The 72,089-nt window shown below is 43.3% G+C and overlaps 2 protein-coding genes, 1 long non-coding RNA gene and 1 pseudogene across 4 annotated transcripts; 2 read left to right on the top strand and 2 right to left on the bottom strand.

Moving 5' to 3' along the window:
- The first annotated feature begins 5,461 nt into the window (after window positions 1-5,461).
- On the top strand, window positions 5,462-8,293 carry LOC129818781 (peptidylprolyl isomerase domain and WD repeat-containing protein 1-like; annotated as a pseudogene).
- Window positions 8,294-8,315: 22 nt separating this feature from the next.
- LOC129818767 (E3 ubiquitin-protein ligase TRIM23-like) lies at window positions 8,316-24,922 on the bottom strand. Its single transcript, XM_055874988.1, is given in 12 exon segments — window positions 8,316-10,412; window positions 10,509-10,633; window positions 11,780-11,890; window positions 12,000-12,129; window positions 12,234-12,368; window positions 12,928-13,143; window positions 13,409-13,591; window positions 15,560-15,838; window positions 16,031-16,152; window positions 19,433-19,595; window positions 24,814-24,873; window positions 24,875-24,922. Coding segments are annotated over 12 exon segments (1,737 nt in total). The 5' UTR covers window positions 24,908-24,922; the 3' UTR covers window positions 8,316-10,232.
- A 209-nt stretch (window positions 24,923-25,131) lies between these two features.
- On the top strand, window positions 25,132-29,070 carry LOC129818790 (uncharacterized). 2 transcript variants are annotated; one of them, XR_008753978.1, is made up of 3 exons: window positions 25,159-25,307; window positions 26,793-26,921; window positions 27,922-29,070. It is a non-coding gene; the product is annotated as an uncharacterized LOC129818790 (long non-coding RNA). The 2 variants fall into 2 exon arrangements; XR_008753977.1 differs by having other exon boundaries at window positions 25,132-26,921.
- Window positions 29,071-42,392: 13,322 nt separating this feature from the next.
- On the bottom strand, window positions 42,393-62,962 carry LOC129818774 (LIM/homeobox protein Lhx5). The gene is made up of 5 exons (XM_055875007.1): window positions 61,667-62,962; window positions 59,129-59,352; window positions 57,144-57,421; window positions 44,646-44,811; window positions 42,393-42,934 (listed from the first exon to the last, which is right to left on the bottom strand). The coding sequence occupies exons 1-5, from the start codon at window positions 61,837-61,839 to the stop codon at window positions 42,588-42,590; spliced, it is 1,188 nt and encodes a 395-aa protein (XP_055730982.1). The 5' UTR covers window positions 61,840-62,962; the 3' UTR covers window positions 42,393-42,587.
- Window positions 62,963-72,089: the final 9,127 nt, after the last annotated feature.

A 72,089-nucleotide genomic window follows, 5' to 3' on the forward strand; every position in this document is an offset into this window, starting at 1 on the left:
GTCACCAGTGCCGGTACCATGCATCAGTTATAGAGTGGGCTTTGAGAATACAGTGTGCCCTGTCCCTGCTCCCCGCACTAGTAGGAAGGTGCTTATCCTTAGCCCGGTGCCTCCAGTTCCGGCACCACGCACCAGGTCTACAGTGCGCCGTATCCGGCCAGAGCCATCCGTCTCCCCAGCGCCATCTGAGCCATCCGTCTCCCCAGCGCCATCTGAGCCATCCGTCTCCCCAGCGCCATCTGAGCCATCCGTCTCCCCAGCGCCGTCTGAGCCGCCCGTCTGCCATGAGCCTGCAAAGCCGCCCGTCTGCCATGAGCCTGCAAAGCCGCCCGTCTCCCATGAGCCTACAGAGCCATCCGCCAGACAGGAGCCGCTAGAGCCGTCAGCCAGACAGGATCTGCCAGAGCCGCCAACCAGACAGGATCTGCCAGAGCCGCCAACCAGACAGGATCTGCCAGAGCCGCCAACCAGACAGGATCTGCCAGAGCCGTCAGCCTGCCATGAGCAGCCAGAGCCGTCAGCCTGCCATGAGCAGCCAGAGCCGTCAGCCTGCCATGAGCGTCGAGAGCCGTCAGCCAGCCATGAGCGTCGAGAGCCGTCAGCCAGCCATGAGCGTCGAGAGCCGTCAGCCAGCCATGAGCGTCGAGAGCCGTCAGCCAGCCATGAGCGTCGAGAGCCGTCAGCCAGCCATGAGCGTCGAGAGCCGTCAGCCAGCCATGAGCGTCGAGAGCCGTCAGCCAGCCATGAGCGTCGAGAGCCGTCAGCCAGCCATGAGCGTCGAGAGCCGTCAGCCAGCCATGAGCGTCGAGAGCCGTCAGCCAGCCATGAGCGTCGAGAGCCGTCAGCCAGCCATGAGCGTCGAGAGCCGTCAGCCAGCCATGAGCGTCGAGAGCCGTCAGCCAGCCATGAGCGTCGAGAGCCGTCAGCCAGCCATGAGCGTCGAGAGCCGTCAGCCAGCCATGAGCGTCGAGAGCCGTCAGCCAGCCATGAGCGTCGAGAGCCGTCAGCCAGCCATGAGCGTCGAGAGCCGTCAGCCAGCCATGAGCGTCGAGAGCCGTCAGCCAGCCATGAGCGTCGAGAGCCGTCAGCCAGCCATGAGCGTCGAGAGCCGTCAGCCAGCCATGAGCGTCGAGAGCCGTCAGCCAGCCATGAGCGTCGAGAGCCGTCAGCCAGCCATGAGCGTCGAGAGCCGTCAGCCTGCCATGAGCGTCCAGATTCGTCAGTCAGCCATGAGCTGCCCTTCAGCCTGAAACGGCTAGATACCCAGAACTGCCCATCAGTCCAGAGCTGTCTCTCTGTCCGGAGCTGCCTTTCAGTCCGGAGTTGCCCCTCTATCATTATCTCCCTCTCTATCTTGATCTACCTCTATATTCTTATCTATCCCTCTGTCTTGATCTATCTCTCTGTCCCGGTGCTGTCCTTATTAGTGATGTTATTAAGAGGATTTTGTGGGGGTAAAAAGAGGGTGGACATTCTTAGAGGGAGGAAGCTAGGATGGATTATGGTGGGGTGGGGACCTCGCCCGGAGCCTGAGCCACCTCCGTGGTTAGATGCCCACCCAGACCCTCCCCTAGACTTTGTGCTGGTGCGTCCGGAGTTCGCACCTTATGGGGGGGGTAATGTCACGTTCCTGACCTATTTATGTTAGTTGTTATGTGTGTTAGTTGGTCAGGACGTGAGGTTGGGTGGGCATTCTATGTTTTCTGTTTCTGTGTTGGTTTTGGGTTGCCTGGTATGGCTCTTAATTAGAGGCAGGTGTTTGGCGTTCCTCTAATTAAGAGTCATATTTAGGTAGGCGTTGTCACAGTGTTCGTTGTGGGTGATTGTCTTCCGTGTTTGTGTTATGTTTGCACCATACGGAACTGTATACGGTTTGTTCGGTTTATGTAGTCTGTTTCCTATTCGTGCGTTCTTCGTGTCTATGTAAGTTCTCATGTTTAGGTCAGTCAACGTCGTTTGTTATTTTGTATCATTTCAAGTGTAGTTCGTGTTCGTTTTTCGTCTTGTTTAATAAATATGTGTTCAAACTTCGCTGCGCCTTGGTTCCCTCAATACTCCTCCTTTTCCGAAGAGGGAGAGGAAGAGGATCGCCGTTACATAAGGTCAGTTTACATAAATTATGTTTCACAATTGGGTTATCAAGTCTGTCAAAGTAATGACGTGGGTTACCTTCTGTAATTGTAAAAATGATGAGCCTGTGAAAGCTGTTGTTGCTGACGGAGGAAGGTTGCTGCCTGGATACTTGCCAACATGTGGATGACTGTTCCATTCTTAGGAATGCTCACAGCGAGTATTGATGCGGATGAGGGCCCCTTTGCTCAATGTTAGGCTGCAGACTGAACATCTCTCGAACAACTGCAGCAGGCAATCTTATGAGATGGCGTTGACCGGAAGGGCCTTTGACAGGGTGATTTTCACATAACGTGCATTACCTGTTGTTGATGAAGCCGTCTGCGTCATCAGGGCAATAACTCGGGTCATTATCAGAGGCCTCATGATGGCGTGTCCATTTCATAGGAGTCGAGGGAGACTGGCAACAACAGAGGAGGTGTCACAAGGGTACTTGTGTCGCATGACACTTTTATTCTGAGGTCTTGCCTGACAAGTTGTGAAAATAGTAAGTAAAGAGTGAATGAAATTATTTTTGGAGGTGGCTAAACCATTGCAATCACATTGCTGGACATGTTATGATACCCACCTTTGCTCCTTCTGGTAGGTCCCGGCATCCGTTCATGACCAAGGGAATCAGTCTGGCACCCAACTGTATACTTTGTTAAACAGAAAAACAGGGTCAACGACTGTCATCTTTCAATTATAAACATAGTTTGAGAAATAACGTATGATCTAATTTGGAAGCTTATTATATGCTTTACATATGTAAACTGACTGGCTCCAGATTGGATTTAGATTGAGGCCGGTGACGCCGTTACTCGCCTCGCTCTCGCTAGGTAGTTGGTAGCTCGCTAGCTAGTCGGCAGCTCGCTAGCTAGTTGGTTGCTATGCTAGGGACAATGATGATCTCGCTACCGGTATACTCACCACCTATGGGGACCAATGAACTCCAACAACCTATTCCGCGTGATGGGATCCTTTGGCAGGGCATACAAACCATAGTTGTTGGCTGTGCATCCTTCTAGAATGGTCAAACCATATAGGGCTTTTCAGTCTCAAACGGCCGTGATCCTTTGAACGCAGTGGTTGGTGGCGATGAAACAGCGGCGCCCCATTCAATGTAGGGAAGTGGAGGGGTGGATTTGCATGTGGAACTTGGCAAAAGGGGGCATGTTTTCAAATCAAATCAAACTTTATTTGTCACATGCGCCCAAATACAACATGTGTAGACTTTACCATGAAATGTAAATAATCCTGTGGCCATTTGGTTAGCAGTCTTTTGGTCCTAGACTTGGCGCTCCGGTACCGGAGCCTTTTGGTCCTAGACTTGGCGCTCCGGTACCGCTTGCCGTGCGGTAGCAGAGAGAACAGTCTATGACTTGGGTGACTGGAGTTTTTGACAATTTTTTGGTCTTTCCTCTGGCACCGCCTAGTATATAGGTCCTGGATGGCACGAAGCTTGGCCCCAGTGACGTACTGGGCGGTACGCACTACCCTCTGTAATGCCTTACGGTCAGATGCCAAGCATTTACCATACCAGGCGGTGATGCAACCGGTCAGGATGCCCTCGATGGTGCAGCTGTAAAACTATTTGAGGATCTGGGGAACCATGCCAAATCTTTTCAGTCTCCCGAGGGGGAAAAGGTGTTGTTCTGCCCTCTTCACGACTGTCTTGGTGTGTTTGGACCATGATAGTTTGTTGGTGATGTGGACACCAAGGAACTTGAAACTCTCGACCCGCTCCACTACAGCCCCGTCAATGTTAATGGGGGCCTGTTCGGCTCACCTTTTCCTGTAGCCCACGATCAGCTCCTTTGTCTTGTTGACATTGAGGGAGAGTTTGTTGTCCTGGCACCAGACCGCCAGGTCTCTGACCTCCTCCCTATAGACTGTCTCATCGTTGTTGTGATCAGGCCTACCACTGTTGTGTCGTCAGCAAACTTAATGATGGTGTTGGAGTCGTGTTTGGCCATGCAGTCGTGGGTGAACATGGAGTACAGGAGGGGACTAAGCACTCACCCCCCGAGGGCCCCCAGTGTTGAGGATCAGCGTAGCAGACGTGTTGTTGCCCAACCTTACCACCTGGGGGTGGCCCGTCAGGAAGTCCAGTTGCAGAGGGAGGTGTTTAGTCCCAGTGTCCTTAGCTTAGTGATGAGCTTTGTGGGCACTATGGTGTTGAAATCTGTGCTGTACACAATGAACCGCATTCTCACATAGCTGTTCCTTTTGTCCAGGTGGGAAAGGGCAGTGTGGAGTGCGATTGAGATTGCGTCATCTGTGGATCTGTTGGGATGGTATGCGAATTGGAGTGGGTCTATGGTATCCGGGAGCCTTTCAAAGCAATTCATGGCTACCTACGTGAGTGTTTCGGGGCGGTAATCATTTAGGCAGGTTACCTCCTCTTCCTTGGGCACAGGGACTATTGTGGTCTGCTTGAAACATGTAGATATTACAGACTCGGTCAGGGAGAAGTTGAAAATGTCAGTGAAGACACTTGCCAGGTGGTCCGTGCATGCTTTGAGTACACGTCCTGGTAATCCATCTGGCCCCGTGGCTTTGTGAATGTTGTTTAAAGGTCTTGCTCACATCGGCTACCGAGAGTGTTATCACACAGTCGTCCAGAACAGCTAGTGCTCTCATGCATGTTTCAGTGTTGCTTGCCTCAAAGCGAGCATAAAAGGCATTTAGCTCGTCTGGTAGGCTCGCGTCACTGGGCAGCTTGCAGCTGGGTTTCCCTTTGTAGTCCGTAATAGTTTTCAAGTCCTGCCACATCCGACAAGCGTCAGAGCTGGTGTAGTAGGATTCAGTCTTAATCCTGTATTGACACTTGGAGTAATCCAAACCCAACCTTCATTTACTCGTTGGGCGCGCACTGAGGCTTCAAACTCCGTTTTCGATGAGACTGACTTTTTGACCAAAATTATCCTATTTACACTTTGTAGTCAATTTTGACTCTAGAATAAATGTTTCTGACTCATATCGATGCCACATAGGCCATTTTCAAAGGGTTTAGTTGATTATTAGGGGCAGTCACTCTTTAACTGTTTTAACTTCAATGGGGTGATGTTAGAGTTGGACGGATAGAAAGGACCATGATACATGTTAGAAACACACGTGCACACACAACAATGGTGCTCAGTCTGCCTCTTCATACTCAAGTGTTTTAATTTCCAGGACAGATTTCATCATCACAGCCATGTGAAGTTCTGAAAAAAGTTTGTCAAACACTTCCGCAGTCATCTGGGTACGAATGATACATCTGTATGATGTATCTTAATGCAACCACACACTGGCCTTTAGACTGACTGAAATATCATTCAGGGCTTGAATTCACTCCTTCGTGTTACAGGAGTGGTGGAGTGTATTTCTGTCAGTGCTGATGGAGCTCTATTCTGTTCTGTTGGGGACGACCAGGCCATGAAAGTCTTTGGTGTGGTCAACTTTGACATGATCAACATGCTTAAGCTGGGGTGAGTTTAGAGGTGAAAGGTCTAGCAATTTAGCTTGTTGCCTTAAAGCCAAAAGCTATCCCTTCTCTCTCCAAAAGTGTTGATCTGACATTCCTCTGCTCTGTGTGTCTTGTGTAGTTTCCACCCGCGCCAGTGTGAGTGGATCTACAACCAGGTGATGCTATCTGCTGCGCGGCCTGCTCAGAGAAATCCACCGGGAAGATCTTTGTCTACGACAGACGGGGAAGCAACGAGAAGCTCCATACCTTCGACAAGATACACTCCTCTCCGCTGTCCCAGATCCGCTTCAACCCCAGATACAGGGTCATCGTTTCTGCAGACAAGGCTGGAATGCTGGAGTATTGAACCGGCCTCCCCAGCGAGTTCAAATTCCCCTGGCACGTGGATTGGGAGTACAAGACTGACACAGACTTGTATGAGTTTGCTAAAAACAAAACCTACCCAACCAGCCTGGCCTTCTCCCACGACGGTAAGATGTCTACTATCGCCACCGACAGGAAAGTCAGGATCTTCTGCTTCCCGACGGGGAAACTGATGAGGGTGTTTGATGAGTCGTTATCGGTAAGTTCCTAACTTTCACAATCGGGTCTTTACTTTATTTCACATTGCTATTAATAAACTGTGCTATATCTTATAATCAAGAGATTTGTCATTTTAAGTCACAAGATACTGACAAATTGGTAGCCAATTCACTGTTTCCCACATTTCCCAGTGCATTTATCTGAACTGTGGTAATTTCTTTGACCTGGTCCTTTTAGATGCCCACAGAGCTGCAGCAGATGAAGCAGCAGCTACCAGACATGGAGTTTGGTCAGAGGATGGCGGTAGAGAGGGAACTGAAGAAGGTGGACAGCATTAGGCTCACCAACATCATCTTTGACAAGACGGGTCACTTCGTCCTCTACGGAACCATGCTAGGCATCAAGGTCATCAATGTGGAGACCAACAGGTAGCATTTGAATGGTCAAAATGCGCTTCACAGTAATATCCTCTAAACACAGTGGTTGTTAGCCCTGGAGAGCTACAGTGAGCAGGCTTTTGTACCAGCCCTGCACTAAAAACCCTAAGTCAACTTATCAAGCTCTTGATGATAAATTGATTAGTTGAATCAGTTGTTTTTAAGGCTGGACTGAAACAAAATGTATTTGTCACCTGTGTGTGTTCAGGTGTGTGCATATCCTGTGGAAACTAGATAACAGCCGTGTGGTGAAGCTCAGCCTGTTCCAGTGGGTTGCCAAGGCGTGCAACACAGCTCCCACCATCGAGATGAAGGCATCAGACAACCTGGCCCTGCAGAGCACAATGCCAGACCCCACAATCTTCTGCACTGCCTTCAAGAAGAACCGCTTCTACATGGTGAAAATTCAGTCAGCTTTTTTTTTGTCCTTGAAGGGCAATTGTAGCCCCTGTAAAAGAGAAATGGTATATTACTGTTGCTCTCTTGTAGTCAGACCTATTCTTTGACATATTTTGACCCGCATATTCTATAATTTCCTCAGAATTTCTGTTACTACAACTTAATTTCTCTTGGTAGTTCTCCAAGAGCGAGCCAGAGATGTGTTCAACGAGAAGCCGTCTGAGGTGATGGCTGCTACCCAGGCTGAGGAGCCCAGAGGGTGTCAGACAGAGCCATCATCCACCCCACCATGGGAGACATCCACATCAAACTCTTCCCTGTTGAGTAAGTCATCCTCTGTTGTTTTAAAGTACTTCCCTCAGTGCTTCCTTTCCATTTGCAATGCCAAAGGTTCTGTCTGTTAACTTTCCTCAGAACCTAGTTTGTCAATTGATTGGATTTATGTTTATGGACCATTTTATGCATCTCAGGTGTCCCAAAACAGTGGACAACTTTTGTGTTCACAGCAGGAACGGTTATGTCAATGGCCACATATTCCACCGCGTCATCAAGGTAGGACATTTAATCATTGCTCATTGTTTTGACTTATAGTAGGAACTTAATCACAGGATGTGACGGACTGTGTTGTCTTTCCTCTCCACCCAGGGCTTCATGATCCAGATAGGAGATCCTACAGGGACAAGGCATGGGAGGAGAGAGTAGCTGGGAAGGGGAGTTTGAGGATGAGTTCCATGCCACACTGAGACACGGCCGGCCCTACACCCTCAGTATGGCCATCGGGCGCCCCGGAAGCAACAGGTCACTGTCATTCCCACGGTAACTAAGGGCTGTGAGTTGATATGAATTTGCTACTGAAGTCTGATATTTAACTTTCTCTACATTCAGTTGAAGGAATGTACCTTATGTCTGTTTTAATCAAGCATTTTACCAATGTATATTTCTGCATTATGTACAAAGATGTTCAAATAATACGTTAATGGCTCTCCCTACTCGTCTTTCTCGCCCTGGTTGGACAACAAGCACAGTGTTTGGCAGGAGTGCCAAGGGAATGGAGGTAGTTCAGAGGATCTCTAACATCAAAGTCAACCCTAAAACAGACAAACCTTAAGACATTAACATCACCATCAGGTTTCCATCTCACCAGTCTGTGTGCTATTATTACATCCCTTTTTTTTTTACCAGGTAAAGTCTTGGATTATTGAAGAACGCATCTTGCTGTCTCCCATTCCATGTGTCATCTTTTCTTGGATGTGTGAAATGAATAAACCAGGGTCTTATTTGGGACCATTCAGGCGAACATTACAGAACATTCAGCTATAAATATCTAACATGATTCTATATTCTATCTACAACTTCTCTGGATGGGTCAGACCATATCCAGACATCAGTTTGTTTTTATTTAATAGCGTCGCATTATGAATCATTTACAAAAAACATCAAGTCCGAGTAACAAATGTGCACTGTGCTTCTAAACGGTTCAAAATCACATCAGAAATGGAAGATTTCGCAAATCAAGAGATCTGTTAAGAGTAGAGGGAAAGGCTTCTTCACATGTGCCTTTTTTTTAAACATACAAGAAGTAGTAAACACTATAGCAATAAGGAAAGTTAATTCGAACCAAAGGATGGTTCTGCGATAAAACAAGAGGCGTTGAAAGGGTGTTACTGCAGGTGGGTAATGTAGTATGTTACTAAAAATTCAGACTGCTAAAACAGAAAATCTAATAAATGTTATTACAGAACTCAAAACCTGGAGTCCTATAGTCGACAACAGATATTATTTTTCATTTGGTTTAAAATGAAGCCAGGGTCACATTCAGTAGGGCACAACATTATGGAACATTCAGATAAATATTGTGTGAAAATCATCCTCTCAATTAATGAAGGAATCATGTCAGCTCTAAACATTTATCTGCAACAAGTGCAACGTTGCACCGTCCTGAACACAACCCACATGCACCAATGCATTCGTCACAAAAAAACACTCCACAAAACAGGAGGCAAAAATATCGCTCAGATGTTTCACCAGAGATACAACATCTCAGCAAAGTCTGTTTCAATCAACTCAAAATGGATCAAAACAGATGTCAGTAAACTGCATTATTTAATGTAACAGACACTTCTCAACCAAAGTGAATAATAGCTGAACCCAAACCTTAACCGCTTGTGTCATTTTCAGACCAGATGCTGCATTACATCAAATCAGTCAAATGCATTGGTACCGAAGATGACACCACCCCCCAAATAAATACATTCTAGACCATAATAGGTTGCCATCAATTCCTGTTAAGACATGACATGAAGGCAGTGCCATAAAGCAAAATTCAGGATATTGGACCATTCGTTTCAATAAAACATTTGTGTGTAAAGCCCTAAAGAGTAGAAAAGTCACGGGATGTACACACTTAGTCCTGTGACCAAACTAATTGACCTGTGTGTAAATGTCTTATAGGGTGTGAATACCTGCTTTAGTTTTAGAGAATACAGCAGCTCCTTAGGGAGACGTTAAATGGCAGACAGTTGTCAACGTGCTGTTCCAACTTATATTCATATTTTGCGCAAGACTGAACAGGTTATTGGTTAGACATTTGCTAATACAGTATAAGACAGATACTTTTCACTGTCAGGGCTTAAGTGACTTATCTACTCAATTATTTCACCTTTGATTAGTATATCAAACTGCACACTGGTTAGCCAAAGGAAAAACATCTGCAACATGGAGTTTCGCCATGAAATGAACCACCTCATACCATCTTCATTGAGGAGATATGGAAATGTGTAGTCTAGTTAGTTAAGCTTGACGGAAACCCTATATCCTGGCCTGGTTAATTAGCATACCTTTTAGCCAAGACAGAGCAGAGCACAAAGCATTCAGACTAATGATGGCTTCACTGGCTATGGGTTAGATTATAAGCTTATCCACAGGTTAGGGGTGGGAACAGTGGGTGTGGTAGGTAGAACGGAGATGTAGGCTATGGGGTCCGGGATGTAGGGTATAGATGGGTATAAGATAGGACTAGGGCCTGAGTATGAGGGTGAGGGATTTTGAGGTAGGACTGAAGTGGAACTGGGTGCAGGTTATGGGATGATACTGTGGTAGGACTGGGTCCATTTGAAATAAGTTTGAGATATATATCTTAATCTCAAACAAATTCTTTCTCCTTTAAGTCAAGCATCAGGTAAGAAGTTTAGGTAGGTATTTGGTGAAACTGGTCTCTCGGGTATCAATGGTTTATGGGGTAGTTTTAGGGTAAGAGGATAAGGGGTGAGACTGGGTCAGTCATCAGGGGAGGTTTAGGCCACGTCCAGTACGCCTGCAGCCACCAGCTGTCGGGACAGCCAGTCCAGGCCCTCGTGGAGCCCTGTGCCGCTGCGGGCGTCACAGCCTTGGATGTGCCAGCTCCTCCCACAGCACAGCTTGTGAAGGCTCAGAAGCTCCGTCATCTCCTCCACTGACACAGCCCCGGGGACATCCTGCAGGTGAGGATAGAGGAATCAATGATTTAAATCATCTTTGTGTGTGTGTGTGTGTGTATACTTGTTTCTTGGACCAGGGGGCTGCGTGTGTACCTGTTTGTTGGCGAAGATGAGCAGCAGGGCGTCTCTCAGCTCTTTCTCAGTCAGCAGTTTCGCCAGCTCACTGTGGGCCTCCATCAGCCTGTCTCTGTGACAGCTGTCAATCACAAACACCACCGCTGGAGAGAGAAACTGAGAAAGTCAGGGCCCTATTCATTCATAACCTGTTTGCAGGTTTCCTGGATGGGTAAAAAACTAATTTACAGATTTTTTGTTGTTGTATAACATACTGTATTTTCAAATTCTCTCTCTTCAAAATCTTACTGTATCAATAAATATGACAAATGTAAGGGAAGCAGGTATTATGAAAGAAAGAGGAGAGACAGATACATTTATACAAAAGTATGTGGAAACTTTCAAATGAGTGGATTCGGCTATTTCAGCCACACCAGTTGCTGACAGGTGTATAAAATCTAGCACACGGCCATGCAATCTCCAAAAACAATGGCAGTGGAATGGCCCGTACTGATAAGCTCAGTGACTTTCAACGTGACACCGTCATAGGATGCCACCTTTCCAACAAGTCAGTCAACGTCAGACAAGAACTGTTCGTCGGTAGCTTCATGAAATGGGTTTCCATGGCCGAGCAGCCGCACACAAGCCTAAGATCACCATCCGCAATGCCAAGCTTGCCGCCATTGAACTCTGGAGCAGTGGAAATGCGTTCTCTAGAGTGATCAATCACGCTTCACCATCTGGCAGTCCGACGGACGAATCTGGTTTCGGCGGATGCCAGGAGAACGCCATCTGCCCCAATGCATAGTTCCAAATGTAAAGTTTGGAGGAGGAATAATGGTCTGGGGCTGTTTTTCATGGTTCGGGCTAAGCCCCTTAGTTCCAGTGAAGGGAAATCTTAATGCTACAGCATACAATGTCATTCTAGACGATTCTGTGCTTCCAACTTTCGTGCAACAGTTTGGGAAAGGCCCTTTCCTGTTTCAGCATGACAATGCCCCCATGCACAAAGCAAGGTCCATACATAAATGGTTTGTCGAGGTCGGTGTGGAAGAACTTGACTGGCCTGCACCTAAACCCCATCGAACACCTTTGGGATGAATTGGAACGCCGACTGCGAGCCAGGCCTAATCGCCCAACATCAGAGCCCGACCTCACTAAATGCTCTTGTGGCTGAATGGAAGCAAGTCCCCGCAGCAATGTTCCAACATCCAGAAGAGTGGAGGCTGTTATAGCAGCAAAGGGGGGGACCAACTCCATATTAATGCTCAACGAGCAGGTGTTCACATACTTTTGATATTGTAGTGTACCTTGTGTGTTCAGGTAATAGTGCTTCCAGAGAGGTCGTAGCTTATGTTTCCCACCAACATCCCAGATGGTGAACTTGAGATTCTTATACTCTACTGTCTCCACATTAAAACCTAGAGATGACAAGAAGGAATGGCTAGTGTCAATATAATTCAGGTAAATGTAATGTAAAAATGTATAATTTGACACGTGCCTACATGACAAAGACTGTTGTGGGTTTACCTATGGTAGGGATGGGCTGCATAAACTCGTCCTGTTTCAGCTTGAAGAGGATGGTGGTTTTCCCTGCACTATCCAGTCCCAGGGTCACCACCCTGATCTCCATCTTTGGACCGATGTGGACCCGGTTGTCCTGGAACAGAGAAAACCATGTCGTCTAAATGAGGTAACTAATTATCTTTCAATGGAGAGTGTGCCAAGTCTTGAAATCCTACAGAGTAGAGCAGAGTGCTGAACCTTAGTGAACGTGACGGGGATACCAGCGTCTAGCTGGATGTGGTCGGCCAGCTCAGTGAACTGCTGCTGCTGTTTCTGCAGAGTCTCCAACAGTCTGTTGATCTCCTGCTTTGCCAGAACCACCCTGCAGTCATCCTACCGAGAGAGACGGGAAAGAGATCAGTCATGATTACTGGGATGTTTTGTGATACTTGTGGGCAAAAATGCTTGATCTTGCTGCGACAATTCTGACATTTTATATGGCAATATGCAATGATTTTGTCAAAATTTTCACAAATGCGCTGACGAGGGAAAGTGGGTTGACATGTGGCTTGATTGAACCATATTAAAATTTAAATTAAATGGTTGAGTATGCAAGCCCTCTTTTTGTGCTGCGGGGATGAGTTAGTTTTGTCCAATAATATTGAGATGAATGAACTGTTTTATACTGAAATAGTGCAGTGATTAGACAAATTTGCAAGCTCTCGGATAATATGCAGAGCAGGGCATTGTTGATTTTGAAAAAAACATTTGCTATCGTAGAATCCAGGAGGGACTGTCCAATTGAACACGCATACAGAAGACCCCAGGAAGAACATAGCGGTGCAAAGCTGCTTATTGAAAACGGCGGGCACCTTCCGGTGCAAGCAGAGATTGCGTTCCTACGGTGTGCTCTAGATGCTATCCCCATTGGTGGCCCCATTTTGGCTCCTACCTGCTGCAGTGTTTTCTCACAATGTAGGCAGGCAGTGGAGACCTGGGAAAGCAGGATGGCCATGTCCTCCTGCTGCTGCCGGAGCCAGATGAGTCTCTCTCTGACGTGGGCGTCCACTACGCTGAGCGCCATCTCCTCCTGTCTGCACAGCGTCTCGTGGAGGTCGGCGAAGTAGGCCCGTACGCAGGACCGGGCGCTCTCTGCTGTGCCTGGGACCTGGGGAACACCCACAGACGACTGAGTCCATCAGGAACCCACACAGCATGAGGAAATGTACACTAGGATAAACCATAAGCTATTTCATGACTTTTTGGAAGGAAACAACGTTTCCGAGGACTTTTAAATGTAGCCATTGTTAATTGGTAAACACAGTAACAGCTTTACATTGATCATAGCTCAATTGCCTAGCTATCCTCTTTGACAACTAAAGTTCTTCTGTTGTATAGTACGCAAAACGTCATCCACTGCCAGCTGTTCTTACATGTTCAGTGTGTGCCATGCTGATGCCGTCCTCCACTGTCTGTTCTCCTCCCTCGATCTGCTGTACGATCCCAACCAGCTTCCTGGAATACTCCGACACCTCCTCTGTGAACGTCCGGATACAGTGGGCCATGTCCAGGATGGATGCACGGATCTGATTGGCTTCTGCCTCCAGAACCGCATGCTACAGGAAGGAAGCAATCAGCAAGGAGAAATTAATCAAATCATAGCAGTTGTACAGCCTCAACACCATAGTACCCGCCAAGCTCTTCACTAAGCTCAGGGCCCTGGGTCTGAACCCCTTCCTGTGCAACTGGGTCCTAGACTTCCTGACGGGCCGACCCCATGTGGTGAAGGTAGGCAACAACACCTCCGCCACGCTGATCCTCAACACGGGAGCCCCACAGGGGTAAGTGCTCAGCCCCCCTCCTTTACTCCCTGTTCACCCATGACTACGCACCAGTGTTTCCGTTAGCTGGTAAACGCCGGCGATAAATAAAACTGTAGCCGGCCAAATTGTCCCGGAGAAGAAACAACACTACTCCGCTACAGAGTTGAGTCTCCCTCTCCCCTTTCATTCTTGAGCTGTTTCTACAACTTGGAGTCCACCTGTGGCAAATTCAATTGATTGGACATGATTTAGAAAAGGTACACACCTGTCTATACAAGGTTCCACAGGTGACAGTGCATGTAAGAGCAAAAACCAAGCAATGAGGTTGAAGGAATTGTCCGTAGAGGTTCCTAAGAACACAATGGCCTTCATCATTTTTAAATGGAAGAAGTTTGGAACCACCAAGACTCTTCCTAGAGCTGGCCGTCCGGCCAAACTGAGCAATCGGGGGAGAAGGGTCTTGGTCAGGAAGGTGACAAAGAACCCGATGGTCACTCTGACAGAGCTCCTCTGTGGAGATGGAAGAACCTTCCAGAAGGACAAACATCTCTGCAGCAGTCCACCAATCACACCTTTATGGCAGAGTGGCCAGACGGAAGCCACTCCTCAGTAAAAGGCACATGACAGCCTGTTTAGAGTTTGCCAAAAGGCACCTAAAGGACTCTCAGACCATGTAAAACAAGATGATTCTCTGGTCTGATGAAACCAGGATTGAACTCTTTGGCCTGAATGCCAAGCATCACGTCTGGAAGAAACCTGACACCATCCCTACGGTGAAGCATGGTGGTGGCAGCATCATGCTGTTGGGATGTTGTTCAGCGGCAGGGACACTAGTCAGGATCGAGGGAAAAATGAACGGAGCAAAGTACAGAGAGATCCTTGATGAGAACCTGCTCCAGAACGCTCAGGACCACAGACTGGAGCGAAGGTTCACCTTCCAACAGGACAACGACCATAAGCACACAGCCAAGGCAACGCAGGAGTGGCTTCGGAACAAGTCTCTGAATGTCCTTGAGTGGCCCAGCCAGAGCCCGGACTTGAATCCGATCAAACAACTTGCCACCCCCATCTAACTAGCTGTGTGAGAGTACTTGATGTAGTTCACTGAGGGTTAGTGCTATCTGGGAACCTTGGTACATCCCTAGGCTAAACACTAACCTTAACCCATCCCGTAACCCTGAACCTTAACCATTTTAAAATGTCAACTTCAATGGGATAGGGATGTCCCAAGGATCCCGGATTGCAAGGACCGTTTACTGAGGAAACATGTAGGGTGAGTGCCAGCACCACATTTTGTGATTGATGTTTTTCCTTTCAAGTGACAACAAAATACCAATACATTCTAAATGTGTCCAATGCTGTGTTCCAGCTGGCTAGCATGAGGAAGCTCAGTCTTCAGAGTCTAGGCATTTTGTTTGCTGGAATCATTGCAGTTTATCCTCCCATTCGCTAGAGTAACACAGTTCTTCTACTAAAAAATATAGTCTTTCTGGTGCTCTTAAACTGTATGTGGTGCTTACATTAATGTTCTTTGTAGGGCTGTTTTTAGCACAATCAATACAGAAAAGGTTTTATTGGTTATCTGTGAATATTGCCACTAAAATCGGAATGTATCGGATAAGAAAATTCCATTTCGGTCGGGTTCTAATAAAAACATATTGATGTCTCTAGTGGGTCTCGTTGCTAGGAATGTTGCTTGAGAGATTGATGTAAGTAGTCAATACTGATATTCTCCAAGCTGACTCCTCCTCCTTCCAGTACCTTGTGTCCCTGGTGCTTGCCGTACTCTTTGCACACGCAGCACATGAGTGGCCCAGGCTGGCAGATCTCCTCCTGACAGACAAATTCGATAGCGTGGACCTGGTGCTGCGGGCACAGTGTCTTCTCGTGGGGCTTGTCTGCCAGGGGTACCCGCCGGTGCTTGGCCAGGGTGCGGGTGGAGTGGGTGAGCTGGGAGCAGTTGGCACACAGGTGGGTGGCACACACCGTGCAGTACATAGATGCCGTGTGGCTCTCGTCCTCGTCACAGCGGATTATACTCTGGAAGGAAAGGGAAGAACATAGGATAGTGTTACTTACTTAATGACAACACGTGAAATGTATGTTTGGCTGGATGATGAAAAAACGAGGCAGATCAAAGCAAAGTCCCATATTGCATTCACCTATCCTCTATGTTTTCAGATAATTGCAGACGAAAGATGGGAACCCAGGGCAGGGGTAACTACTGCCTACCTCTCCCATGCCTTTGAGGGACTCCTCTGCCATGCCCAACTGGTTGGACGCTCCATTCTGCAGCCTCTCCAGAAGTTCCAGCAGGGCAAAGTTCTTCTTCAGACCCCACACACCAGAGTCCCCTGAGAGAGAGAGAGATGGATGTCACATCACCTTCACACAGACCAGAGTGTGTGAGCCATTGGAAATCCCACTCATTGCTCATGGGCCGGTCTTTGCGCACCGCTCTGTGGTTCAACGTCTATTCCCCTGCTCTGCAAATTTTTTGTTGTTGATCAGCGCTCACATAAAATAAAAAAAATGTAGCTCAAACTTAGACTCCCCTTTTTGTTTAACAATAGCCTATATAGAAATCAAAATGTGCTGCGTGGGCTCATTAGTTGTCTTGCTATCAATTACACAGGCTGTGTGACCTATTTCTTTGTTGACTCATAACATCTCTGCGCATTAGTGGTGGGGGAGGCTAAATAAATACAACAGAATAGGCCTTATTAAAAGAACAGTGGTGAAATGAAAAATGCTGGACAGAGCTTGTGGCTGAGCAGTACCGGAGGGAAATTGGAGCAGGAGAGAAGGCCGGATCGATCCATTACAGCCAAACTACACACACTTCGCTCACATCCTCTAACACGGGTATTCCCAAACTGGGGTACGCGCCACGCCGTCGGGGGTTAAAAATGTCATTCACTTTAAAAAAAATATATACAGTTGAAGTCGGAAGTTTACATACACCTTAGCCAAATACATTTAAACTCAGCTTTTCACAATTCCTGATATTTAATCCTAGTAAAAATTCCCTGTCTTAGGTCAGTTAGGATCACCACTTTATTTTAGGAATGTGAAATGTCAGAATAATAGTAGAGAGAATGATTTATTTCAGCTTTTATTTCTTTCATCACATTCCCAGTGGGTCAGACGTTTACATACACTCAATTAGTATTTGGTAGCATTGCCTTTAAATTGTTTAACTTGGGTCAAATGTTTCGGGTAGCCTTCCACAAGCTTCACACAATAAGTTGGGTGAATGTTGGCCCATTCCTCCTGACAGAGCTGGTGTAACTGAGTCAGGTTTGTAGGCCTCCTTGCTCGCACACACTTTTTCAGTTCTGCCCACAAATTTGTCTATAGGACTGAGGTCAGGGCTTTGTGATGGCCACTCCAATACCTTGACTTTGTTGTCCTTAAGCCATTTTGCCACAACTTTGCTTACAAGTATGCTTGGGGTCATTGTCCATTTGGAAGACCCATTTGCTACCAATCTTTAACTTCCTGACTGATGTCTTGAGATATTGCTTCAATATATCCACATCATTTTGCTGCCTCATGATGCCATCTATTTTGTGAAGTGCACCAGTCCCTCCTGCAGCAAAGCACCCCCACAACATGATGCTGCCACCCCCATGCTTCACGGTTGGGATGGTGCTCTCCGGCTTGCAAGCCGCCCCCTTTTTCCTCCAAACATAATGATGGTCATTACGGTCAAACAGTTCTATTTTTGTTTCATCAGAACAAAGGACATTTCTCCAAAAAGTACGATCTTTGTCCCCATGTGCAGTTGTAAACCGTAGTCTGGCTTTTTATGGCGGTTTTGGACCAGTGGCAGTTGGTCCAGTTAATGTCCTAACAGACTTGCCAAAACTATAACAAGAAATTTGTGGAGTGGTTGAAAAACGAGTTAATGACTCCAACCTATGTGTATGTAAACTTCCGACTACAACTGTATGTGTGTATGTATATATATATATATTTTTTTTTCCCCCCTTCACATTTTCAAACAGTCCATTTATATTTTCCAAAGGGGCTATACATTCGGGTGAGGTTTTTTTCTCGCCTGAGTAGCCTCATTTCACTGCCAAAAATAAAATTAAACAATCTAGTGTTCAGTGAAATAACAACAATGTCAAATACATGTAGCCTAGTCAAATATTTAACATCCAATCACATTAAACATAAATCTCTCACACGGGAATTCCACTAACGGTCCGTATGTAGCCAAATGTAGCTGCTGCTCATGGTGGTATCTGTACTGATGGCGCAAAAGCCTTGACAGGGAGACATAGTGAAGTGATAACGCGCGTTCAAGCAGTATCTCCCGATGACACTTGGGTACACTGCAGCATCCACCGAGAGGCTCTTGCTGCCAAGGGAATGCCTGACAGCTTGAAATACGTTTTGGACGCTACAGTGAACATGGTTAACTTTGTTAAAGCAAGGCCCCTGAACTCTCGTGTATTTTCTGCACTTGGCAATGATATGGGCAGCGACCACGTAACGCTTTTACAACATACAGAAGTGCGCTGGTTATCAATGGGCAAAGTATTGACAGATACATTTTTTTTTAGAGACAAGCTTAAAGTTCTTTACTGACCATAATTTTCACTTGTCTGACCGCTTGCATGATGACGAGTTTCTCACATGATTGGCCTATCTGGGTGATGTTTTTTCTCGCCTGAATGATCTGAATCTAGGATTACAGGGACCCTGTAACTATATTCAATGTGGGGGACAAAATTGAGGCTATGACTAAGGAGCTGTAGCTCTTCTGTGTGTTGTCCTTGTTAATGCTGACAGAGATCTTTACATCATGGTATGACTTTTTGGTGTGCAATTGAACTCAAGCTTACGGACAATGTCAAATGTGATATAGCGAAGCACCTGAGTGAGTTGGGTGCGCAATTACGCAGGTACTTTCCAGAAACGAAAAACACAAACAACTGGATTTGTTATCCCTTTCATCCCCTGCCTCCAATCCACTTACCGATATCTGAACAAGTGAGCCTCATCAAAATTGCAACAAGCGATTCTGTGAAAATGTAATTTAAAATCAGAAGCTACTGCCAGATTTCGGGAATGGGCTGCGCTCAGAGTATCCTGCCTTGGCAAATCGCTCTGTTAAGACACTGATGCCCTCTGCAACCACGTACCTATGTGAGAGTGGATTCTCTGCCCTCACTAGCATGAAAATTAAATACAGGCACAGACTGTGTGTGGAAAATGATTAAAGACAGACTCTCTCCAATACAACCCAACATTGCAGAGTTATGTGCATCCTTTCAAGTACACCCTTCCCATTAACCTGTGGTGAGTTATTCACAATTTTCAATGAACAAATAAGGTTTTATATGTAAGATGGCTAAATAAAGAGCAAAATTATTGATTATTATTATATTATTATTTTTGCCCTGGTCTTATAAGAGCTCTTTGTCACTTCCCACGAGCCGGGTTGTGACAAAAACTCACACTCATTCTTATGTTTAATAAATGTATCGTATAGTGTGTGTGTGTGGCAGGCTTACAATTTCAAAAAATAATATTTGAGAGTGCGCTGACCCTGGTGCTAGAGGGGGTACGCAGGAGGTTGAATGTTTGGCCTGTATAGAAACTAAACCCTACAGAACTCACCCAGTTCAGTGACCTGTCTGTCAAAGGGGCAGCGGACGGCTCTACCATGCAGGGGCAGCCGGGTCAGACAGTCATGGCAGACTGTGTGACCGCAGAGCAGCAGCCGGGGGACCTTGTCCCCTTGGAGAGAGAAGACATCCTCACACACCCCACACTCCAACACCTGGGAACCACAACAACAACACAAAGACAGGTTTAGTCAGACACCCACACACAGGTTGAGTAAACGTCGATGGATCACTTTTCATTGCATATCATCTCAAAATGTATTTATTTCTCCATGGACTGAGATTAGGAATATGCCTTAATTATAGAATAACTATCTTCAAAGTAATGACTCGGGACGTCGGGTTTGAAATGAAAGCTTCTTTTAGTAATACTACTTGTTCATGTTACATTTAACAACTTTAGATTCAACAAAAACAATAAAAGAAAGTTGCTAACGAAAGTCAGGATAATCACTTGTACAAAACTGGTGCGTTCTCCCCTCTTCCTACTACCTGTTGTAAAGGCATTCTAGAACTTGCAGTCAATAGCGCAATCCAATTCAACAGAACTATGTACAGTTGAAGTCGGAAGTTTACATACACTTAGGTTGAAGTCATTAAAACTCGTTTTTCAACCACTCCACAAATTTCTTGTTAACAAACTATAGTTTTGGCAAGACGGTTAGGACATCTACTTTGTGCTTTGCTTGATATCATGGGAAAATCAAAAGAAATCAGCCAAGACCTCAGAAAAAAATGGTAGACCTCCACAAGTCTGGTTCATCCTTGGGAGAAATGTCCAAATGCCTGAAGGTACCACGGTCATCTGTACAAACAATAGCACGCAAGTATAAACACCATGGGACCACACAGCCGTCATACCGCTCAGGAAGGGAGACGCGTTCTGTCTCCTAGAGATGAACTTACTTTGGTGTGAAAAGTGCAAATCAATCCCAGAACAACAGCAAACGGCCTTGTGAAGATTCAGGTGGAAACAGGTACAAAAGTATCTATATCCACAGTAAAACGAATCCTATATCGACAATAACCTGAAAGGTCGCTCAGCAAGGAAGACGCCACTGCTCCAAAACAACTATGAAGAAAAGCCAGACTACGGTTTGCAACTGCACACAGGGACAAAGATTGTACTTTTTGGAGAAATGTCCTCTGGTCTGATGAAACAAAAATAGAACTGTTTGGCCATAATGACCATCGTTATGTTTGGAGGAAAAAGGGGGAGGCTTGCAAGCCGAAGAACACCATCCCAACCGTGAAGCATGGGGGTGGCAGCATCATGTTGTGGGGGTGCTTTTCTGCAGGAGGGACTGGTGCACTTCACAAAATAGATGGCATCATGAGGCAGGAAAATTATGTGGATATATTGAAGCAACATCTCAAGACATCAATCAGGAAGTTAAAGCTTAGTCGCAAATGGGTCTTCCAAATGGACAATGACCCCAAGCATACTTCCAAAGTTGTGGCAAAATGGCTTAAGGATAACAAAGTCAAGGTATTGGAGTTCACATTCTTAAAATAAAGTGGTGATCCTAACTGACCTAAAACAGGAAATTTACATTAGGATTAAATGTCAGGAATTGTGAAAAACTGAGTTTAAATGTATTTGGCTAAGGTGTATGTAAACTTCAACTGTATGTAGTTCTCTCAATCTCTAATACAATTAAATATGTAAATAACTGTGAAGAAAATATCTTTAGATACAGCTCAATGACTTAATGGGTTACAGAGTTAATGTTTACAGTTAAAGGTTACAACATTAATGTCCACCTCCTGCCTCTATAATTGTCATGGCATACTTTGTGTAAGAGCTATTGAAGATTGAAAGCAATAAATAGAATAATAAAACCTATGTTTTTTAACCAGTGGATTTTTGTCCATCTTCCACTGATTCAGAATGTCATTTTCATAGTCATGTTACAATTTGTGTGAGAGCCAATGATTTATACAGTACCAGTCAAAAGTTTAGACAGCTACTAATTCAAGGGGTTTTCTTTATAAATAGTAAAGACATCAAAACTATGAAATTACACATATGGAATCATGTAGTAACAAAAAAAAAGTGTTGAACAAATCAAAATATATTTTCTGTTTGAGATTCTTCAAAAGTAGCCACCCTTTGCCTTGATGACAGCTTTGCACACTCTTGGCATTCTCTCAACCAGCTTCATGAGGTAGTCACCTGGAATGCATTTCAATTAACAGGTGTGCTTTGTTAAAAGTATTTTTTTATTTTGAAAGAAACCACTACTAAAGGACACCAATATTAAGAAGAGACTTGCTTGGGCCAAGAAACACGAGCAATGGACATTAGACCGGTGGAAATCTTTCCTTTGGTTTGATGAGTCCAAATCTGAGATTTTTGGTTTCAACCGCTGTCTATGTTAGACGCAGAGCAGGTGAATGGATGAAGCATGGAGGTGGTGGTGTGATGGTGTGGGGATGCTTTGCTGGTGACACTGTCAGTGATATATTTAGAATTCAAGGCACACTTAACCAGCATGGCTACCACAGCATTCTGTAGAAACACGCCATCCCATCTGGTTTGCGCTTAGTGAGACTTGTTTTTCAACAGGACAATGACCCAACACACAGCTCCAGGTTGTGTAAGGCCTATTTGACCAAGGAGGGTGGTGGAGTGCTGCATTAGATGATGCAGGGAGGTCGGCCTCCACAATCACCCAACCTCAATTGAGATAGTTTTGGATGAGTTGGACCGCAGAGTTAAGGAAAAGCAGCCAATAAGTGCTCAGCATATGTGGGAACTCTAAGGCAGTTTGAAAAGCATTCCACATGAAACTGGCTGAGAGAATGCCAAGAGTGTGCAAAGCTGTCATTAAGGCAACGGGTGGCTATTTTGAAGAATCAAAAATATGAAATATATTTTGATCTGTTTAACATTTCTTTGGTTACTACATTAATCCATATGTGTTATTTCATAGTTTTGATGTCTTCACTATTATTCCACAATGTAGAAAATAGTAAAAAATAAAGAAAAACCCTTGAATGAGTGTAGGTGTGTCCAAACTTTTGACTGGTACTGTATATACACTGGATGACTGATAAGGGGCACTGCCACCATTACTCCATCTTGGCACTTCCCCACCATTGTAAAAAATATTTTGGAAGCTCTAGAAATGCATTTATACACATTCATGCTCTTACTGGGGAGTGCCAATATGGTAGACCAGTGGCTTCAAAGCCTTTCAAATGCCAAGACATAGCATCAGCAATCCAGGGTTTATAGACACTGGACAAAAATATAAAACGCAACATATAAAGGGTTGGTCCCGTGTTTAATGTGCTGAAATAAAAGATCCCAGAAATGTCATATGCACAAAAAGCTTATTTCTCTGAAACTTTGTGCACAAATTTGTTAGTGAGCATTTCTCCTTTGCCAAGATAATACATCCCCCTGTAAGGTGTGGCATATCAAGAAGCTGATTAAACAGCTTGATCATTAGACAGGTGCACCTTGTGCTGGGGACAATAAAAGGCCATCTGTGGTGTTGTCTTGAACAATGCCACGGATGTCTCAAGTTTTTAGGGAGTGTGCAATTGGCATGATGACTGCAGGAATGTCCACAAGAGCTGTTGCCAGATAATTTAATGTTAATTTCTCTACCATAAGCCACTTCCAATGTCATTTTAGAGAATTTGGCAGTATGCCCAACCATCCTAACAACCGCAGACCACGTGTAACCACGCCAGCCCAGGATCTCCACATTCAGCTTCTTCACCTACGGGATGGTCTGCGACCAGCCACCCAGACAGATGAAACTGTGGGTTTGCACAACCAAAGAATTTCTGCACACACTGTCTCGGAAGCTCATCTGCGTGCTCGTCATCCTCACCAGGCTATTGACCTGACTGCAGTACGGCGTTGTAACCGACTTCAGTGGGCATATGCTCACCTTCGATGGCCACTGGCATGCTGGAGAAGTGTGCTCTTCACAGATGAATCGTGGTTTCACCTGTACTGGGCAGATAGCGTGTATGGCGTCGTGTGGGCGAACAGTTTGCTGATGTCAACTTTGGGGGGTTATGGTATGGGCAGGCATAAGCTACGGACAATGAACACAAATGCATTTATCAATGGCAATTTGAATGCACAGATACCGTGACGAGATCCTGAGGCCCATTGTTGTGCCATTCATCAACCATTCCCTCATGTTTCAGCATGATAATGCATGGCCCATGTCGCAAGGATCTGTAAACAATTCCTGGAAGCTGAAAATGTCCCAGTTCTTCCATGGTCTGCAGACTCACCAGACATGTCACCCATTGAGCATGTTTGGGATGCTCTGGATCGACGTGTATGACAGCGTATTCCAGTTCGTGCCAATATCCAGCAACTTTGCACAGCTATTGAAGAGGAGTGGGATAACGTTCCACAGGCCACAATCAGCCTGATCAACACTTATTTTTATTTATTTAAATATGGCAAGTCAGTTAAGAACTAATTCTTATTTACAATATCTATGCGAAGGAGATGTCTCAAGTTACATGAGACAAATGGTGGTCACACCAGATACTGACTGTTTTTCTGATCCACATCCCTACTTTCCAAAACATTTTTTTGCATCTGTAGTCCCGGTCATGTGAAATCAATAGATTAGGCGCTAATGAATTTGATTTCCTTATATGAAGTAATTCAGTAAAATCATAGAAATTGTTGCATGTTGCATTTATTTGTGTTCATTGTACATCAATGGTAATAGCAATTGAAGATTGAAATCTTATGAAATACACAAAAAGGTTTGGATTTTTCTCCATCCACCTGATTCAGAAAGTACCATCTTCATAGTCATGGCAGGCTTGGTTTAATAGTTATTGAGGAGCGTGAACCGAATATCCAATATAAAACACATTTTACCCCCACATTGTACCTTCTTCTTCTTGAACTGCACTGTTGGTTAAGGGCTTGTAAGTAAGCAATTCACGGTAAAGTCTACACTTGTTGTATTCGGCGCATGTGGCAAATAAATTTTGTTTTTGGTTCGAGAACTAAATCAATTATGCAGTATCAAGCCAGCTACAGTTAATTTTAACATAAAGCCATGCTAATATATGGATCCAAGTGACAGGTGAAGGTAACGGATGCAATTGCATGGTTTACAAAAAGTTGTGGTCGGGGCTCTTAATTGCAGACAGAATCACCATCTGGGTTTTGTGGATTTCATGTCTACGCAGACACAAAAAACTGCAGGCCGATCGTTTGACACTGCAGTGACGCCCCGGCCGCAGAAGCATACGAAGCCAAGAAAGCAAAATTGAGCGCCCTTGCTGGCCGTTTAAATAAACCGCCGGATTCGACCGGTATTATCGCCCACAAACATTGTTCATATGCTTCTTCAGACGTGTAAGTATTCAACCAACCTTCACGGTGTTGCCTGTGGCCCTTCTGCCGTGCCGAACACAGACGTCCATCGTTGCTGCTGTCCGGTTTGTTCACACCCATAGCAACCGCCATCCGAGGACTAAACCATTCCCAGGGTGTCAGTGGGAATCCGAAAATGTCTGTGTGGAATATCTGTAGACCGCCAACTGAATTTGAGAAGTTGTAATTATGAACTGTAACTTTGGTGTTTTGTATCGATAAGAAAATACTAATAGGTTTGGTTATTTACATTTTAAAAATCAATAATGAAACTGGAGATTATCTATCACCCCTATTATGGATATGGAAGAGTCCGTCAGCTTTTTCCGTCAGTTCCACGGTTTGTGGACTTAGCGCCCTCTTGCGTTCTTTCTGCAACACTAAATTCACAGTTTAAGCCTGTACAACAATTTCATGCTGTTACTGTCTTTGCCTGTACTGTCGCAACCCAGTCTCTCATTAATATGTACTATATGTACAAATAAGCACAATGGTAAGTATCTCATTAACTATGTACTATATGTACAAATAAGCACTATGTTTTTATGTACTAATAGCACAAACTCATGATGCATTGCGATCACAACCATAACATCAGATGCCACGCCACTTCTTAATATCTTTAAACTTGATGCGCCCTGAGTTTACGTTGGATGTAGCTAGCTATTTTATGGTGAGAACGCGAGGTAAGTCATTTTTAGGAAATGAGAAATAATCGAGAATTTTCTGTATTTCAGCCCGCATAACTCTAAACTCTTATTTTATTTCAGTCAGTTATGTATATTGGTTTATCTTGTAGACAAGACATGATATTTATTTGATCTGGACAACAGTATCTTGTATTTGATTTCATTTTACGTTTAACTAGGCAAGTCAATTAAGAACAAATTCTAATTTACAATGACTGCCTACCAAAAGGCCTCCTGCGGGATGGGGATAAAAAATAAAAAACGTTTTTTTTTTTTTGTGAGGGGGGGGCTTGCCTGTTTTGCATGTTATTTTTCCATTAATATGTGTCACATCAGTTTGCAAACAATGAAAAAAAAATACATATCATTGAGTTAATAAAGCCAAACATGGTCTCCTTTTTGTTTTCTTGAGTAAGGCAGCTCCAAAATGCAGGTGTTTCAACCTAGCTCTTTCTGTGGTGGTGGGGCAAGCCAGCAGAAAATACGGAGCATTGTGCAGTGATTGGCTCAGTGTTCTGTCACTCATGGGGACACTACGTCACTGCCAAGTCTAAGGGTGGAGCTTTAAAATTCTAGCCCCTTGGGTGTTGCCATAGAGTTACATTAGAAGTGCCCATCAAAGAAGGCTTAAGGTCATTGGCCATAGATAAAATGGAGTCAAATCATGTTATGTCTACAGTAGCTTTGATTGGACTGATCATGTCAACCAACATCATACTTTCAAAATCTTAGCTAGCAGTCATCATCATGAATCAAGTCGATAATCTACTGGCAAATATGTTTTAATCCTTGTCATATGAAGAGAAATAATAAAGAGAAATTATAGATAAAACGTATCGGTGCACATCGGCCATTAGGCAAACATTACACAACAAGTTGGAAATCGCAAATTCAACAATGAGTGGTTTGGAAGGAATCAGTGGCTAACTGCAAGCATTGCAAGTCAATCATTAGCATGCTATTAAGTGGAGTGGCTGTGTGGTCCCAAGTCTAAGATTAAGGGTCTCTTTTCCTAGTTCAGAATTATAAACATTCAACATTGGCCATGCGGTCAATGAAGCATGATTTGTGCCGTGCTCAAAACAACTATTAACTCGTAACTGCAAAATCTGACTTTAGTGAGTTCAAGACATCTGAGAACTCTGGGGAAAACGTGCTACGACTGGGAAAACACGTTTTGAACTTTTATCTAACTCGGAATTGTAAATCGAGAACTCTGGCCTCTTTCTAGAGCTACGCCCTGAAGATCACTGACGTCATCATGATTTAACCTTATTTTTTCTCTCCAGTTCCCAGTTGTCTTGAAAGCACCATAAATCCAGAGAATGACAAACTTCGATGACACAGTTTGATGACAACATTTTCCCATGATGGACCGCCACGCCACCTTCCTGTTCAAGTGAGCACAGCACAACAAGGTGAGTCCAAACATGTCTTGTTTGCTGCTATATAAATGATGTAATATGCAAGGGAGATATGTATACTGTAGCTAAGAAAGTAATACTAAATGCATGTTGTGTAGTAGCCCATGTGCCTCACCCTAATAATTTTGTCTATATTCACCTCTTAATTTCACATACTGTTCTGACTTGGTGGTGCACATGTAGGCTCTAACCTGTTTTTGAGAAATGTAATTATTGAATATTGTAAGAGCTTTAATTGTCTGCTTATATGCCCCCTTTATTTATCCTATGGTTCTGACTTGGTGTACAGGGATAACACTGTAAGAACAGCCCATGATTTGAATTCTGTCACTGTACATTTCAAAGGTGCTGAACAAACAATGATATTGACTACATCCATCCTAGCTCGCTCATTAATATCTTAATCGAAATTATGGATTGCCTCTTATCCTCTTGTCGTCCCCTTGTGCCATAGTTTGTACATCTCACTTGTCAGTATAAACCACATTTGTTTAAGCAAGTCAGCCATATCAGCTGTTTTTTAAAAAGGCAGTAAATGAACTGTTTTGCTGCCAGACAAGGCTCTGCTGATAGCCAGGTGTAGCAGTGTTATCGTGCAATTAATGTATTGTTTAGTGTTGTGTTGTGGCTTTGCTGGTATGCATCCCACCTTTTTTTATTTTCCCCCACCAAGATTTACATGCGGAAGTCGCCACTGTGTGTGTATATATAGGACAAAACACACACCATGACAAGAGAGACACCACAACACTACATAGAGACCTAAGACAACAACACAGCATGGTAGCAACACCACATGACAACAATATGGCAGCGACACAAAACATGTTACAAACAGTATTGGGCACAGACAACAGCACAAAGGCAAGAAGTTAGAGACAGCAATACATCACGTGAAGCAGCCACAACTGTCAGTAAGAGTGTCCATGATTGAGTCTTTGAATGAAGAGATGGAGATAAAACTGTCCAGTTTAAGTGTTTGTTTTTTTTGCAGATGGTTCCAGTCGCTAGCTGCAGCGAACTGAAAAGAAGAGCGACCCAGGGATGTGCGCGCGCAAAGGAGGATGTGGAGGATGTATGCTTTTTGGTTCCCGCCATGAGCCAGTGAACATTGGGCCTTTTTAGCTAGCTGCTCGCTGTTATTATGTAAAAACACAATATCAGTCGTGGAAGCACATGAAAATGTTTTTTTTTCTGTGAATTATTGAGCTATTCATTTCATGACTTCATTTCATGAGTGACGGACTGTGAAACTTAATCTCCCATGATTCCGTAGTACCGGAATTGACACAAACAGACAATCATAACATGCTAGGGGGTACAACAAATGACAGATTATACAAAGGCCTTGTTTTAACATGTTTCTTATTGGAAGAATGTAGTATGGTCTTAATGTACTGCTCAAACTCCTTATAGAAAACATGGAGAGTGTTTTTTTTTGTTAGTGAATTTACATTTATGAATATTACATTTTTTATTAGCATAATTAGATTTAAGAGGTCAAATGTTTTCCTTGTCCTTATCATAGTTAAGGAAACCAAGCAGCACATTCTCACATAATAAACAAAAGTCATCTAGAATATTAACAATTATAAAACTAAAAATATCTTGCCACAATTTCTTTCCATGTAGACAATGCCAAAATAAATGTAAAACTGTTTCTGTTTGCTCAACGCAAAAACTACAGTTAATGTTATTGTATTTTTTGAGTTTCTTCAGATAATGATTTGCAGGGTACGGTAACTGACCGTGTTGTGTTTGTTCTTAGTATACCTCAGTGGTTCTGTTGATACCTCACGCAACTTAAAATAAGCAATTACTCTGCATATAATACATAACATATAATAAACAGAAGAAACTATTTAGCATTTTAATTAGATCTTCGATGGTGTAGTTAGTTAATTTATTGCCTGTATGTGATCCATAGAAATATGAATCATATTTCTATGGGACACGTACAGGCCATAAATAAACTAGCTACGCTGGTGTCTGCACATGTTAAACTGTAATTCTCTTTTTGCTGTTTGTATACCAATTGTGTACATGTGAATATTCAAGTACACTTCATAAATAGTAATATCAGCATTACTCACCTGTGATTAATGAATTAAAGCAGCTCAAAAACGTTTGAGTGTTAACTGTGGAGCCTTTGCTTTTTGCTTTTGCACAATATAACGCAGTCCCCACAGTAATGAAATTCAGTCATCCACAATGTACCCCAAGGGAGATGTCCAGAGTGAGATCTCCCTTGGGGGATTTCTTAACAGACTTATCAATGATAGGATCGTTACACTACTCTCTCGGTTCAGAAAACACAACCTGTGCTTCTCTATCACAAATCCCTCACGCCTTAACAAGACATGCTTTTGACCACCATGCACTATCCTACTTCTGTACATCAGAGTAGCAAACGGTAGGAGGGGGTATTGACCAGAGGTAGGCTTGAAGCCAAGTCGCCCTACGGAAATCACGCTACAAACAACAACCCCAAGAGAGTAAGGGCCTCATCACGGCTAGCATCGTTCAACCTGTCAGGCAGCATGACTACCTTGTTAGGACATGTCTAACTAGTACTAAATGCAGTTTTAGCTGTCTCACTGGCTTTCGTTTCAATGTTGGATTAAATACAAAGTGGTGCTATGAAACGTTCAAATCCTCAGACCGATTGTAACCTAAGCCTCTGTCTTGCAGGCATGAACTCTTAGATTGCATGTATTGAAAATAGATTCAAAGTGTTATATTACTCCGAAATTAAGAAGAACCACTGCGAATGTACATTAAAACCACATAGTTATGTACATGTAATTGAATGACATATCTAATATAATGACCTACAGTAGATCATCATTTTATGACATACAGTGCATTCGGAATGTATTCAAACCCCTTGACTTTTCCCACGTTACTTTACAGCCGTTTTCTAAAATTGATTCAATAGTTTATCAATCTACACACAATACCCCATAATGACAAGTTTATGAAAATTAAAAATATAACATTTACATAAGTATTCAGACCCTTTTCTCAGTACTTTGTTGAAGCAAAATTGGCAGCAATTACAGCTATGAGTCTTCTTGGGTATGATGCTACAAGCTTGGCACACCTGTATTTGGGAAGTTTCTCCAGTTCTTCTCTGTAGATCCTCTCAAGCTCTGTCAGGTTGGATGGGTAGCGTCGCTGCACAGCTATTGTTAGGTCTCTCCAGAAATATTAGATCGGGTTCAAGTCCGGGGCTCTGGCTGGGGCACTCAAGGACATTCAGAGACTTGTGCCAAAGCCACTCCTGCGTTGTCTTGGCTCTGTGCTTATGGTCATTATCCTGTTGAAAGGTGAACCTTCACCCTAGTCTGAAGTCCTGAGAGCTCTGGAGCAGGTTTTCATCAAGGATCTTTCTGTACTTTTCTCCGTTCATGTTTCCCTCGATCCTGACTAGTCTCCCAGTCCCTGCCACTGAAAAACATCCCCACAGCATGATGCTGCCACCACCATGCTTCACTGTAGAGATGGTGCCAGGTTTCTTTCAGCCGTGACGCTTGGCATTCAGGCCAAAGACTTCAATCTTGGTTTCATCAGACCAGAGAATCTTGTTTCTCATGGTCTGAGTCATTTAGGTGTCTTTTGGCAATCTCCAAGCGAGCTGAGGAGTGGCTTCCTTCTGGCCACTCTACCATAAAGGCCTGATTAGGAGGGCTGGAGAGATGGTTGTCCTTCTGGAAGGTTCTCCCATTTCCACTCGAGCTCTGTCAGAATGACCATCGGGTTCTTGGTCACCTCCCTGACCAAGGACCTTCTCCCCCGATTGCTCAGTTTGGCTGGGCGGCCAGCTCTAGGAAGAGTCTTGGTGGTTCCAAACTTCTTCAGTTTAAGAACGAGGCCACTGTGTTCTTGGGGACCTTCAATGCTGCAGAAATGTTTTGTATCCTTACCCAGATCTATGCCCCGACACAATCCTGTGTCGGAGCTCCACGGACAATTCCTTCGACCTCATGGCTTGGTTTTTGGTCTGACATGCACTGTCAACTGTGGGGCCTTATAGAGACTTGTAGATCCAATTAATGGAATTTACCACAGGTGGACTCCAATCAAGTTGTAGAAACATCTCAACGATAATCAATGGAAACAGGATGCACCTGATCTCAATTTCGAGTCTCATAGCAATACTTATGTAAATAAGGTATTTCTGTTTTTTATTTTTAATATATTTGCAAAAATGTTGAAAAACCTGTTTTCGCTTTGTCATTATGGGATATTGTGTGTCGGTTGTTGAGGGGAAAAATGCATTTAATCCATTTTAAAATTAGGCGGTAACATATCAAAAATGTGAAAAAAGGGAATGGGTCTGAATTGTTTCCGAATGCAATGTATATCTGTCATAGTGGATTCTCGTTTCTACTCCCAAAAAACACAGTTATACTAATGCCATTAGGTTACATTATATATAGAACACACAATTTGATTTAATAGTTTCCATTACCTGTACCCTTCCTCCTGCAGTAGCCATGCTCCTGCACCTATCCCCACAAGATAGAGGTACAGAATGCGAAACAAATTCCATGCCAAACTTAAAAATAGCTTGGCTGTATAACATTTCCTTTCATGAATTCTGTCATTCATTTATTTTATTTTTTTAAACCTCCACAAGACTACCTGATGCAGGACCTACAGGACCTACAAAAGTGACTTGGGCAGAGAGGCAGTGTACACAAAAGTGGCAATGGTGATGATGGACAGCATGCGCTCGGCTGAAGGTACTGTGATGGGCCATTGTCAGTATTGCAACAGGGAGGATGCGGTTTTGTGGTGATATAAAGTAAATATGTGGTTTTTAAGGACTTTACTTCTATTCACATGTTTTTAAAGAAAGTAATGAATTACTTCCTAGTAATTACTCCTGACTCAGGGTGCTACAACCTGTCCGTTCCTGCTCTGAACTGCTCCGGGTGTCTGAGACATTGGAGAGTTGGGCTGGAGGAACTTGTAAAGAGTGGCTACTGGCCAGCCACCGTGACTCACCAGACCATCTTCACAGAGGACCTCTTCAAGTCCTTTGAAGACATGAAGGTGTTGGCCCCAGCAAGCTGCCCTCAAGTCTTTGTGGGAATGCTTGATGGAAGAACAAAGTACTTTGGCAGGCTAAGTGTGTATGTACTAATCACATGATCATTTCAATTAATTAGTGGTTAATATTTGTCCCTAATATAAAAATTGTACCCTACCCCTGTATGTTTTGCATATTATTAGAGTAGAAAGATATGTGGCGACACATTCCAGAAGGCGTCCCTCGAGTGGATGTACGGGCAGTTTGAAATAGACACGTTTTGTGGAAGCGATCTCTTCCATTGTCCTGCCTGCTCACAGGAAATGGATGCTATATCAGTTAATGGGAATCGCAAGCAATACCGCTTCCAGAAAGCCTCAGAGTTTGTACTACATCTTATGTGTTGATGTTTTGTTCAGGGTATAATTATACCTTCTTAAAGTGCATGCTGGTCTTCTTTTTGCTATGAAGTATATGTTTGTGATGTTTTATTGCAGTTGGTCCCGTTTTTAGTAGAAGATGAACTGGCAATTAAAAGGTCATTCTCCATGAAGACAGTGATTCGTTTTTTTTGTTTGTTGCTTTATCCAAACCCCTCCGAGACACACAGACATACACAGAGAGGTTGGAGCTTCCTTTCTTCATCCCTCCTCTCCTTCTTCTCTGATAACACAATCCCCTGTCTTTCTACCTGAGTGTACACTGTACTCTTAGTTTAATCTCTACCACCACAGCCTCCTCAGCCTCCACAGAACCCAGAGGTCTGTCAATGTCCAATATCAGGGGCTGAGGGAGCTAGAGAAGAGAGTTTGTGGTTTCCCTTTCCTCAACAATATTGCTTTCTCACTGGTAGTCCAGCCAGAGTATATAGGTCATTGTTTTCTCTACCATAACAGTACATATCTCTCGGGTAGGAACAGACAGAGAAGAGGGTTAATGTTTTTTCAGCCTCGGAAGCCTAGGCTTCTCACGATCTTCTAAAAAAAGATCTGGGGAAGTACCTCTCAGGAAGATGATGAAAAAGGGCCGAGTATGGATTATATTGACACCATATGAAATATTTAGCATGGGTGGAGCTCCAAACAGAGGTTGTGTTTCAGAACATTTTTCCAACTTGCAACAAGCCTGCATGCATAAGATGTATAGGCTACAAAAACGTTGTCTGATAGGGTAGGAAAAGGGAGAGACAGACAACTGAGGGGAATGTAATTTCTACTCAAAGCCAGTCAAATTCAAATGTTGAATGCCAGTGTCCTCATTGCAACGCAAAATCCCAATTTAAAGTTCTGCTAGTTGATTCAACAAGACAATATGCTGAGGAGTAATTCTGTCGTATTAAAGTCCTTTTGTGGGGAAAAACTCATTCCGATTGGCTGGGCCTGACTCCCCAGTGGGTGGGACTATGCCCTCCCAGGTGTCACGATCGTGTGGCGGATTAACGGACCAAAATGCAGCTTTTGGAAAATAAGCCATCTTCTTTTATTTTAACACGAAGATGAACACGACACAAAAACACTTTAACAAAACAACAAAACGACCGTGAAGCTACAAACGTTGTGCACAAACATACAGGCTACTAACGTTCTTACATAGACAATTACCCACAACCAATGAGAGCCTATGGCTACCCTAAATAAGGCTCCCAATCAGAGACAACCGAAATCAGCTGTCTCTAATTGGGAACTCATTCAGGTAACCATAGACTCTCCTAGACAACTAAACATACATAGACAACGCTAGACACCTGAACTCCACACAAACCCATATACTACACAACAACCCCTTTACCATAAAAACCACCCAAAATCAACAAAACACAAACCTTCCCCATGTCACACCCTGACCTAACTAAAATAATAAAGAAAACAAAGAATACTAAGGCCAGGGCGTGACACCAGGCCCACCCATGGCTCCGCCCCTGCCCAGTTAAGTGAAATCCATAGATTGGGGTCTAATGAATTTATTTCAATTGACTTATTTCTTTATATGAACTGTAACTCAGTAAAATCGTTGAAATTGTCGCATGTTGCGTTTATATTTTTGTCAATTATTAGTGGGTCTTCAGGTTGTGGAAGGCTTATATTTAGCTTAGGTATAATTTTATAAGCCCTGAATTCATTAGATTATTCCTGATTTTTTGAAATGCAGTGTATTGACCTTTTTAATTGCGCAACAAAGCTTATTTCGAGAAAACGGCAAAAAAACGAGATGTATATTGTGAATCACACCATAAAAAATTGAGATGTGAGTTTTAGGTCATATCGCCCAGCCCTAGTTGAGGGGAAGGGATTTACCCTGTAGGGGAACTGAATACTGTGTTCCATCTTCATTGCTGTCAGTCATGCTCTCATAAGTGTCTCATTGGTCCCTCATCTGCATGTTCTTATCCTGCCCCAAACACTGCCTTTTTGGCTTGCATGACAGCTACACACACACACACACACACACACACACACACACACACACACACACACACACACACACACACACACACACACACACACACACACACACACACACACACACTGCTGTCCCTCTCACCCTTCTCTGTACGTGCAGTGTGTAGAAAAGCGGGCAGAGAGAAGAGCAGAGACGGTTCCAGCCAGAGGGTGCCATTCCAGCCCAGCGCCACCATGGGGCAGAAACTAGCAGTTCCTTCTCACAGATCACCCCAACTACCACTAACTAGACCCACACAAGACTAAGGACTGATGGGCCACCTGGCAAGTCTTAAGATGCTTCCTCAACTCGTCTTCTTTCCTTCATCTGCATTGATGGCTAATTCATCTCCTCTCCTACTCAGTTGAATAAAGGTGAATGAATATAAGAGTGAAAGAATGTACCTAGTCCGCCATGTGGCTTTATACCTCTACTATGCATCCACATCATGCGCAAATGAGGAGAGGAGGTACCTTGTTTAAACCACAGTATTGAGATTCTGATTCCTAATCCGTGTGACCACTAATGCTTACCTCTTGGTCACCAGTGCTGATTTTCGACCTGCCAAAAGGCTGGGAGAATTGCCTGTTAGAACTGGTCCAGAGTCAGTTGGCATATGTTAGAGTATAAAGGTTGAGTTTAGGTTTTGGGTCACCAGAAACTGATCCTAGAACAGTACCATGCGCTCGTACTTTAGACAGGGTATAAACCAGGGCTGTCATCTGCTAATACTAATGTATAATATTGATATGTATTTGATAGGAGGTACATAACCCAATCATTTTCAACTATCAGTATTGAAATAGTTGTTTTCTACCATGAACACAGCAACAAGGAGTGAAGGTCTGAAGTGCTCATCACAGCACTTGTGAAACTAGAAATGTTTGCACTCTCTTTTGGGACGTCCATAAAAGCTGTGTGTGTGTGTGTTGGTTGTTTATGTCCACCATGCTGAAATCCAACACAATACTGTGTCCTTTGTGTGTTTCCTATTCTTTTGGCTTGGAGAGAGTTACTAGAGTACAGCCAATTCGATTGCCTCTCTTGTCCATCATGTTGAAATCCAACACGATATACACTATTAGTTCAAAACATTAGGAACACCTGCTCTTTCCGTGACATAGACTGACCGGGTGAATCCAAGTGAAAGCTATGATCCCTTATTGATGTCACCTGTTAAATCCACTTCAATCAGTGTAGATGAAGGGGAGGAGACCAGTTAAAGAGTGATTTTTAAGTATCAATTAAGACATGGATTGTGTATGTGTGCCATTCAGAGGGTGAATGGGAAGGACAAGATGTGCCTTTGAGCGAAGTGCCTTTGAACGGGGAGGGGTAGTCGGTGCCAGGCGCACCGGTTTGAATGTGGGATGAACTGCAACGCTGCAGGGTTTTTCCACATTCAACAGCTTCGCGCTGTGTATCAAGAATGGGCCACCACCCAAAGGACACCCAGCCAACTTGACACAACTGTGGGAAGCATTAGAGTCAACATGGGCCAGCATCCCTGTGGAACGCTTTCGACACCTTGTAGAGTCCCATCCCCCTGAAGAACTGAGGCTGTTCTGAGAGAAAAAGGCAGTGCAACTAAATATTAGGAAGATGTTTGAAATGTTTTGTACACTCAGTGTAGGCTGCTGTTTATTCTGCCTGATGCCAAAGAGGAAAAAAGTGAGTGAAGGAGCCTAGGCTGCAGTCTCTTGTTCCAAAATATTGTCACAGTAACACTTGAGAGCTTTACAAGCTGTTGCGGGTTATTTTCTCTGTCCGCCATATTGAAATCAACACGATACGGTGTGAACAAAATACTGTTTCATTACATTATGTGTGTTCCTAGGAGATCGTGAGTAAAGTACATTGGAGAGGTGGACTTTGAGTGAGTTCATTCCTTGTCCTGTCTACGGTGATGCTTCAGCTGTGAAGAGACAGAGCAGAGCACCCTACAGTTTTTGTCACGTGCACAAGTACAGTGAAATGCCTTTCTTGCTTGCTCTTTCCCAGCAATACAGCAATCAATATCACTAGTACTAGTACTATCATTATAATTATATTTTTTAAGTCAAGTCTAACAAAAACAAACGAGAAGTAGAAATGAGAAGAACACGAGAAAGTAAGTAAGTAAGCTATATACAGGGTCAGTTCCAATACCATATATACAATGTGTTGGCTTACTGGAGGGATGGAGGTAGATCTGTATAGGGGTCAGGTGGCTAGGCATCAGGATATATGATAAACAGAGTAGCAGCAGCGTATATGGTATGTGTGTATAGTCAGTATGAGTGTGTGTGTGTGATAATGCAGATAGTTTGTGTAGCTATTTAGCACTCTTATGGCTTGGGGATAGATGCTGTTCAGGAGCTTGTTGGTGTCAGACTTGTAGCTCTGGTACAGTGCGGAAAGAAGAGGTCGCAGAGGTCGCAGAGGTCGCAGTCAATGGCTTGGGTGGCTGGAGTCTTTTACAATTTTCCAGGCTTTCCTTTCACACCGCCTGATATAGAGGTCCTGGATGGCAAGGAGCTCGGCCCCAGTGATGTGCTGGACTGTCCGCACCACCCTCTGTAGCACCATGGGATCGAGGGCGGTGCAGTTGCCATACCAAGCAGTGATGCAGCCAGTCAAGATGCTCTCAATGGTGCAGCTGTAAAACTTTTTGATGATTTGAGGGCTCATGCCAAATCATTTCAACCTCCGGAGGGCCAAGAGGCGCTGTCGCGCATTTGAAGTCCTTGGTGATTTGGACACAGAGGAACTTGAAGCTATCTACTACCTGCTCCACTTCTGCCTCGTCGATGTCAATGGGGGACGTGCTCGCCCCCCTCCCCACCATTTCCTGTAGTCCACGATCAGCTCCATGGTCTTACTGACATTGAGTGAGAGGTTGTTGTCCTGGCACCATACTGCCAAGTCACTGACCTCCTCCCTGTAGGCTGGCTCTCGTCGGTGATCAGGCCTACCCCCGTTGTGTCGTCAGCAAACTTGATGATGGTGTTGGAGTCGTGGTTGGCGACGCAGTCGCGGGTGAACAGGGAGTACAGGAGTGGACTAAGTACACACCTCTGTGAGGCCCCCGTGTTCGAGGTCAGCGTGGCGGAGGTGATGTTGCCTAACCTCACCACCTGGGATCGGCCCGTCAGGAAGTCCAGGATCCAGTTGCAGAGGGAGGAGTTCGGTCCCAGGGTCCCTAGCTCGGTGATGAGCTTAGAGGGGACAATGGTGTTGAACGACTGAGCTGGTATTCCTCTTATCTAAATGGGTCAGGGCAGTATGGAGTGCAATTAAGATGGATCTGTTGGTGCGGTATGGGAATTGTAATGGGTCTAGGGTGTCTGAGGTGATGGAGTTGTGTGCCATAACCAGCCTTTCAATGGGGCAGTATGCAAACTGTTCATCGACTATTTGACTGTAAAAAGGACTTTGCCAGTTCGACATTGTCTGTTTCATGTGTCTGTTCAATGCCGCAGAACACAGCCTGTTATTGAGTTAAGACTGTAAGATACGTGGTGACCTTATGACCTTATTGTCCTTCACGGCTGGCGTGGTGTGACAATGGAAGCCTGTGTGTTACCTTCTCTCTCTCGGGGAGAGATTCTAGCATTTACTGAGATGTCTCTAAGTTGTTGTTTTTTCTGTGGCCTCCAGGGGGAACTGAAGGCACACTACAATCATGGGGCGTGCCACTGCCCAATCATCCAGCCCACTTACACCCAGGGATGGAATGTAAAGATTCTGGGCAGTGGCCAGCCGGGCTCATAGACCGCAATATCTACTAGCCCGGCTGGTATTCTGTGCCATGCGATATTGTCAAAGCCAAACTTTAGCTAAACACATTTTCTACTAGCCCATTTTGAAAAGTACCAGCTGCGGTCTAGCATAATGTCCGTCCCTGCTTACACCCCATCCCAAATGGACCGCTAGCTAGCCCCTATCCCCCTAAGCATATTATGTAGATCTAGGGAGTATTCAATGAGATAAAACGTTCAGAACATTGCAGATGCGGTAGCCAACACATTTGCCTATTTTACATGACAATCATTCCACACAATATATTTCTATCTGAACATTCTGTACCTTTGTGACTTCATGATCAGTCTCCTGAAAGGGTTGGACAGGTCTCAGAACGATGGTGCTAGATACACCATCAGACTTTACACTGACCGTTACTTTGAATCTACATTTTGTTGTCTGTGTATGAGGAAGTAGTGTTGGTTTGTTTGTTTACACATATTTGTGTTTCAGTGAGACACATTTTTATTGTACGTGTGTGTGTGTGTGTGTGTGTGTGTGTGTGTGTGTGTGTGTGTGTGTATATATAAGTTGTGTGTGTAATTAATGATGTGTCTCTCTTCATAGGGTAATTGGATTTCCTCATTCCAGGCGGCAGAGATGAGAGAGGGGAGTAAGAGAAGGGTACATCCACCGGCGTGTGTGTATGCTGATGGGAGAGAGGGGTTAGGGACAGGGAACCCCAGTGTAGCCGTGTTGATGGGGGCTGAAGAGGGGCAGGGGTGGGAGGGAAAGTTGGGTGGAGGAAGGGAACAAGCAGGTGATTTATAGCAGTTCCACCAGGCCACCTCCTCTGCTCTCTCCCAAAACAGCAGAGCAAGGAAATCCATTACAAATGAAGTACTGTGTTAATGGGCTTTGGTGTGTGTGTGTGTTCATGGTAAACAATTGATGTTTGGGTGAAAGAAAGGTGAAGGTTATTCGAGGTGTTTGTTTCTGTGCAGCAGGTCAGCCTCTACGCCCTGTGTGTGTGTGTGTGTGTGTGTGTGTGTGTGTGTGTGTGTGTGTGTGTGTGTGTGTGTGTGTGTGTGTGTGTGTGTGTGTGTGTGTGTATATACAGCACTGTTTGTGTTTGTGCTCCTATATAATCAGCTGCTTCCTATTGGCTCCTATGCACCCTCTATCCATCTCTTTTCTCTCCATCCCCCCTCTCTCCTCTCTAGTTCTCTCACACGACCCCACCCCCCTCTGCTCTCTCCCACACTCCCCCCTCAGCTCTCTCTCTCCCCCTCCCTTTCTGAGCGATGGAGTGATACAGGCCTGTGTTCTAGGCAGAGGAGGGGAGAGGCTCAGGGGAGAAAACAGAGGAGTGAAGGAGGAATAAATAAAGAGAACGGAGGGATGCTGGTAATGTACCAGCGGAGGGTGAGGACCACGTTCACTGCTGTGGTGTGTGTGTGTGTGTAGATCGCGGCTTGCTCCAGACTCCCACAGGGGGGAGTTGTGTGTGTGTGTATATGTGTGTGTGCGGAGCCTGTCTCCTCTCACATTACCCCTTACATTAAAACCAGTCAGGGGGAAAATTACTGCAGACCTGGGCCACCCTGTCCACCTGGGCCCATGGAGAGAGGGATGAAGCCGGAGGAAGGGATAAAGATGTGGAAGAGAGGAAGGAGGGGGAGGAGGATAAGATCGGAGCCCATTAAGAGTGGGATGGAATACCCTCTAGATGCTGACTTAGGCCAGGTTTGTGGTTTTCCCCCTAATAGATCAGGTGACGATTTGGGGAGGGTACACCGATCCTACTAGACCTGTACCTTTAGGAACAAATTGTACCCTGAGCAGGTGAAAGAGAATTCGGTTGATGATAAATCTGGTAAGACTCAGGCCCCGTCCACAAACTACCCCCTACCCCCTATGCAATTATGTGGATCCGAAAGGATTGGATAGGTGTTAGTAATAGGGCAAAGTTGGGGCTACTATTCTTTCAATGGGAATGGTAGAATCCATGGGCCAAACAGAATCAAATCCCCTCGGGTCAGTGAGTAATACTTGGGCGACTCCATTCCTTGTATCAAACAGAGGTTTGATAAAGCAAGAGAGAACATAGTGCAAGAGAAGATGTGTTTTATTATCAGTAGTATTTACAATGGCACAAAACCCCCACAACCCAACGCTGTCACTCTCGCTCTCTCTCACAGAAACAAGACACTCCCTCCTTGTTTTTCGTCCCATACAAAGTCCAAAGGGAGAGGGCGACTAAAATATGACTTCAGTAACAGGATAGGAGTGATAGCTCGTAGGGAACAGATGGTATGCGTTACTTTGTTGGAAGTTCGTAACGGTGCGGTCTGTACCTCTGCAAAGCCAAGAGATAGCTGGATGGGTACAGAGCTGAATTCAGGAACTAATAACAGGCGAATACATCTGACTGTCATGCCTGAATGGACTGAACTGACCTTGACTGTGTTTCTCTGTTTGTACCAAAGGCCATGTTGGAATAGCGTGGTATGACCGTGAAGTCTTTACAGCGGTAAAACTCCTACTCCTACAAGGGCATGTTCTTCAGTGAGAGACCTAGACAGAAACACAGTATTCAGGTAGATGCTGAAGTGGTAAACATCATGGCCCTGCATACAAACCTTTAGCATTTCATCTTTAAAACACAGGTTGTGAAAGGTATTCCTGAAATATAACGGCATTGTATTATTATCTATCCTCCTCATACTTAGCCTTGCATTGCCAACTAGGCTCACCTACTGTTGAGAAACAGTTAGAAAATAACTTCATTTGTTGATACCTCTACTCTGTGTGTGTGTGTGTGTGTGTGTGTGTGTGTGTGTGTGTGTGTGTGTGTGTGTGTGTGTGTGTGTGTGTGTGTGTGTGTGTGTGTGTGTGTGTGTGGTATTTGCCCAGATAGTGTACTTGTCATTTTTGGCAAAGTTGTTGTCCTTCATTTTGGCTGCATGTGTGCCTGAAACCAATTGCTAAGGATCTCTCTCTCTCTCACACACACACACACACAAACACATACACACACACACACAGACGGCTGGCGGAGACACTGTGTTCCTATCTGGCCACTAGGTGGCGATGGTTGCCAAGCTGCCAAGCAGACAGACACGGTAGCAAGTCACAGATGTTGTCTGGCCCCTCCTTTTGTTTTCTGCCTATTGAAGAAGGAGACCTCAGCTGCTGAAGGACATTCTCCATTATGGCATCAATGTTCTTTTGAAAATAATTTCCATTAAAACATGCTTCTTTTTTTTTTAAAGGGACAGTAACAAAGGGAAGGCCAGAAAAAGTAGAGGAGGAGAGAGGGACTGACAAGGGGTGCCTGGATGGGAGTGAGGGATATAAAGGGGGCCTTGATTTAGAGAGGTTTGTGTGTGTATATGTATGAGTGGCTTGTGTATGTGTGTGTTCTGAATAACCATGTACGAGAACAGCAAGAGCATCTATCGAGAACACATCACTAGAACTGACGGTCAAAATGATGACGAATGTGTGGGTGAAAATGTGCCGTGTGTATTGGGTAGAATTCCAGAAGGAGTAATGTATATCACTATGAGGCTTTTAGATCTGCAGTACAGTGGCTCAGAGTCTATCGGAGGGTCACCATAAATGTTGTCAATGAGCATTTCTTTATCTAATAACAGAACGTTTCATGGCTGCCACAAATGAATCCCCTGACGATATCGGCTTTGCTCTATTTTAGTGGCAGTGAAGCTAAAAGCAAAGGAGGTTGTACATAGCAACAGTTAAAACACAGAAAATTGTATTTGTCTGTATTTGAGCATTGTATTGGAAGCAATATTACAATAGGAGAACGAGTCAAACATTACGCAGAAGAGGAACTGACCAGTTAGGCCTACAACATTGTGCCTTTTAAGAAACAGTAGAATGAAAAACCAAGACAGTTCTGAAACCAAAAAATAAAATACATCAAACGTCCCTTTTGGCTTGTATTCTTTCTGGATCTCTCTCTTCAATATCAAGTGTCCTTAGTCTCCAGCAATGGATACCTCCACTGCTTCTCGGAGTGAGAGGGGAAGATATGGGGGCGAGAGGAACCGCCTAAGCATGTTTTCTTTTCTTTTCAATCCCAGTTCATGGTTCCCAGAGGTGTACCATGTGTATTTCTACTACAATCCAGGGCTGAATGGGGTGGCGAATAGTACCACAAAGTTCATATTTTTCCAGCAAAACCGACCTTCCCGGATCCTCAGTCCTTCACGTATGTGAAGGTTCAGAGTCGAGGGGGGGGGGGGGGGGGGGGACATTCCATCAATTCAGCAAGCCAGTTCAAAATCCCAATGAACAAATACATAAACGGCACTTTTCAATTCATAATAACTCATTCATAACGTCTTCAAATTCATCTCCTGAATTGACTGGGAAGTTCACACCCACCCCACCCCCCAAACCCTGATCCCAGATCCAGACGCCCCCCCTCTAGTCTACCAGACGGTGGTCTCTCCCATCTCCTGTCCGGGGTGGGACATGGGGGCGCTGTAGCTAGAGTTACTAGCCAGGGAGAAGGGTGGGCTGGGCCCTCCTCCATACACCTCCCCAGGGACGGGCTGCAGGGAGCTGGGCAGGCCGGGCTCGGGGCTGGGGGTATCTGCATGGGAGATCATGTCTGTGAACCTCTGGTCATCAGAGGGGTGGTGGGCTGACACAGAGCCCTCCATGGCACCTCCATGGATATAGGGGGATTCTGCTGGAGACTGAGCCTGAGAGGAGGGAGGGCCGTGGGGGAAGAAGTCATAGTTTCCCCCTCCTCCGTAGTAGTCGCCCTGGTACTCTGTGGGGGGGTGGGGGGGGGGTGGAGATACGATTATTCAAATAGAAAACAAATCATCTAATTCATTGTGCAGCACACAGACAAAACAATCTATATAGCTACATTCAAAATCACTGAAATGGAATTTCACACACTTTTACAAAACGGACCTGCATAAAGACTCAAGTAACATTTCAAGGAGGGGAGGAGAATGGTTTAGTTCCCTGTTATAGCTGAAAAGTGAAAGAGCAAAACACAGCTAAACTTCTAACATTCACCCGGGAACTCCTTTTTTGTCCCACATTTATACAATTTTGAGTCCTGACACATCCGTTTGTGAGTTCATTTGAAGGGTTTTTCTTATTTTATTGTTCAAAGCGCCTAAACTTTTAAAAGGAAATGAAAATCACACTTTCGAGTCTACATTTCAGTTATACGCCACACACTTTAGCTTTAAGTGTGAGCGGGTTCTTATTTCAGTACTACAGAGGGAAAGAGCAAAAATAACTAAGCAAACACAAATTCAATAATGTCTTGTTTAGTGTACGGTTTGATGTTAAACAACCATTCTTACTAATCCAACCCAAATCAACAATCTGGGAAGCACACACGTTGTTTCAAGATCAGCTAAATGTAGTCAGACAGACAATCAACATTTCATCATGCTTTGTTCCTAACTTGACAAAGAAACGTTTCCCCTCTACATAACTAAATCAGCAGCGCGCCAACCTTATGTTACAAATTGTCCTAATGAGGGGAAGGATAAATCCACTTTCAATGCAACGAAATCCACATTTTCTTCAACAATAAACAAGCTAATTATTGAGTCGCACAAACAGAACCTTGCTAGCTACGACAGACCTTGAGAATCAACCTGCTCCTGGGGCGGCCGGGGGAAGGAACGGGGAGGGGCAGAGAGAGACACACATGTGTACGCATGCACACGCATAGACACACACACACACACACACACACACACACACACACACACACACACACACACACACGTGCACGCACACACACACACAGCCTCCTCTCTAAGCAGCAGCAGTAGTAGAGGAACAGAAGGATGGAAGGAGTAGCCCTGCTAATACAGTAGAGCAGGCTCCCCGGCTCCACCAAGGCACAAAAGGGTGTGAAAAGAGGCATGCTGAGAACGGAGGGAGCCAGAAGCAAGAGATTAAGGTTTTGTTCTCCTCTCCCCTCCCTACCTCCCTCCCCGTTCTATCCTTCAAGGCTCCCTTTTATTAGTGTGGATGGAGGCTGCTATGGTCCAGTGTATGACTGATTCCTCAGCAACATCTCTCTTCAGCTTTGTACTACTGGGATAATCAACTGACAAATGCTTTTGTTTTTAGAATTCTGTGGTTGTTCACTTCAGCCCATTCCGGAATGCTCTATGTCTTGATTTCAACATTTGACTTTTCTATATTTCAGAATTGTCTATGTTGTTCCAGTAGGCCACTTGACGAGCAGTCAACACCCTTGTCTCCCTGCAGTTTAGACAGAGCTGGGCAGCACAGATGCGAGCAATGACCTGACGAAAACCATGTCACTAAAATCTTCACCAGAGATCACTTGTGAGCTTTAACAGTGAGCGGTGCGTAGCGACAGGTGACGGCGTTACTACGCATTGCACAGTCCTCAACCGAGTCCTCGTGCTATCTGACGTAAGGCAATTGACGGCGAGTGTATTTCAACACTATATAATCAAACAGTGAGTGTATCTTACCTGTGTAGTATCCATAGGCCCCAGGCCCCAGTATGTCTGGGTCCTCCAGTCGTCCTCCCAGGGGCCTCATCCTCCGGGGCCCTCTGAAGAAGGCGTGCCGCCGGGCCCCCAAAGCACTCAGCTGCTTCATCCTCCTCTCCTTAGACCGACGGTTCTGGAACCATACCTATAGAGAAAGAGATAGTAAGTTATCAGATCACATCACGTCTATAAGGACCTAGGACCCAGAGAAGCATCTAAGATTGTTATCAGATCAAAGTAAGTGAAACTATTTTAATGATGGACGGAGAAAAAAAACTGTTGTTTATACTGCATTTTTACACAAGCTTGTCAAGCACACAGAGTGTCGCAATCAAAGTCATATCTAATCTAACTTCATTTCTAGTCCATTACTTGTCTACAATGGACAGTAACGATCACCAGATGTATTCATTATCCATTTCACATTAAGTGTTACAACACAAAAAGCAAATGGAAAAACTACAAGGTAGTTAAAATGACAAGGCCCACACCTAATCATCATCTAAATCAAATCACCATCAAATTAAATCCACCTTCATTTCAGACCTTCATTGTTTTTGTCCATTTTTACTTTGTTCATTTCACAGACTTGGAGTGCTATTTAACTGGGCTTGTTATGCTCATACAGGAGTTTGAATTCTGTAGTGTAATGAGTATTGCTAGCTACAACAGATTAAATTAATTTTGGACAAGGGATCTGTGGGAAAAGTTTAGGGATTGCAATACAATGTAATGTTAATCATTCACAGTGTGTGTTCTTAGCTCTTGGATGTGCCAAATGCATTTCACAGGGACTGTACAACATCAATGATACATTTTTTTCAACTCAATTCTTCTTGTACTCCTCAAAATGTTTCTTTTGAACATAATGCACTGTAATTTTAAGATTTAAAACTACAGAATCTTCTCTCTGCCCAAAGGCAAAATGTGTAGAGTTGCAGGAAATTGGCTGATAAAACTGCAAAATGTTCACTTTGATGACAAGAGGGAGGCCTTTAAAATGTTTTCCAGTGCACCGAACTTGATTAGTTCGGCCATGCACCACAGAAGTCATAGTAAAACTGCGTGTCAGCTTTTTGTATCGCACTGTAAAGTAGGAGTTGTGTTCTGATATTATGACCGGTCGGTCCCTGATGAGTTTTCTATCTCAAAAGTCGTCCCAGATGCTCTGCCACAACATTTAAAAATATATATATATATATTATTTTTGCTGTCTTGAGACCGGTATAGAAAAGAGCTCTTCTTAGGCACATCGCCTGTAGAAATAACTTAATAGAATTAAAAGGCTCTGCTTAGATATAAGGAATATGGATCATGTGGGGTGGAGGCAGTGGGGGTAAACTAACAAACGTGGATGGACACTGTCTCTACCTCAACGTCCAACCCAGGCACATTCAAATAAGATATTCAGCCTCTCCACTTTGAGGACTATGGCTGTATGTGAGAGGCAGAGTGGAGGTTCACTTCCAACCAGGACTCAAGCGTTAGAGAGACACCATAGTCATCAACAAACACCCAGCCATGTCCAAGAAACAGAAATCACACTGGAGCTGTTTTGTAACCAGTGATATGGATGCCAGTATATGTTGAAATGATCCAATAAAATCAAGGAATCAGTCAGCAACACAAAGGAACACGCACCGAGCAACACATTCATTTCTATAGGTCCCTATTTCCCATGTGCCTCAACAGGCCTCAGTACAACAACACAACTGAGACAGCAGAGACATTAAACACAGTCGTCACTCCTCCTTGGAGTCAAATAAACTGTCTTTGTACAGGAACAAAGGAGAAGAGGAAATATGTCAACATATGGAGGACTTACTTTGCATTCTAAAAACATAACACATTGCTCGTTGTCTCTGCATCGGCGCTGCATAATAATACATGTTAACACCAGCTAGGCTACACCAGAGGCACAATTCCCACTGTGCCGGAGATTAACGAAAAAACACAGAGAAAAACACCTAAAACCACTTAGGCATTCCTCTCCATGCTTTTCCTAGCAAAGACGACACCTGCCTATTGAGAACAATAGTCTAACTGTAGGGTACATTTTGATGGAAATGCTTTCGCTCCCCTTGAGAGAGCGTTGCTTAGGGATTACTACACACACACATACCAGACCTGGGTTCGAATACCGTCTCAGGTATTTCAATACATTTCACAACAAGTATTTAGATTTTTTTAGAAAAAAAAAGTAGTTGAATATTGGAATGTATTTGAAAATACCATTTGGAAAGCATTAGCATGTAATTGCCAGTACTACAAATACATATCCTTGGAAGTATTTGAAAGACAGTATTTTCAACAACAACAAAAAGTATTGGGGCGGCAGGGTAGCCTAGTGGTTAGAGCGTTGGGCTAGTAACCAAAAGGTTGCAAGTTCAAATCCCCGAGCTGACAAGGTACAAATCTGTCGTTCTGCCCCTGAACAAGGCAGTTAACCCACTGTTCCTAGGCCGTCATTGAAAATAAGAGTTTGTTCTTAACTGACTTGCCTAGTTAAATAAAAAAAAAGGTTAAATGTAAGTCGCTCTGGATAAGAGCGTCAGCGAAATGACGTAAATTTATTATTATTTGGGCGTATTTGAAAAAAGTTTTGAATGTACTTATTCGTTCAATTTGAATTACAAAACATATCATTTCACTTTTTAATTCCAAATATGCAGCTTAAGCTTTACATCGGTGCCTCATGAAAGATGACAAGATGCCATGTTACATTTAATAATAAAACAAATGTGAAGTGGCCTGGCGCCAGTGACAAGAAGTTGTGGGAAGCAGTGAATACTGACCTTACCTTGACCCTCAAGAAACTTCGAGGCACAGTGGAGAAGAAGTTGGAGAGGATGGGGGACATCATCTATGAGTACGGGGCAGAAAGCTTTGGAGTGCAAGAGGCAAAAGGCGGGAGAAAGGTTCCAACCCCACCAGTTTCCAGGAGGCAACAAGAAATCAAGCGCCTCGTTTAAGAAAGGAGACAGCTTAAGAAACAGTGGAAGAAGGCCTCGGAAGTGGAAAAGGAGGGCATAGAGGCACTTCAGGCTGACATTAAAACCCGGTTGGCATCCCTCCGTAGAGCAGAGAACCTACGGAAACGCAGAAGGAAGAAAGAACAAACTAGAACTCGATTTTATAAATATCCCTTCAAGTTCCTTAAAAGTCTCTTCATGAAGGAAAAAAGTGGAGCTCTAAAAACAACAAAGAAAGACCTAGAGGAGCACCTGATAACAACAAACTTTGACTCAAAGCGACAAGAACATCTGGCCATCCCATCAGATATCCCACCCATTGAACCCCCGGAACATCATATTGAGACCAGCCCTCCGACATGGAAAGAGGTGGAAAACACAGTTCGATGGGCAAGAACAGCATCAGCCCCGGGGCCAAATGGAGTCCCGTACAAAGTGTATAAGAACGCACCAGACGTCCTGAGGTTCCTCTGGAGGCTTATGAGAACAGCTTGGCAAAAGAAGATAATACCCAAAGTGTGGCGTAGGGCAGGCAGGGTCCTGATCCCTAAGGAGAAGGATGCAGTGAACATCAGCCAATTCCGCCCAATCTCCTTACTGAATGTCGAGGGTAAAATCTTCTTTAGGGTCATTGCCCAGAGGATGGCCGAGTACCTGCAAAGGAATGCATACGTCGATACATCTGTACAGAAGGCAGGAATATCAGGGTTCTCTGGCTGCTTGGAACATTCCAGCATGATCGGGCACCAGATCCAAATGGCCATGGTGGAGAAAAGGGACCTCCATGTAGTCTTCCTCGACCTCGCCATTGCATTTGGCTCTGTGCCCCATGAACTCCTGTGGTCTGCCTTCAGATTTTTCCACATACCGGACACCATCACAACCCTGGTGAAGTCGTACTTCCAGGATCTGCAGTTCTGCTTCACCACCTCAGAGTTCACCACCTCATGGCAGTGCCTGAATGTAGGTATAATGGCGGGATGTACCATTTCCCCATTGGCATTCATAATGTCAATGGAGGTTATCATAAGATCCTCAAAATGGGTTGCTGGTGGACAGCGAGTCGACTCTGGTTTCCGCCTCCCTCCACTCAGAGCCTACATGGACGACATTACAACATTGACCACCACTGTCCCATGCACCAGGAGACTGCTCAGAAAACTCGAGGAGAACATCAGCTGGGCCCGTATGAAGATTAAACCATCCAAGTCACGCAGCATCTCGATTGTGAAGGGAGTACTCTCTGACCTGAAATTCTTCATCGGAGATGACCAAATCCCAACAGTGTCTGAGCAGCCGGTAAAAAGCCTTGGAAGGTGGTATGATGCAAGCCTGAAGGACAAAGACCAGGTGCGACAGCTGCGCAAAGACATCAGTAGTAGCCTACAGTCCATCGACAACACCCAGCTACCTGGAAAGTTAAAGGCCTGATGTCTGCAGTTTGGTCTCCTACCCCGGGTGTTGTGGCCCCTAGCAGTGTATGAGGTTCCAATCTCAACAGTGGAGAAGATGGAAAGAGGAGTCACAGGCTACTTAAAGAAGTGGCTCGGAGTTCCACGATGCCTTACCACCATAGGCCTCTATGGAGATGGTGTCCTCAAGCCGCCCCTCACCAGTCTAACAGAGGAATTCAAGTGTGCAAAAACCAGGCTCCAGATGACACTGAATGAATCTCGAGACCCAGTGGTGAGCAACAACGCGCCGACCTTGGCAACTGGGCACAAACGGAGGCCAGGAAAAGCAGTCCAGGAGGCAACAGCAGCCCTCAGACATGCTGACATTGTGGGTCATGTTCAGCAAGGGAGAGGAGGCCTTGGGCTAACTAGCCGTGCTGCTTGGAGTAAGGCCACTGCACCAGAGCGGCGGAAGATGGTAGTGCAGGAAGTACGCCATCAGGAGGAGGCTGCAAGGTGGGCCAAGGCAGTCTCTCTTGCCAAACAGGGACAGTGGACTCGATGGGACAGTGTGGAGAAGAGGAAGATCAGCTGGAAGGATCTGTGGGCCATGGAAGCAAGGCGGTTGAGCTTTTCCATCAGAGCAACATATGACGTCCTTCCAACACCAGTTAATCTTCACCAATGGTATGGTGAAGATCCGGACTGTGCCCTCTGTTCCATGTCAGCCAACCTCAGGCACATTCTCACAGGGTGTAAAACAAGCCTCACCCAAGGACGCTACACTTGGCGTCACAACCAAGTCCTTAAAAACCTTGCGTCCGCCCTGGAGGACAAGCGAGCTGCCACCAACTCCCTACCACCCCCAGCAGCATCACACCCCTTACGGACGACCTTTGTCCGCGAAGGGGCTAAACCACCGAAGAGAGGCTCTACACCATTAGAGTGAGACCAGCTGCGCTTGGCCCGCGACTGGAAAATGCTAGCTGACATTGGCCGGCAACTTGTGTTTCCTCCGGAGATCGCAACCACCACCCTAAGACCTGACATGGTGCTCTGGTTCCGTTCGCTCAAGAAGTTCTTCATCATTGAGCTCACAGTACCCTGGGAGGACTCAGTAGATGAGGCTTATGAGCGAAAACATCTGCGCTATGCTGCCGAAGCACGGCATCATGGCTGGAACACAGAAGTCTGACCAGTGGAGGTGGGCTGCAGAGGTTTTGTGGCAACATCTACAACCAGACTGCTTAGAGACCTGGGAATTAAGGGCCAGAGCCAGCGTTCGGCAATCAAAGCTGTATCAGAGGCGGCAGAAGGCAGCAGTCAATGGCTCTGGATGAAGAGGAAAGACCCCAGCTGGGCCCCGAAGTGAGAGGGCCAGGAGGTATGCGGTCAACAATGCTTGACTCAGGGAGGAGGACGCCCCTGCCATGCATAGTGCCATGTGATGTTGGCTATTAAGAACAATGCAACTCCTATGACTAATTGGGAATGGGACGCAAGCGTAGGATTGATCACCCTGTCGCTGGCCGCCTTTGGGGAGGGTGTATAGTTTGAAAGGCCGAAACACCCTAGGAACCAAAGGTACACTACTGACGATGCGCTCCCCAAATTTCACCAGTCTCACTGTTCATGAACTCTTGGAAGTGCTTGCACAAAGGATAGTAACATCTCATCCTGTGTTCTTGGAATCTCCTTCTCTCTTTCTTTCTCACTCTCGGAGGACCTGAGCCCTAGGACCATACGTCAGGACTACCGGGCATGATGACTCCTTGCTGTCCCCAGTCCACCTGGCCTTGCTGCTGTTCCAGTTTCAACTGTTCTGCCTGTGGTTATGGAACCCCTACCTGTCCCAGACCTGCTGTTTTCAACTCTTAATGATCGGCTATGAAAAGCCAACTGACATTTATTCCTGATTATTATTTGACCATGCTGGTCATTTATGAACATTTTGAACATCTTGGCCATGTTCTGTTATAATCTCCACCCGGCACAGCCAGAAGAGGACTGGCCACCCCTCATAGCTTGGTTCCTCTTTAGGCGTCTTCCTAGGTTTTGGCCTTTCTAGGGAGTTTTTCCTAGCCACCGTGCTTCTACACCTGCATTGCTTGCTGTTTGGGGTTTTAGGCTGGGTTTCTGTACAGCACTTCGAGATATTAGCTGATGTACGAAGGGCTATATAAAATAAACTTGATTTGATTTTTGATTTGATGTGCGGTGTTGGATATGTGTGACTGTGTTTCTTGCAGAATGTCAGAGGATCAGTAGTTGGTGGAAGATATGGGGTGATGAGGTACTCCTCAAGGTTATTATAGTAAACTAAAACTGAAACTATAACAAACATTTAAAAAGCAAAAACTACACTGAAACTATTATCTTTGATTGCAAAACTAACTAAAATAAAAAACATCAAATAACGTTTAGTTTTAGTTTTTTTAATTCTAAACTTCGGGCTAAAAAAGGTAATGGGTTTTTCAAGCTTTTTCCTAATGGGGTTTTCATGCTTCTGAAACTGGTGGGTTAATGCTGCCAGGAGATGCTGGTTTCAAATAGGACTAGCTTGTGCATCACTATCACTAGCTATCAATAGCTAACAGGGAAGAAATAAGAGGGCAAGCGTGGAGCGTGTGCGTGAACATTGGCGACAGCAAAAGGTAAAGCCCTGTATGGGATTGTCTTGAGTACATTGCTGGAAAGGACAAAAGTAAGTGTATTGTAGTGTCAGCAGCGTGTGTGGAACAGAGATACACTGAACAAAAATATAAATGCAACATGTAGCTGTTCCCATGTTTCATGAGCTGAAATAAATAAAAGGTCATAGAAATTTTCCATACACACAAAAAGCTTATTTCTCTCAAATTATGTGCACAAATTTGTTTACATCCCTGTTAGCAAGCATTTCTCCTTTGACAAGATAATCCATTCACCTGACAAGTGTGGCATATTAAGAATCGGATTAAACAGTATGATCATTACACAGGTGCACCTTGTGCTGGGGACAATAAAAGTCCACTCTAAAATGTACAGTTGGTGAGATCCATTCATCAACCGCCATCACCTCACGTTTCAGCATGATAATGGCCAGTCCCATTTCGCAAGGATCTATACACAATTCCTGGAAGCTGAAAATGTCCCAGTTCTTCCATGGCCTGCATACTCACCAGACATGTCACCCATGGAGCATGTTTGGGATGCTCTGGATCAACGTGTACGAAACTGTGTTCCAGTTCCCTCCAATGTCCAGCAACTTTGCACAGCCGTTGAAGAGGAGTGGAACAACATTTCACAGGACACAATCAAATTTGTCACACCAGATACTGACTGGTTTTCTGATCCACACCCCTACTTTTTTTTTTAAAGCCATCGGTGACCAACAGATGCATATTTGTGATCCCAGTCATGTGAAATCCATAGATTAGGCCCAAATGAACTTATTTAAATTGACTGATTTCCTTATATGAACTGTAGCTCAGTAAAATCATTCAAATTGTCGCATTTATATTGTTGTGCAGTGTAAAAAGGAAAACCCAATCTCAAAGTTAAACTGAACAGCGGCCACAAAGAATCACACAAACCATTTCAGGATTAAGACAACGTGAGACAGCCACCAGCTCTTAGTAGCTGCACGCAAATTGCAACGGTAGGACAATCAACTTTAGCAGTTGGAATGAAAAAGAGCAGAAACATGGCAACTGAATTCAAAGGAGTAAAAAAAAAGAAAGAAGCACTGGTTAGTTTATTGATCCAGTCTGGCACGTCCATGAGACTGTACGATGAGCCAGCCTTCAGAAAGTTCAACCAAACACTTGATCCCAAATTTAGAACTCCTGGCGCTGCTAGAGTAAACGTGTTGATTGCTTTGCAAATGGATACAGCAACCCAGAAAGTGAAGGAGATTCTGAAAGAGGCATAGAAAATAACCCTGTGTGTAGACGGATGGATAAAGAAAGGATTGCCGGCTTTTGCTTCTGTACATATCAACCTGCTTCTATCACCTGCTTCTATCACCCCTCCTCCAAAAAGGCACAGCATGCGCTGCTCAAGCTCCATTGGATTTAGCATCCACACACCAGAGAGGTAATTGACTGGACATTGGAAGCATGGGACATACCAGAGGAGAAGATCCTACTCGTCGTAACTGTCAATGGGGCGAACATAGTCAAGACCATCAAGTTATTACAGAACAGGCAAGTGAATACCCTTGACCAACAACAACCAGAGATGGCCATAGCTTTGAACGGTGCGGCAGAAATGTCTGAATCTGAGTCAGACAACCAATAATTCTATTTTTTAATCTAAGTCACATTAAGATTGATTTATAACTTAAACATAACCAAACCTATGACCTGACCCCTCACCTTATGTATTACTGCCCCCCAGTGGCAAGAAGTAACATTCCACAATAACGCAAACTATAGGCCTCAAGACATAAATGGCTCCTAACCTCCCACACATAGGCTACTTTCTGTCTCTAACACGAAAACTAAAACTGAAACTGAAACGAAATAAAAATGATTTGATAAAATTCGAACTAAATAAAAACGAGTAAATCAAGTCTGAAAACTAACTGAAGCTCAACTGGATGTCCATAGCATCAGAAAGGACATACTCATGCATGGATAGCTTGGTGACAGGCAGTGTGTCAAGCTTGTCTTCATACGCATTGAGAACTGATGTAATAATTTGATTCTGAGAGTTCCACCTTGTTGTTGACAGTAGCTGGTTGCAGCAAATGTTGACTTGCGGTTGTCAGTGGCGTAGAGGAGTTTCACAGGGGCCCCCTGCAGTTTTATAGCTAATCTCATGCTTTTTTAAAAAACATATTTTGCCTTGAGGCTTAAAGAATATTTATCTTATTAATATTAACAAAATATGAAATGTGTATTTTTATAGACAAGTGTCAGATATCACTACATTTAAATTAACAACAATATCCAGAATTTCCAGAATTTCAAATACTTTTTGGGAAATGTTGAAATACGGTATACTTTTGCTCCGAACAAGGGCATTTCCAGGCATAGAGCCGACATGGAAATTAATAATATTGAAAGTATTTAGAGAATTCAAAAAACAAAAAAACAAACATTTGGGGGGTGATGTAACTGTCCACCATCTTGGTTCTGTATACAGTGCCTTCGGAAAGTATTCAGACCCCTTGACTTTTTCCACATTTTGTTACGTTACAGCCTTATTCTAAAATGGATTAAATACAAACATTTCCTCAGATATCTACACACAATACCCCATAATGACAAAGCAAAAATATTTAAGGTCCCACAGTTGGCAATGCATGTCAGAGCAAATACCAAGCCATAAGATCGAAGGACTTGTCCGTAGAGCCCCGAGACAGGATTGTGTCGAGGCACAGATCTGGGGAAGGGTACCAAATAATTTCTGCAGCATTGAAGGTCCCCAAGAACATAGTGGCCTCCATCATTCTTAAATGGAAGAAGTTTGGAACCACCAAGACTCTTCCTAGAGCTGGCCGCCTGGCCAAACTGAGTAATCGGGGGAGAAGGGCCTTGGTAAGGGAGGTGACCAAGGACCTTGACACGGCTCTAGAGTTCGTCTGTGGAGATCGGAGAACCTTCCAGAAGGACAACCATCTCTGCAGAACTCCACCAATCAGGCCTTTATGGTAGAGTGACTCAGTAAAAGGGACATGGAGTTTGCCAGTTGACACCTAAAGACTCTCAGACCATGAGAAACAAAATTCTCTGTTCTGAGGAAACCAAGATTGAACTCTTTGGCCTGAGGAGGAAACCTGGTACCATCCCTACGGTGAAGCATAGTGGTGGCAGCATCATGCCGTGGGGATTTTTTTCAGAGGCAGGGACTGGGAGACTAGTCAGGATCGAGGCAAAGATGAACGGAGCAAAGTACAGAGATATCCTTGATGAAAACCTGCTCTAGAGCTCTCAGGGCCTCAGACTGGGGCGAAGGTTCACCTTCCAACAGGACAGTGACCCTAAGCACACAGCCAAGACAACGCAGGAGTGGCTTTGGGACAAGTCTCTGAATGTGCTTGAGTGATCCAGCCAGAGCCCTGAAAATAGCTGTGCAGCGAATTGACAGAGCTTGAAAGGATCTGCAGAGAGGAATGAGAGAAACTCCCCAAATACAGGTGTGCCAAGCTTGTAGCGTCATACCCAAGAAGACTCAAGGCTGTAATCACTGCCAAAGGTGCTTCAACAAAGTACTTAGTAAAGGGTCTGAATACTTATGTAAATGTAATATATATATATATATATATATATATATATATATATATATATACATCTGCAAAAAAATCAAAACATGTTTTTGTTTTGTCATTATGGGGTATTGTGTGTAGATTGATAAGGGGTGAGAAAACAATTGAATACATTTTAGAATAAGGTTGTAAACGTAACAAAATGTGGAAAAGGTCTAGGGGTCCGAATACTTTCCGAATGCACTGTACAGTATACCACAGTGCATTATGTTGTTGCTAATCAGAGATAAATGGGATCGATTCAGTGTTGTGGAGACATGAAAGTGAGAAGATGCTACAAGGCCTGGTCTGAGAGGAGAGATTGTCTGGCAGTAAACGAGTGAGGACAGAGGAGCGAGGGGGGTGTACGGTATACAGCATGTAAATCTGTGAAATCAGTGGTAATTACTGTAAGCACACAAAAAGCCACATCTCAGCTGGCAGTGACGGTGCTAATCACCCTAACACAGTCTAAACCCAGACACCGAGAGTGTGTGTTTGTGTGTGTGCATGTGTGTGGTTATGACATAAAGGCTAGAGATCTGAGTGTGGTTAGTAGCAGTGAGGATATATTCCACTTCAAGAAGGTAAACAGTAATGTTATTACTCTCTCATTAGCAATGACTATGATCTCACATGTTGTCACAGGCCCATCAGATCTCCCTAACAGGGTTTGAGGTCAATTCAGTTTTAATTTGTCAATTCAGGAAGTGAAAAATCCTGATACTTCCTTGACTGACCAGAACTGCTCATTTAAACCTCTAAATTGTCTTGGTTGGCATGTGCACCTGTTAAAATACAGCTGTTTACAGTATTTGTGTGCAGTGCTGTGGGCTTTTTTTGTAATGACACTATTGTTCAATTATTGGCTGTTAAAAGCATTAACAGTGCATTATATTTCTAAAATGTGAAGGTCTATGGCTACAGAGATGCTACATATTTGAACATGCACATACTGTGCAGGCAATCCGGGTACTATACTTACTTCAATAATAAACGAGAAATCAACAGCAAATACAATATGTCATATTAAGAAACGAATGTCTTCCATCTTTCATTCAAATTCATTCAAATCATAATTTTTCTTTTGCTTTAATTAAAAAACCAAACCTATCAAACAGGAGTCCAAATAGGCTACAATAGACAATAAATAGACTGGTCAAATTGCCAATTTAATGTCTGATTATTCAAAATCTTAAATTGATAAGAGATAAAGAAAACGACAACTCAATCGTAAGAAATAGTAACCTTAATGATATTAATTGATCAGTTGATAGTGCAGAAAAATATTACTAAAAATATCACAAACAAAAAATACGTAATGTAGTTTCTAGACCCAATTCCATTTCCCGGGGAGGGAGGTCCATTAACTCTCGAGCTGATTTTATGGATTTATCAATCAGCATTTCACTTGAACGTGTCTTGTTATTTTTCTCATATTTATTTTTACCAAAGACGTTTTCCCTCCAAAGATAGGTCTACTTCATTCAAATAACTTTTGGCTTCCGGACTGTTAATAACCTACATTGTGTTGTGACATTCTTTTCACTCTCACTTTGTCAAGTACGTCTTTAATTAAATCTCGATCTATTCTAACTAATTCATCACGAATGGTGAATACAGCAGGCAGGCCCATGTTGTCTACACCATGTAGCCTACCAAAACTCAGCAGTGCTCATCAAACAAGCAAAGAGAAAAACCACAGAACGTTATTTCTCAATTTGACCTGAAAACTCAACATTATCAACCCAGAGCTTCTAATCTATTCTATTTGATCGAGTTATGTTCTATTTATATTAGGAATTCTAACTTGTCCAAATAAAAACCAGGCTCTGCATCAACCAGCAATGAATATGCTCAAGTTAGCCTGCTCTCCTACCTGTATAACCCGCATGTTGAGTCCCGTCTCCTGGGCCAACTGTTCCCGAATGTGTCGTGTGGGTTTCGGCGTGGCCACGAAGGCAGCCTTCAGCGTCTCCAGCTGCTTGGCTTTGATGGTGGTCCGCGGGCCTCGCCGCTTCGTGCCCGAATTCTGCTCCTCATTCTCGTTATTGTTCATGTCCTTATCTGAGGACATGGAATTGTCCGTCTCTTTTGTGTCGTCCTGTATCGGGTCCTGGAGGTCCGGCGATAAACTTCTGTCTGTGCATGATGACACTGGGGGACGGGAGAGAATGGAAAGGTTTCAATCGGAGGTGTCATGGGACCTACTACTAGATTATTGCTGTAGCCTATCTAATCACAAATAAACTAGAATATGTGGAACAATGACGCCTCACAAAATACAAATATGGAAGCCCTTTTCACTTCCGTATATATATAATATATATATATACATATATAAAATAGCCTACACTTTGCCAATGTAACCAATATGAAACAGACTAAATACCTGGATTTACAAATTTAAATCTTCACAAATAAAACAGGTGTAACCATCTCGACACTGCCCGCGTGTGACCTAAGCGATCGAGATAATGAAAGAGAAATTATGCATGTAATGTGAAACAAAAAAAGGGGGCTAGGCTGATCCCCAAGGACCCGCTGCGTCGCACGATAACAGCATGTCATTGTCCGAGGGGAGGGCTGTTTGAGCCATTCATCTGACAGGAATTTATAGCGTTGATAAGACTGAGCTATGGTCAGATGCATTCAGCGAAGCGGAGATGCTTTGTTGGGGAACATCATCAAACGCTAGGCTACACATGCCCTATACACGGCCCATTGCGGCGGCGAGAATGTCAGTATGTTCACATTTGCAGCTACAGACACCCAACGAGGGGTCAAATTCAATGTCACGTCTTTCCAGGATACCAATGTTATTCCTCACCTTGTTGATCCAAAGACAAAATCGAATGGCAGTGATGGGAGCCTGAGAACCCCATAAACACAAGCTTTTCTGAAAGTTGTTGACTTGCACATTTTAGTTCCAAACACTCCAAAGTGTAGGCCTAATATTTTAACAATATCAAGGCCATGTTGAATAACGACATTTTAGAGATATTTATTTATTAGGCGAGGAAGTAACTTGCAGCCGAATTCTCCATAGGCTACACATGTTGGACCATGTAGGCCTACGGCACTGCAGCTAAAATGGGAAAGTAAGCTAGAATATAGAATAGAATCCCCAAATTCATATACATCTACAAGACTAGGCTACTTCAGATTGGACGCAGACGATACTCCAACGAATGCAGAGCCAGAGCTAACACGCAGACATGCATGTCCATGGTTTTGAATTACCTGACGGAGGCCTATTGTAGGACTTGATATAGGCCTAGGTTATGGCTCTGGATGAAACAATTTAAATGGCATAGTAACACAATATGATTTCGAATTCATGCATTTTAGTTCGGTAAATCATATGTGAATATGTGGTTTGGGCCTATCCTATTTTAGGAATCCAACAAATACAACCGTGTAGTAGTATTAAGGCGTTTCTCATCGTGCACAAATAGTCTTAATGCTCCACCATTCCCCCGTGTATGGGATGGGATCCCACGTTGAAACGATCAGTAAATAAATACACACAAATTAATCAGTTAACGTAGGTGGCCAAAACAGTCTTCCAAAAAACAACCCGCTTTAAATGATGCTCGTTGCTTTCAAATACAAATGCAGACTATAATATACCGCTTAAATTTTTGAGGGGGGGGGGGGGGGGGGGATAGGCTTAAGCTACTAAGAAAGAAAGGTCCATTATTTTCAGACAACCGTGTAGAATTTTTCCAAGAACAAGACCAACAGACCATTGATATTTTCGTATCCATGCAATAGCCTAACATTAGTAGACCGTCTAGAATGTCTACTGTAGAATGTCTTCTGTAGACGCACTTTTGAAACCCTTAGCTATAATTAGGCTACCTGAATTCAAATTGACTTCCTTGATAGCCCCTGAGCTTAGGTAGTCTTCTTTGCACACAAACTTATTTTCGTCGATGACATAGAGCTCCTCGCCCGTGGACAGCTGCTTGTTGCACACCATGCACGTGAAGCAGTTGAGATGGAACACCTTGCTGCGCGCCTTGCGCACAAGATCGCTGGGAGAGATGCCTTGGAGGCAGCCCGCGCACTTCGTCCCAAACCTCCTGAAAATAAAGGGAGAGAGGAGAGGGGGGTTGATGTGAAATCCCCACGACACAGAAATACATACAAAAAAAATATGAATTTGAGATGGACATTTCATTTAACTGTTCTAACTTTTTTTTTTTTAATAATGTATATGCCTATTAGACATGTAGACCCATAACGAATTTTGCAACTGTGGGCAATGCAGAAGGTTTGGTGCGTAGCCTGTTTTGAAGTGTTTGTTCCAAGAAAATTACGAAATCGCAATGACAAAACACTTACAACAATGACTAAACATATTCTATAGTAGTTATAATGTATTGTTTTTATTTTATACATTTGTTTCATTGTATTACATATTTGCCATGACTGAAGAAGGGGTAGGCTATTTCGAAATAATTTTCGTTAAAATCTAACAGACTACTCTTGATACATAATATAGCCTAAAATGTAGCACCTGCGCTAGACTGAGAAAAAACATAATTCTTGTTTTTAACAATAAACCCACGCAGAACGTATTAGTGACAGTCATCACATTGTGACTACAGAGATATCCGAGGATTAAACGGACTAGGAACATTTTAGCGTGAAATCTCCTGTTAATCCACATTCACCCTCTTCACGTGCAAAAAAAAGCATAGTGGATATACTTGTATTATTTGGATAGACAGGCGACTATATAACAGCCTCACTCAACGTCTCATCGTTTCCGGGGATAAGTCGCCAAGGTAAATCAGTTGAAAATGAAGTGTTTCACTGGAAGAAAAAATATGTGCTACATATAGTGATGGGGAATGGGAAACCTTATTATGTTTTTCTCCCACCATGCATTGTACTTTAGTGTTTCCCTCCGATGTGAAATAAATAGGCCTAATCCACCTCATCACGAGCCAGAAACCTCATCACGCGCCTCTCATGGTGATTTGGTAATCTCTCATCAACATGGCGTCGCCTCAGGACGAAACAAATACAGGAATTGAAAATATTTCAATTATAATACGATTATTGGAGGTAGTGTGTGTTTGAGGGTGTGTGTGGGGGGTGGGAGGACGGGGGCGAGCGATCGAGGCAAGCCCCCTTTATTTTTTATCAGAATCCCTCTCTCTTTCTCTGTCTCTCTCTCCAGCCATTTGCAATAGTATCGCTCCACTGTACCCTTTCACATGCACGGCTCGGCGAGGACACAGCACTACTTACACAACAAATGGCCACATTAGGGTGATTACTGTTTCGCCTGGCTAATTGTTCGGCCATTTAAATCCACGGATGGAAGCCGGCTAATATGATGGTCAAGGCCGTTTGAGGCCAACATCGCCTTCACAAAAGCTTAAATACTGGGCCTCACATGTCATTAAACAATTTGTACAGGAGGGGGAAAAAAGCTGACACATAACTAATTGGTATGATGCTATGAGAGTGCGCGTACACAAACAAGGGCCTACACTTATCACTGAATTACCACTTTGAAGAACTGAGCGGCTGGTGTAGGCCTAATGGTTAAGTTTTAAAATCTATTGGACCAAACAATAGTGGAAACAGAGAGTACAGGTGAGAGGAAAATGCATATTATAAATAGATTTCAACTGCCTCCATGTGCATGGAGAGAAGAGAATTCAGAGAAGTGAATATTCAAGCCGACATAATATTCAACCCCACCAATAATATTGATTTATAAATAAAAGTGATATTATTTGTCATAATAAATATTAGGAATAAAGGTTATGATTCATATTGTCAGAAAACACACTTTGTGTCTCTAAAAAACACCCTCTTCATGTAAAACTCAAGCGGACAAAGAGTGATAACGTGGACATTTCAGGCTATGATTAATTAGTTCTGTCAACATGCTAAATATATTTGTGATATTCAGAGCTCTAGAATGAACTCATAACTTTGAAATTATATACATTTATATAGGCCTAATAATGATAGTATTTTTGTGGTTACAATATTATTTCTGCAAGGCTTGAAATTGAATAATTTGAAGTGACATTCTAAAACAATTCTAATAACTGATAGGCTATCTTGCCTATAGGGGAATTATAGGCCATCATGTGAAGTAGGCCTTGGCGAACCATATCCATTTCCACGAAACAATGTGTAGGCCTACAGAATAATATCATGATGGTTAATTCATTATGTGAGTGACGCTATAACGAGCGCTATTTTGATCATTGTGTGACATTCAATCAATTTCAGCATTTTAAGACACTTACTAACAAAAAACAGACAAACAAATATTCAGAAGCAGCAGGGTTATAATTCTCCCTGGTGAGTTCACAGAGTTTTTGGCATACCTGCTTTTTCGCATAAATCACCAATCTGAATCCTTACCTGAAAAAGTCAATTTTACAATAAAGCTTCCCATCACGCGAGAAGCACTTCTCGGTTAAGTTACAGTGGCACTCGCAGCATTGGACGCACTTGGCGTGCCAGGCTCGGTCCAACACGTTGAGCAGGAACCGGTCCAGGATGGGCCTGTCGCACCCCGCGCAGTGGACCATCATCCCACCCGTCTGGAGGATAACGAGGGCCGACCTTCCCACGCGGACTCCGGTGCTGGGTCTGGGGCCACGCGGCTCTCCGCGCAGCAACGTCTTGGCTCCGGGGTTGTGGACAAAGCAGGCGCGAATGTTCTGTCAGGTGGGTGGATGGGTGGGGAGAAGCCCCTCTCCACTACCGTTTAAAGGCAGGCTATAGGCGAACACTCCCCGAAGTTCCTCTACTGTACTCCTGGGTCTGGAAGCCCCTGTCCTGTTCTGTCCTAGCACTTGTCACAATCCAGAATCCAAACGAAAAAATATGAATTTAAAAAGCACCTATAGTCCTCTTCTTCATTGACGGGCTGCGTAAAAATGGACACGTGGAAAGCCTGTTCGTCCCCGCTGTAGAGAATATGTTACATGGGCTGTAGCCTATTATTATTATTATGTTGTTGTTGTTGTCATTTTTTGTTTTTAGGTTCCACTTCTTCGCCTCCGCTCACCTCACGTCGACACTTTTCGCATCACTGTGCCCGGCTCTGCGGGCGCCAGGCGCATCCGTATTCAGATTGGGTGACGCTCTCCTTAATTCCCGTGCCTGGGTGGCCAATCAGGACTCAAGTTGTCATGGTTACCTCTTTAAATAATGGTCGGTAGCCTACCTTCAGGTTGACCCAAAACATAAACCATGCTTGCAGAAATAGGCTAATAAACTTTAACTTTGCGGAGAGGGACATGATATTTTGGCAAACATATCACTCACTGGTCACTTGTTTTGTTACTGCCCTGTTATAGAATGGACCTAAACGGTGTAAATAGGTCTACAATCTGCCATTTTCTATTTGTCAACTGTAGCTCAATGATCAAGCTCTTGGGGTGAATGGATTTTAGGGACAATCCCCACCCGACGCTTCAAGAAATGGAGCACCAGCCGACGAATTACATAGACTAAACTACCTGGGCCATATAAAAAACCAAACATGCATTTTGTCTAATATCACCAATCAACAAGATCTTTCTCTGTTACAATTGGGCCAATTAAGACATGTTATTTAGAGGAAATTCAAGTTTTGATTGGTTTAATTGAATCCCCACAAATTGAAAGCTAAATGAAGCTTCTATAGACACCAAGGCACAAAACAAAAACCTGCGGATCATCTTCCATTTTCTTTCTTCTTTTCACTTCTTCTTCGGTCTTTGACAAGATGACCTAATGGAGTTGATGCCTATTAGCCAACACCTTTCTAAAGCGGCCTACAAAGTGAGGGGGCCGTCTTTACATGACATGATACCCGCCTTAAATGACCCTGAATGGGATGCGATGGGAGTAGCTGAACAAGAGCTAATGCTACAAAACCCTCCCTGCATTATCATCTGTCTCTCCCTCTGTGTGTGTGTGGAGTGGAGGGGACGGGAGGGTAGGGGGACCTAGGCAGGCCCTTTCTCATGCAGAAAGCTATTTACAGGGAAATGCACAGGATTAAGATAGCGGGGCCTCATCAATAGGGAAAGCTGAGTCGCCCGCCGCTTTAACAGAGTAGCCACCAATCGAAGGGAATTTCAATATTTACCCAGATCATCATTTAGTTAGTTGCGGCATTGCAAACATCATGCAGACGCTAATGGTTGTTAGTGGAAATGTGAGGCTGGTTTAAAACTGCGTTTGAGCATTTGTAGTATAGGGCTATAATGAGTTGGTTAAGCAGGTGTTAATTTGGGCCCATTACGCATTCTCATTTAAGATAACGTTTTAATCTGAACAACAACAACCTCATGAACAACATGGATTGGCAACTTTATGCATTCATAATAATATCATTTCAATTGCACATTGTTGCTGTAGGCCAACATAAATAACTAAGAAACGTGTTGTTTATGATAAATGTGAAAATAGCTGCTGCTTTATGGCACCTGCTTTATGGCAAGAAACTGACAATATTTCAAGTTTTACTAAAATACATGACTGTCATATTTGTATGAGTTTGTTTGAGTTTTATAGGCCTATCAATATTGTTATTATTTATCATTCTGTCTAACGAATGATGTATTAATATGTATTATGTATTGTTATTATTTCATCCTACTCCTTAGCATCTTTCACCATTATCACCACCGCCACCATCATCCTAATCAATGTTTTCAACCAAAAAACATACTTGCACGGATAAAACAAGGCCTATAGCAATTAGCTAACCTTACATAGAGCAACAAAAAAACATGTGATAACCAGTGAGGTTGTAGCGCGTGCATGCATGCATCAATTTGGGAGCAGTAGGATTATCCATCCATATCCAACCGTAGATTGTAGAATGTGAAATGGTTGGTATTAAATGGTGACTCTACATGATAATAAAGCAGCAATTTATGTAGCCAGGGGAGGCCGTTCAGCTTGTTGGGAGAGAAAGGGGGAGAGCCCGGGCCACCAAGGGGACCCCCGCCGCTCTTGGCAGGCGAAAGTGGCAGCAAAGCTTGGACTCGTTCTCGGTCTTAATCCCAAAGCTATCGGGGCTCGCTATTTATTTTTCTCACCAAATCTTATTTTCTTGACTCTCCGTTTAAGAACTCCTAAACATTTCAGTTCGTATGTTGTTAGTACCAATGAACATAGACATATAGGCTACTCCCCGTCAACAACAAGTAAATAAGGCGCGAAAATAGACGACACGCGCACTTGGTGTGCCTACTAATTTACATATCTGAAACTGTTAAATTGCTCAAATTCAACCTACCAACTGTTGATGAGTAGTCAACATGGGTTTGTAGCCTATAGTACTTGCCTGCCTCATATTTTCCTTTAGGCCTATGATAATACCCTATTATTAATACAACCAGGTAGCATTCACGTATACTATGATAAGGGTGTGCGTAGAGAGTCATATAGGCCTTTCCAAATAATGATACAAACGGTGCTTTTAGAGAATATTATCTATTTTGTGGACAAAGCGTTATCACCCTGTACGTGGGAAGAGAACATGTTGGGTAAAGAGACCTCTGGCTACAGCTTCTCGCCTCTTGTTTGAGTCCCATATTTCATTGTATAGGGAAACATTTCATTGGGTAGCTGTGTTCTCTCGTTTATCCCACCACCTTTAATGTTCTGCCTGTCCCAAGCTCTCTGCTGCAAGCCAAACAGTCCAGCGCCGTGCCTAGCAGAGCCACACAGAGTGCGGGACGCACCTGCTACTATGAACTACCGAAGAGAGCGGAAGTGATCAAGGTGCTGAAACTAGACAACTCGCTGCAGGGGCCGGGTTTTTATTTCTTCTTCGCTCTTGCTAGCCTAATTGAATATACAGATGTAGGATCTTAATTTGATCACTCTTTTGTCGCTGGGAATTTAGCTAAATTGTAGTGTATTCAAGGTTTAAAAAGGCTTCTAAAGTTTGTAAATTCCACTTTAAAATGTCAGACTTGATTTGCCCTAACGAAAAATATAAACCCCTACAAAAAATGTATATTGATTATAATACACATAATAATTCACATTTCCTGGAATATTTTCCTGTTGTAGCAAACTGGCTCAAATTAAAATCCTACATCTATATGTACATTAGAAAGCACCCATGCAACAGAGAAACAACACACATTGCAGACATTATACAGGAACAAGTCTGTTAATTAAGCCACTATTTGAAACCCTGTGGTCTTAAAAATGGGGGTTGTGGTTCAAAGCCTACAAGCTAAATGAATGCGGCCCTGAACATGCATGCCTTCCGATTTCTTGTTCAGCATAGTACTGTTCTAAAAACAGTAGGCTAGGCGTTGATTCTGAATAGGCCTGTACAGTCACACTTTGTTTTCATCATCAATCAAAAACGCATTGGCTTGCACAAGATTCTTTTATGGCAATTTTCGGAATATCAACATGTGATTAGGTGTGGTAATGACTTGACAGAAGTAAACAACTTACAGGGGTTGCTCTGTCATTATGCTCTGCTAGTATGATTTTCCAGGTGTGGTATGATGATTCATGGGCTGTATATCTGTGCAACACCAACACATTCCTACAACGCTGTTGAGGCGTCATGCTCTGAATCTGGTGAGGAGTCATGCACCAATATTTCTTGAAGAGGCGCTTATGGCCAAATCAAATGCAATAGGTTATCTTTACAAGATAAATTATGTGTAAAATAAACTGCATCTTTAAAACAAAAGTATTCTATGTGAGAGAGGAACGATTTAACTGTCAGCTACTCACTGGACTCCACAATGGGAACAAAACTCTCGAAACATTTTACATTTTGTTCCTAATACCAATGTATTTACATGACAGGTGGTATTACACAGTACAAAATACTGCACATACTGTACACAAGCGTGCAAATACACACACACACACACACACACACACACACACACACACACACACACACACACACACACACACACACACACACACACACACACACACACACACACACACACACACACTTTTCTAGGACTTTATTCCTCCAGCTGCAACCTCCCATCCATGGCAGTTTGAGCAGCCGTCCCCTTTGTCCAATGTGGCCTTAGTCCTACACAACACACAACCCAAGCTTTACTCTGTGTCTGTGTCCACTCTTCTCTTTGCCTGTTGTGTTGTAAGGAGTTGGAGGGAAAATTGCATCTCTTTCAGAGCCACTCTGACCTCTCTAGCCTTCATCCTTCAGCCCTATTTCTGTAGCTCAGTACCTGCTGTATCCTGTGCAGGTGTCAAATCAAGTACATTTTTTATTTTTATAGGGTAGATCAGCTTCAATAATGCAGATAGATTGTGGCTTCCATCAAGGTAATTGTCTGCATCATTTCCAATCCCCCATATAATGTTTTGTAAATATATATACAGTATATATATAATTTAAAAATATACATATTTTCCTTTATTATTTTTCCCCAACCCTACCTCCCCTAATTGGAGTAAACTAATGGAAAACAATGAATCAATCAAATGTATTTATAAATCCCTTATTATATCAGCCGATGTCACAAAGTGCTGTACAGAAACCCATCCTAAAATACCAAACAGCAAGCAATGCAGATGTAGAAGCACACTTAGTCTTCTACTTCCAGCTTATACATACACTACCGGTCAAAAGTTTTAGAACACCTACTCATTCAAGGGTTTTTATTTATTTTTACTATTTTCTACATTGTAGAATAATATTGAAGACATTAAAACTATGAAATAACAGATATGGAATCATAAATAAAATGCATTTTATATTTGAGATTCTTCAAAGTAGCCACCCTTTTCCTTGATGACAGCTTTGCACACTCTTGGCATCCTCTCAACCAGCTTCACCTGGAATGCTTTGTCAACAGTCTTGAAGGAGTTCCCACATATGCTGAGCACTCAATTCGGTTGAGGTTGGGGGATTATGGAGTCCAGGCCATCTGATGCAGCAATCCATCACTCTCCTTCTTGGTAAAATAGCCCTTACACAGCCTGGAGGTGTGTTGGGTCATTGTCCTGTTGAAAAACAAATGATAGTCTCACTAAGCCCAAACCATGGGATGGTGTATCGCTGCATAATGCTGTGGTAGCCATGCTGGTTAAATATGCCTTCAATTCAAAATAAATCACGGACAGTGTCACCAGAAAAGCACCCCCACACCATAAAACCTCCTCCATGCTTTACGGTGAAAAATAGACATTCGGAGATCATCCGTTCACCCCCACCGCGTCTCACAAATTTGTACTCCAGAACAAAGGGCACATTTCCAACGGTCTAATGTCCATTGCTTGTATTTCTTGGTCCAAGCAAGTCTCTTCTTCTTTGCAGCAATTCGACCATGAAGGCCGGATTCACACAGTCTCCTCTGAACAGTTGATGTTGAGATGAGTCTGTTATTTGAACTCTGTGAAGCATTTATTTGGGCTGCAAGTTCTGAGGCTGCAGCAGTGATAACTCTGGGTCTTCCTTTCCTGTGGTGGTCCTCATGAGAGCCAGTTTCTTCATAGCCCTTGATGATTTTTGCGACTGCACAATTTTCCGGATTGACTGACCTTCATATCTTAAAGTAATGATAGACTGTCGTTTCTCTTTGCTTATTTGAGCTGTTCTTGTCATAATATGGACTTGGTATTTTACCAAATAGGGGTATGTTCTGTATACCACCCTTACCTTGTCACAACACAACAGATTGGCTCAAACGCATTAAGAAGGAAAGAAATTTCACAAATTAACTTTTAACAAGGCACACCTGTTAGTTGAAATACATTCCATGTGATAAAATAATGAAAAACCCTTGAATGAGTACAGTAGGTGGGTCCAAACTGGTACTGTATGTCTTTTATTAGTATATTTGAGTTTAACCATATTTGTTGTAATATTGTTTGTCTTTTCTGGTGGATTAAATTGAAATTGCAATCAACTTTCTAAGGCTTGTTCGAAAAAGAACGATATTTTGGAGATTATTTCATTTTCAAATAACCGAAAGTGAGAGGTTGTAATCTGAATAAAGGGATGAAGGCCATTCCTGAACATGGGGTGAGACATTCTTACTAATCTGCTAGAGAAGCCTTTAGTGAGAGGTCTAATGCTTTAATATTTAATAATTTCTGTCGTCCGAATTCATATATATTATATAAATAGGCCCGTTGAATTTTGTCTGGCTTGCCGTTACAAATAAAATTGAATATTTTTTGCTCATGTAATTTATAAAACAAATCACTAGGCCATAAGCAAATAAGTAAACTGGGATATGACTAAAGAGTTAATCATGGTGATTTTTCCACAAATAGCCATGTATTTTCCTTTCCATGGTAGCAAGATCTTATCTATTTTTGCTATCTTTCTATTAAAATGTATTGTAGTGAGATACTTACTTTCTTTCAGGATATGATTACCGAGTATGTCCACTTCACCGCCAGACCATTTTATTGGTTTACTACACGGTAAAGTAAAAGTACATTTTTTTGTGATCCAATACACATTATAGTACACTATATAGTACACATAATTTGGTTGTAAATCAGAGAGGTTAGAAAAATGATCTAGATCTTTTATGAGGCTTAGGAGGGATCGAAATTGTGGATTTAAAAGAAAACATGAATCATCAGTGTACAAAGACACCTTTGTTTTTAAGCCCTGGATTTCTAATCCCTTAATATCATTGTTAGATCTGATTTTAATAGCTAACATTTCGATGTCAATAATAAATAGATATGCCGATAGTGGACAACCTTGTTTTAGTCCTCTTGACAGTTTAATACTTTCTGAGAAGTAGCCATTATTTACTATTTTACACCTAGGGTTACTATACATAACTTTAACCCATTGTATAAGAGATTCTCCAAAATTGAAATATTCCAGGCATTTATATATAAAAACCTTTTCAAAGTCAGCTATGAATACCAGGCCTGGTTTACCAGATTTTTCATAGTATTCTATTGTTTCCAAAACTTGTCTTATATTATCTCCAATGTATCGTTCCAATTTTTTTTTTTAAATGCCTGATTAGGATGATAATATCCAACTATATTTTTAAAAATTCTATGCACTATGCATTTTGCTAGAATTTTTGCATCACAACACTGAAGTGTAAGGGGCCTCCAATTTTTTTTTTAATTGACTCAATCTTTATATTCTCAATGACTCAATCTTTATACCACTTGGGTCCTGTTTCGGTAATAATGAAATCAGACCTTCTTGTTGAGTATCTGATAATCAACTATTTATATAGGAGTGGTTAAAACATGCTAATAACGGTCCTCTGAGTATATCAGAAAAGGTTTGGTATACCTCAACTGATATGTCATCCAGCCCTGGAGTTTTCCCAGACTTTAAGGCTTTCATTTCATCAATATGTTCCTCTTCTGTAAGTATTTCTGTACAGCTGTTAATTTTACATTATTAATATAAAAATAATCCTTACAATTAACTTTGGTTAGTGGAGATGGAGGTGACTGAAATTAAAGCATATGCTTCTTCTTTAAAAATATAGTTTGGTGAATTATGGATGACTACGTCATTTGTAACAAGTTTCAGTAAATCATTTTTGGTAGCATTTCTATGTTGAAGATTAAAAAATAATTTGTGCATTTTCCCCCATATTCCATCCAGTTCACTTAATTTATTCATAAAAATATATTACACTTGATCGTTCTTGAATAAATCCCTCCAATTATGTTTGTTTTTTCTTTAACTTATTCTGTGCCCATATGGTACAGTATTTATTGCTATCTATCTGCACCATGAGTTCCTTTATTTCCTTTGTTAATATGAACTCAAATAAAGTTTGATTTTATTTGAGTCATGAGAAGAGAGGATATTGTGCCAAAGTCTTTTTGAGATACCTACAACTGACGTAGAATAGTAGAATGTCTGTGTGAATATTACTGCTGAAACTGCTGTGGTTTAATTGTCATTCACTAATCAAAACATCAAATGGAAAACATTTTTTTGTTCACAGGGCCAAGCAGATGTGAATATAATTAGATACAGTACAATTTTAATGAATATTTACACATTGCTGCTGACTTGTGTATTGTAACTGTTGCAGATAAAGAAAACTATGATTTAAAAAGGAAGGAAGTAAGGAGAGGAAGTGACAAGAGGGAGGGATGGAGATGCAGGCATATCCACGGAAACAAGGGGTGCAGAGGGTGCTGCAGCATCCCCTGAAAAATCTGAATTTAAAAAAGTATATATTTCAGGGGGTGCTGCACTGGGCATTTTACTAGTATTAGCGGACCAATATAGAAGTCTGTACAGCGGGCAAAATATGTTTTCAGCATCTCCACTTTGGCAAAAAAAGGTAATTGTATAATTCAGAACAGTATCTTGCAGGATTCAATAGTTGGAATTGTAAGAGTTGTTGCCCTGTCCCTTTCTCTGTGATTGTCATTCTAATGGAATCCAGAAAGAACTAACCACTTAATGTAAATGTACATTATTTTATTGTACATAGGCTGGTCATCTAGGTTTGTACCTGTAGACTTTCCATCACTATGAAGGAAAACAATGCACAACAGTGCATTGAGATTTCAAGTGGTTTGTGATGATGTGGCTCAGTTAGTAGAGCATGGTGCTTGCAATGCTAGGGTTGTGGGTTAAATTCCCATGGGGGACCAGTACAAAAAATATTAAAACGTATGCTCTCACCAGGGACTTAAGATGGTGCCGAAGAGCGTCGCTGATGTTTTACATTCTCCCAATCAATTGTGCAATTTTGTTATTTGTTTACGTTTTGTGTAACTTATTTTTTAACTTATTGTGTACATAATGTTGCTGCTACCGTCTCTTATGACCAAAACTAACTTCTGGACATCAGAAAAGCGATACCCAAATCTAACTGCCTGTAACTCAGGCCCTGAAGCAAGGATATGCATATTCTTGGTAACATTTGAAAGGAAACACTTTGAAGTTTGTGTGAATGTGAAAGGAATGTAGGAGAATATAACACAATAGATCTGGTAAAAAACAACCATTCTTTTGTATTTATTTATTTATATCTTTGAAATGCAAGAGAAAGGCCAAAATGTATTATTCCAGCACCGCTGCAATTTAGATTTTGGCCACAAGATGGCAGCAATGTATGTGCAAAGTTTTAGACTGCTCCAATGAACCATTGCATTTCTGTTCAAACTGTTGTATCAAGACTGCCCAAATGTGCCTAATTTGTTTATTAATAACCTTTCATGTTCAAAACTGCAATCTCTTTAAACAATAGCATGGTATTATTTCACTGTAATAGCTACTGTAAATTGGACAGTGCAGTTAGATTAACAAGAATTTAAGCCAATATCAGATATTTCTATGTCCTGGGAAATGTTTTTGTTACTTACAACCTCATGCTAATCGCATTAGCCTATGTTGGCTCAACCTCCCTTGGAAGGGACACCGATCCCGAAGAAGATTTATTAACGAGTCCGACGAGAAGGATATCCTGTTTTCACTGGAACAGGCCCAGATCCACACCTTTTGCGTGAAGAAAAGACACCGGAAAAGGGGACGCAGATTGGGGATTCTTCTGAGAAGCCGTAGGCGAGCGAGTAAACTCCCAATGCCTTCCATTCTCCTTGCTAACGTGCAATCGTTAGAAAATAAAATTGATGACTTATTATTAAGATTATCCTACAAACAGAACATTAAAAACGGTAACATCTTATGTTTCACAGAGACGTGGCTGAACGAAGAAATGAACAATATAGAGCTGGCGGGATTTTCCATGCACCAGCAGAACAGAGATGCTACCTCTGGTAAGACAAAGGGGTGGGGGTGTGTGTCTTTTTGTCAATAACTGCTGGTGCGCGATGTCTAATATTAAAGAAGTCTTGAGGTATTGCT

This window comes from Salvelinus fontinalis, chromosome 21, assembly GCF_029448725.1.
Source record: "Salvelinus fontinalis isolate EN_2023a chromosome 21, ASM2944872v1, whole genome shotgun sequence".
Classification (NCBI taxonomy): domain Eukaryota; kingdom Metazoa; phylum Chordata; class Actinopteri; order Salmoniformes; family Salmonidae; genus Salvelinus; species Salvelinus fontinalis.

Excerpts from the sequence above, each read along its gene's own strand:
- LOC129818774 (XM_055875007.1), bottom strand. The coding sequence starts at position 61,839 with ATGATGGTCCACTGCGCGGGGTGCGACAGGCCCATCCTGGACCGGTTC. Across the intron at positions 44,812-57,143 it reads TCAACATGCGGGTTATACAG|GTATGGTTCCAGAACCGTCG; the intron begins GTAGGAGAGCAG and ends CTTTCTCTATAG. Across the intron at positions 42,935-44,645 it reads GGCCTATGGATACTACACAG|AGTACCAGGGCGACTACTAC; the intron begins GTAAGATACACT and ends ACCCCCCCACAG.